At 34.5% G+C, this 72,089-nt stretch overlaps 2 protein-coding genes, 3 long non-coding RNA genes and 1 other non-coding gene across 9 annotated transcripts; 4 read left to right on the plus strand and 2 right to left on the minus strand.

Moving 5' to 3' along the window:
- Positions 1 to 1,747: 1,747 nt before the first annotated feature.
- On the plus strand, positions 1,748 to 3,410 carry LOC132599520 (uncharacterized). The gene is made up of 3 exons (XR_009566854.1): positions 1,748 to 2,065; positions 2,587 to 2,637; positions 3,276 to 3,410. It is a non-coding gene; the product is annotated as an uncharacterized LOC132599520 (long non-coding RNA).
- Positions 3,411 to 20,894: 17,484 nt separating this feature from the next.
- On the plus strand, positions 20,895 to 35,871 carry LOC132600682 (serine/threonine-protein kinase TOUSLED). Of its 2 annotated transcripts, XM_060314004.1 has the most exons (16): positions 20,895 to 21,986; positions 26,218 to 26,307; positions 26,509 to 26,706; positions 27,378 to 27,434; positions 27,612 to 27,719; positions 29,046 to 29,090; positions 29,920 to 30,032; positions 31,748 to 31,814; positions 32,408 to 32,474; positions 33,031 to 33,128; positions 33,243 to 33,422; positions 33,505 to 33,715; positions 33,832 to 34,096; positions 34,235 to 34,289; positions 34,565 to 34,726; positions 35,326 to 35,871. In XM_060314004.1, exons 1-16 carry the CDS (start codon positions 21,774 to 21,776, stop codon positions 35,419 to 35,421), a joined length of 2,025 nt encoding a protein of 674 aa, XP_060169987.1. In that variant the 5' UTR covers positions 20,895 to 21,773; the 3' UTR covers positions 35,422 to 35,871. The 2 variants fall into 2 exon arrangements, with proteins under 2 accessions (XP_060169987.1, XP_060169989.1); XM_060314006.1 differs by lacking the exon at positions 27,378 to 27,434.
- A 1,816-nt stretch (positions 35,872 to 37,687) lies between these two features.
- Positions 37,688 to 42,425, minus strand: LOC132600683 (putative pentatricopeptide repeat-containing protein At1g02420). Of its 3 annotated transcripts, none has more exons than XR_009567282.1 (2): positions 42,106 to 42,246; positions 37,688 to 38,163 (listed from the first exon to the last, which is right to left on the minus strand). XR_009567282.1 is itself a non-coding variant. In XM_060314008.1 (2 exons), exon 1 carries the CDS (start codon positions 42,328 to 42,330, stop codon positions 40,819 to 40,821), a length of 1,512 nt encoding a protein of 503 aa, XP_060169991.1. In that variant the 5' UTR covers positions 42,331 to 42,425; the 3' UTR covers positions 37,688 to 38,163; positions 40,718 to 40,818. The 3 variants fall into 3 exon arrangements, 2 of the variants coding, with proteins under 2 accessions (XP_060169991.1, XP_060169990.1); XM_060314008.1 differs by having other exon boundaries at positions 40,718 to 42,425; XM_060314007.1 differs by having other exon boundaries at positions 40,686 to 42,423.
- Positions 42,426 to 43,154: 729 nt separating this feature from the next.
- Positions 43,155 to 46,809, minus strand: LOC132599521 (uncharacterized). The gene is made up of 3 exons (XR_009566855.1): positions 46,052 to 46,809; positions 45,081 to 45,131; positions 43,155 to 43,607 (listed from the first exon to the last, which is right to left on the minus strand). It is a non-coding gene; the product is annotated as an uncharacterized LOC132599521 (long non-coding RNA).
- A 5,566-nt stretch (positions 46,810 to 52,375) lies between these two features.
- On the plus strand, positions 52,376 to 52,447 carry TRNAK-UUU (transfer RNA lysine (anticodon UUU)). Its single transcript has one exon. It is a non-coding gene; the product is annotated as a tRNA-Lys (tRNA).
- Positions 52,448 to 54,828: 2,381 nt separating this feature from the next.
- LOC132599522 (uncharacterized) lies at positions 54,829 to 57,135 on the plus strand. The gene is made up of 3 exons (XR_009566856.1): positions 54,829 to 55,156; positions 55,988 to 56,062; positions 56,878 to 57,135. It is a non-coding gene; the product is annotated as an uncharacterized LOC132599522 (long non-coding RNA).
- Positions 57,136 to 72,089: the final 14,954 nt, after the last annotated feature.

The raw sequence follows: 72,089 nt of genomic DNA on the forward strand, positions 1-72,089 counted from the left end.
CCACAAATGCTAAATTTTAAATAATAATCTATACAATTTACACATAAGTGTTCTTTGTTTATTTAATATATTAGTATCTATTTAATTCTTCTTCTCTACCTTTCAAGAGCTACATTTTAGTGCTTCATTTTTTTTTCCTTCAAAATTCTTGGAAAAAACATCAACAACAACATCTAATACATAAATAATAATGAAAGGGGTAAAACACACAAATGAAATCTCTTTGGTTAACTTTTTCTTTAATGTTTTCAGTTTTTCTCTTCTTCTTTTCTTGCTTCCTTGTTCATTCATTCTAAAAAAGAATATCTACCTTTTCTTCTCTCTCACTCGAACATTACATTTTTTATAGTGGTCACTTCATTCTAAGGCTACTATTTTTCCGGTCTAAAAATTATTGAAGCTATATTGAAAATTCATAAAATCTAACCTGAATTTTCAAGCTTTATTACATTGACAATCCTTCTTTGGACAATTGGAAAATTTATCATTTACTAATTCATTTTTAACGGAAATATGTAAAATTACTTGGTTAAACTTATTCTAAAATAATATCTTCACTTATAATTGTTGATATATTTTCAAACCTTAGCATGTATCGACTAAGCAACAAAAACATGGTTATACTATCTATAGAAATACAGGATAGAGGAATAAGAAAGAAGATAAATCATTTAAAAAAGAAATAGAAAACATATGACACCAAAAAAAACTCTAGGACCTAGAAAAAACTGCTTTCGATTCATGAAAGTTCATACACGTGAGAGATCAAAATTGGAAGAAGAATAAAGTAACATAAATAGAAAATCCTATTAATCCCAAAATAATATATCAACAACTTACTAAACAAAATAGAGTAAAATTACATCCATATATAACCTCATTGGTCACCTATTTTTAATTTGCAAAAAAACACAAACATTTAGCAAAAGTAACCATATAATATTATATAAATATTTCAAGAATTCAAATGAACAGATAAACAAAGAATTCAAATGAACTAATCACCTTGCATCAGAAGAATGACAAACACGGTTGATCTGGAAGTAGGATTAATATGTTACTTATCACATGGTGGATGAGAAAAAATTTGAAGAGAAATTGGGTCTATATATATTTGCCATAAGTACGTAATTATATTGATAATTGATAATGGAGGTCTTGAAAGTAGGTAATAATTATAGGTAACCAAAAGGTTAAAAAAAAACTGAAATTTTAAAGTACCCCATTTATGGGTGAGTTAAGGGCAGTTAAGTATTAATCTGTATGGGATTGATGGATCGTGGAGATCAAATTTTCAAAAGTTCAACTCTTTAAATTTTCAGGGGAAAAAATCAACTTTGTAAATTTGAATCTTTACAAGCTTTTTGGGGGAAACCACAAAGAAAATTATTCATTTCCATTTACAACGTGGGCAACAGAATTCAATGCCGCTATTGCACAGTGCCTTTCTAGTTGGTTAGGGACTTTTAAGTTTTTCACCATAATTAAGAGAGGTACAGAGATGAGCTTTAATATTGCATGTTTAATATAACTAAGAGAGTTAAAAGAGTAATTTTTGAGCTTTTTTAACATAGCACATAAATGAGAGAAAATAGAAAAAATCTCAAAAAAAAGGAGAAAAAAGATAAATGTTAATGGAGGCCATAGAGAGGTGCCACATAGGATTGTCTATGCCTAGCTTTATATTATATATAGATTAATGAATGAGTCATAAGCATTTTAATTGGCATAGTGACACATGGAAAGAGGCTATCACGGTAATAGAGGTCTTTAGTGTTATATCGTTGCAAAATTACTTTGGGAACGAATCCAAAACTATTGCACAGATCAGAAACGTTAACAAGGTTTTATATATGTACAACAATCAGTTTTTACCATGAGAATTATTAGCAAGAGGCAGCAACATGGTGTTATATCTTAAACAGGAAACGTAAAATTCTTCTCAAGAATAATATTTGGGTTTTGTCCACCGCTTCGATCTTGTTGTTCCGTTTTATCGTGTTGTTGAATCCGGGCTTTCTTGAAAGTGAAGTAAGGTGGAAGAAGAGTACTTCTTTGCATATAAGTTAAGAAATCCTCTCTCCTAGATGTATTTGATTTATCCAAGTCGTATCTACATTGCTAGATGAAAGAAATACGAAAATTATGTCGGAAATCAGATAAATTGGTGTTGCAGTTCAGTGGACTGTTTTGGGAGGTTGTGCTTATGAAATTATATGACTGGAAATTAATTGAATAACCTGGAGGTGTTGTTGTTATTGATAATATTGTTGAGAAATTTTGGAATGAAGATGGGGTTTAAAACTATTGTTTAATTGACAAGCCGAGCTTATCGCTCGTCGCATTATTGTTTGAATTATTGACACTATTTTATATTGTTGAGGGGCTGGATCGATGGGATTAATTGTTGATGTTGTTAATATGGTTGTTAGTATTGTTGTTGATGATTTGGCCGAGTTGAATTCTCGGGGTTTGTTGAATTTATAAAGGAAATGATGTCCGAATTTTTATAAATGACTTGCTAGCTTAGGGTTGGATTCCTAAGTACCTATAGCTAATGTTTGGTATCTACTGATGTTGTTGTAGATCTTGGGAAGCTTGAGACTTAAGTTTGGATTAGCTTAAGAAGCGGACAAGGTATGTTAAGGCTATTCCCTTTTCTTCTTTTGGCATGGTCTATATGAAACAAACGGACGACGAACGTATAAACTCCAAAGAAGCTCCTATTCTTAGAAATACTAGAATGGCTAATGTTCTTGATTTCCAAAAGCTATTCCATTATGTCCTGATACGTGTCTTGATTCCTGAAGTCCTATTTTGTTATAATCCATAGTGACATTCGAGGGTGCTTCCAGGTTATTCAAAGAGTTTCAGAAATAATCTTATGAGTCTCACTTGCATTCATTTGCTTCTATATATATGTATACACTATTTTATTTCACCGAGTCTCTTACTAAAGTAAAGGGCCGGGTAGGGTATATATTTACATTTCACCGAGTCCCTTACTAAAGGGCCGGGTAGGGTATATATTTACATTTCACCGAGTGCCTTACTAAAGGGCCCGGTACGATATATATGTACATTACTAGTCTTTGCCTTCGGGGCTAATTACATTATTGTTCTCTGCCTTCAGGGCTATTAACCGTACAGGTTGTTTCTCATACTTTCATTATGATTTATGATTCATTCCTTATGATTACTGCTGCCTTACATACTCGGTACATTATTCGTACTGACGTCCCTTTGCCTGGGGGCGTTGTGTTCATGCCACGCAGCCCCAGATTATTTTGCAGGAAAGATTATACAGGAGACTGACTGTAGGGTATTCTCAGGCTATCAAACTCCATTTCATTCGGAGTATGGCCGAGTCAGAGTATTTCTTTATGATTTGAGTTAGATGCATTATGGGTATGTTGATTATATTTTGATATCATGTTCTACATTAGAGACTTTTGCAGACAGATTCGTGTATACAGTATGTCAGTCTTGTAAGCGGCTATGTAAGTCGACATATCATTATGCATTACTTTACGGATTCATATTATTACAGCTTTTACTTGATTTAAGAAATACGAAAAGAATGTTTTGAAAAACTTTCATTATGCATATCATTTCATGACTAAGAGTCCAGTAAGATTATGAGTATAATGAGAACCAGCGGGTTCGCTTGGCTCTAAGTAAGGGTCGAGTGTCCATCATGCCCTATCAGAATTGGGGTGTGACATAGATCCTCCAAAAATATTCTCAAAAATATATACCCCCTCTGTTTCAATTTATATGAACCTATTTTCTTTTTAGTCCGTGCCAAAATGAATGACCTCTTTCTTAATTTGGAAACAAATCCACTTTATGGAATGATTTACAGCCACACAAATATTTAAGATTTATTTTGAACCACAAGTTTCAAAAGTCTTCACTCTTTTTTAAATATCGTGCCCAGTCAAATGGGTTCATATAAATTGAAACGGAGGGAGTATTAAAGAGAAGCTCGGTTCACAAATCATCCCGCGTTAATTGGGTTCGGGGAGGTGTGATGTAAACAGCCTATCCTAATACAAGCATTAGTGACTGCTTATATCTAGAAAATATTTCTTATCTTTCTCTTGAGCCTATAGTTCTAAAAGACACTGACATCCATAAAAATGTATGTGTTAAATTTTTTATACATCTCGATCCTCAAAGGGCGGAGGTAAAATATTACTCACGGATTCAGACAGGCCCATTAGTGTTTTCTTAGATCTTGTATTTATGTTAGAAACTAGTCAACTAATCCGCGCGATTAGAAATTGAAAAATTCACGAAATAATTTCTTTTAAATTTAATGAGTAATAAAAGATAAAAAATTTATGTTGTCAATCCCGAATATATATATAAAATAAAAAACTCCACAAGTAAATATGTAGAAAAAATACACATAAAAAATAACACAGTGTTATAAAATGAAGCTAAAAGAGTCACAATATTAAAGGATGAAAACCATAGAAATAGAATGACAAAAGAGGAGAGATTTTTACTATTCTTCCAAAATGTGTTACAAGTGTATTTCATATGAAAACTTATGCCTCTATTTATAGTGCTACATATGCATTCAATATATGAGAAAATGGAGGAACCATTAAGATGGTGGAGGAATCATTAAGATGGTGGAGGAAAATGGAGGAACCATTAAGATGGTGGAGGAGAAGCATTATATTTGTGTATTGGACATCCATAATATATTTCATAACACTCCCCCTTGGATGTCCATAGATGATGTGCATCGTTAAAAACCTTATTGGGAAAAACCCTGTGGGAAAAAGCCTCAATGAAGGAAAAAGAGTACACATGTCTAGTAATACGCTTTGAGAGTTGCCTCATTAAAAACCTTACCAAGAAAACCCAATGGGACAAAACTTGGTTAAGGAAAAACGAGTACAACGCGTATTTCACTCCCCCTGACGAAGACCAATATTCAGATGTCGGAGTCTTCACATTCCAATCTTGAATATCATCTTCTCAAGAGTTGAAGTTGGCAAAGATTTGGTGAACAAATCTGCAGGATTGTCACTTGAACGAATTTGTTGCACATCAATATCACCTTTCTTCTGGAGATCATGTGTGAAAAATAACTTTGGTGAAATGTGCTTCGTTCTATCTCCTTTTATAAATCCTCCTTTTAATTGAGCTATGCATGCAGCATTATCTTCATATAATACTGTGCGTAATTTTGTATCACATTTCAAGTCACATCTTTCTCTGATGAAATGTATCACTGATCTCAACCACACACATTCTCTACTTGCTTCATGAATAGCTATTATCTCAGCATGATTCGAAGAAGTAGCAACAATGGACTGCTTTGTGGATCGCCATGATATAGCAGTACCTCCGCATGTAAACAGATAGCCTTTGTTAGTATAAAACAGACCCATATCGCTAGTTCCCTTCAGATATCGCAATATATGCCTAACTCCGTTCCAATGTCTTCGTGTAGGAGAAGAGCTATATCTTGCTAGTAAATTAACAGAGAACGCTATGTCAGGTCTTATAGCATATCTTGCTAGTAAATTAACAGAGAACGCTATGTCAGGTCTTGTAGCATTAGCAAGATACATGAGTGCACCAATTGCACTAAGATATGGTACTTCAGGACCAAGAAGCTCTTCATTTTCTTCTTGAGGTCGGAACGGATCTTTACTCACTTCAAGTGAGCGAACAACCATTGGAGTACTTAAAGGATGCGCATTGTCCATGTAAAATCGTTTTAAAACTTTCTCAGTATAGGCAGATTGATAGATAAAGATCCCTTTTGCGAAATGTTCAATTTTCAGACCAAGACAGAGTTTAGTCTTTCCGAGATCTTTCATCTCAAATTCTTCCTTCAAATATTCAATCACCTCTTGGAGCTCTTCTGGAGTTCCAATGAGATTTATGTCATCAACATAAACAGCAAGTATAATGAATCCTGATTTTGTTTTCTTAATAAACACACATGGACAAATGGCATCATTTATATATCCTTCATTTATCAAGTACTCACTTAGGCGATTATACCACATGCGCCCTGATTGTTTTAAACCATATAATGATCTTTGTAATCTGATTGAATACATTTTCCGAGACTTTAAACCAAATGCTTCAGGCATTTTATATCCTTCAGGAATTTTCATATAAATTTCATCAAGTAAACCACATAGGTTGTGACAATATCCATCAGTATAAATAATGTGACATTTTCTGATGTTTGGACTGCTAGTCCAATAAACATTACGTTTACCAAGATGCATCATTTTACTTGGTAATTATTTCTACATCAACATGCTTTAAGAGACGTAGTACTCAGATCCTCACAATCTTATACAATATTGCGCGCCATATTGTATCAAAGATATCGTCGACAAGATATCATTTTGTATCGGTTCGCAATTCGACATAACTTACTGAGATCTCATCACTTCATCATTTTCAGGTACCTGAACCTCGCATAAGGTTTCATGAAGTGTTATGTCGTCGGCTCTTCAAGAGCATTTTGCCTCCTTATTATGATCATTTGCTCCTCCCTTTTTCAAGGATTATTATATTTAGAACCGATTGGTCTACCATGCTCCATGCATGTTGTAGACTCTGTCCTTCAGGGACATTAGGAGCATTTTGCAGATGAAATATGAAATAGTTGGGTCAGCAAATGCTTCCAGCATTTGACTTGAATTATCTCAGGATCATATTGATGATAATTCACAACATATTTCTTAGCTGCTTATTCTCTCCCCCTTATTTTAGGGACATATGTCCCCATTTTCTTTGGAAAAATCCATCTGTGTGCATAATGGTATATCCATTAATCATGTACCGCACATCAAATGCTAAAAGATGAAAATATCTAGTTCCTGAACCTGAACCAAATATGAGGGGAGAATTTATCAAAATTTATTGATCTGAAGCATACAAATGCTGTTGTATGCAATATATCATATCTCGGACCAACATCTGAAACTCTGTTCTCATAAGCAATGGTTTAACTGTATTATGGAAGCATCTAATGCCAAACCAACTTAGATATAAACCAGCATTATCAAGATGATTGTCTTGATTACGTATTCTGAAAATTGTGCTTCCAACTCAATCATTTTGTGCAAGCAACTTCGTAAATGTCAAACTGCCAGTTGACAATAAACATACATGTGACCGTCTCATAGATGCATCTATTTAAGACATCACATTGCAGGTGAAGGGGCCCACATTCACCTTTTATATTTTTCAGAATTTTGGGGATTCAGTCCCAACATTAGCTGGTGTAATCAACTTATCATGAGAACAAGCAACACAAACAAATTTTTGAAGAATCTTCTAGTTCTTCAATATGTTTTTAATACTCAATTTGCACATCAGATTTAAATCAGACAACCAAAATGGTATTTCCAACTAATAAAATTATCTATATCCGTAAAACTTAAGTTTACCATGACGAGTGCTATTTATTTTAGTAAACTTCTGGTTTAATATTGAATGAGATTTTATGTCATAAACTTCTGGTTTATTGTGACATGTGATCCATCATACTCGGGTAACGTTTCATATACATATTTCTTACCCGTAGTAACTTAAAAATATTCAATTTTCCAATCATTTGTAGTCCCAATGTGATAACCAATTTTATTGCTAGTAAACTTCAGGTTTACTACAATTTATAACAATTACGATCTGGGATAAATGGTGCAATCATGTATAACCTCTTCAAGAGACTTTAATTTATTTTTCATAATCAGATATTATTTGAACATTGTTGGTGTCATGATACTCGTAAACAAACAATTATCTCTTCTGGAGTCCTTGATTTTTGTATCACCGAATATTGCGTAGATACTGCTAGTATCATGGGAAAAAATCGGTTAGACACTACTGGTGTCATGAAAGAAACAGTAATTAAATGGACATTATAAATTGTAAATTACGAAAAGTAAACATTAAGTTCTAACTTCAGTATTTCAAATATCTCCTTCAAGGAGACTAGCCATTAACATCTGAATATTTTGTATCAAAGCAGCAACCACATAGTAATCACACCCTTCAGGAAAGGGATACACCAATGTTTATTTCCTTCAAGGAAATCAATAACAACTAACCATAATTTATCAATGTGGTTATAGTAGAAAGCACTTTACTCTGCTTCCTTTTTCTTTAAAATGATACTTTAATAAAATTATTCAAGATGTTTCTATATACGACAGGTACGTGTTGCAATGCCTTAATTTCATACCACACAAATAAAATGTATATTCCTTGTATTTTATCTCTCTAAGAGATAGGTTGTGGTATTTCTTCATTCACTTCGGGAAATGAATCCTGATTATTCAAATGTGCTTGCTATACGACATTTATCAATAACTCGTTATTTTCCTCAAGCACAAGAAGATATTGCTTCAGAATATTTCTCAAATATTTTACCGATTCTTTCTGCTTCATGAGTAAAGTTTAAAGTTTTACCACTTCGGGAGTAAAGTTTAAATGTTTACTACTTCGAGAGTAAATTTTAATGTCTTACTACTTCAGGAGTAGATCTCGGAGTTATTTACTACTTCAAGAGTAAATTTCAGAATTCTACTACTTGGGGAGTAGAGCTCGGAGGTTACAACATTCGGAGTAGAGTTCAAAGTTTTGCTACTTCGGGAGCAGATTTATGAGTTTACTACTTCGGGAGTAAAACATAGAATATTCGAAATATTTCTTCTCAATTATTCTACCTCTTCTGGAGTTGAGTCGTGATTTTTTCACAACCAAGAGCACGTCTGTATTGATAAGCTTTACTAAATATTATCACATTCACTTCAGGGAATAGATCTATATTTTTAGCTTTTATCAAAAGTTCTCATTCTTCAGGAATAGAACACAATCATTTGAACGTGTCTTAAGTATATCAAACCGTAATAGGTTAGAGCTTCTTTCAAAATATTGCTACTTCAGGAGTAAATCGAGGCATATATATGATGTAGAAACTTTTCTCTAACACATCTTCAACTGTAGCCATAGTAATGCATAGAAAATATTGTCCCTTCTGGTGATCATAAACTTAACAAGGTAATACTAAATGGATAACAAAAATTACCTTTGAAAGTGACGAATTCTGCTGATACTCGAAGGCAACCAAAGAACCATAAAATTAATGTCCAACAACTATGGAGATTATGGCAACAAAATTTTCAATGAACATCAAACGAGGAGTAATATCCAAGAATTCTATGTCTGTAGCTTATTAATATTTCCAAGGTATCAATACCTTTTCTTTCAATACCACTGAGATCTACTTATTGTTAACACCACTAGAATCAACAAAATAAGTAACACAGAGATTATCACCATCAACTAATGGGTGATGATATATATCCCACCTGTTTTGATATATCATTCATCATTCAGCTTAAAGACACGGATTCAAATTCGACCATAAGTACTTACCTGGAAATTGGTTTGAGAATGGTACTCTCACCGCTCTACGAATCTTTAAACCAATGCGCTTTGATCGTTTCAAAATATTTGCTCAAGGTAGAGTCTTGTGCTGATAACGTGTTATAAAATGAAGCAAAAAGAGTCACAATATTAAAGGATGAAAACCATAGAAATAGAATGACAAAAGAGGAGAGATTTTTACTATTCTTCCAAAATGTGTTACAAGTGTATTTCATATGCAAACTTATGCCTCTATTTATAGTGCTACATATGATTCAATATATGAGAAAATGGAGGAACCATTAAGATGGTGGAGGAACCATTAAGATGGTGGAGGAGAAACATTATATTTGTGTATTGGACATTCATAATATATTTCATAACACACAGAAAAATATATCAAAATAAAGCGTCACACTTTTGGTAGTTTAAGTGGGCGTTTGGCCATAAGAATTATTCACTTTATTCCGGAATTGTTTTTCACTTTTTTCACTTTTCAGCGTTTGGCCATAAGAATTTCAAATACAACTTGAAGTTGTATTCCGGAATTCCAAAAACAAAAAAAAAAAACTTGTTTTTCAAAAAAATTCACTTTTTTATTACAACTACATTGCAAGAAAAACTACAATTTCAAAAACTATGGTCAAACACAACTTCAACTCCGAAATTCCAAAAAAAAATTTTTTTTTTTTTTTTTGGTATCTATGGACAAACAAGCCCTTAATTTTATTATTTCATCAATTTGTTTAGCTTATATTATAAATTTCAATAGTCTTTAGATACACCGTCACTAATAACATTATTTACTGAAAGTAATATTATTTTGCACTACCTTATTTTTAATAGCCCGGAGTCACTGAATATATCTTGTTAACTTTTCCTCTTCCACCGTAATAGTTTTTCTAAATACACCTACTTAACTTTTCCTCAACTGAAGTAATTATTTATCATATAGGAGTTTTATTTATCATTTAAAATTATAGATATCATTTACTATAATTATATACGGTAAAAACCAGGTATATATTAAACCGGTGAGACCAAAGGCCGAGGGAAGAAAGGGACAAGAACGTGCATGAAGGCTCCCGTTCTGAACCGGGGGAACGCTTGGACCGAAGCAAAGGAAGGGCATCATTTGGCCCGGTTCTTTCATGACCGGGTTGTTCAAGGCCGTACGTCCGTTTGATCGTGGCCGGTGGTCCGGGAGATCCGTTGCGCGGTTGCCACGCGTCGATGACGTCCTGCTATGTTCAACTGTCAATCGTACGGGTGTCAGGCCGTACGGTCTACCTAATCCAACCTAACCCAACTCAGAGGTTTTTCAATATTATTTTATTATTCATGTTGTGTGAAGCCCAGGGGGCACTACTATAAATAAGAGGCATTGTCCTCCTCTTAAGGGGTTGGCTCCTTGATATAAAGAATCCTTGTAATAGCAAAATATATACAAAATCTCTCTCCTACATCAGATTCGTTCCATATTTGTTGTGCTTGTTGCTTACGTTACTTAAATCAAATACGCTTATATATTAGTAGATACACGAGTCTACAACAAACTTTCGATCATCAGTTGCCCCTTTATAGCATGTCCATATATCTCTTTTCTCCATCAAACAAGTTCAAGATATAACCGCATATCCTATACCTCACCTACAATTTTAATTGATTATCCAAATTCGGGGTAAACAATAATGAATACTCCTCCTATGTATGAACATATTTTCTGTATTTACCTTATTTTAAAAAATAAAATCGAAAGTCTATAAAATATAACTATTCAGTTTTTCCTCTTCCGCTATATTTTTTATTTATTAGATACTAAAATCTTGATCTTTTATGGCATCAAAGTTTTTGTTATTCTCCTATAATTGCTTAATAACTACTACGTATTTTTTTTCTAAGTGCAATATATATAACAAAAATGTTATGTTACTTCTTCGCGACAAAGGAGAACAACAACCCTGTTTCAGAAAAAAAAAAAAATATAAAAGTAATGAAACAACTTATGCCTTAATATTCAACTGGGATCAACTTTTTAAGTTTTAATCTATATATATATATATGAGTGTCATTTCGCCCGTGCTAAGTCCGGGCCCAAAACTAAGAGTAAACTTAAATATAATTACATTTTTTCCCACTCGTGTGACATTAACTTATTGAAAAGTTAGTTCGGCCTTCTGCAAATTCCTAAAAACTATAGGCTCTCCGAAAAATTAAGTTGCACAAAAATATTTAAAAATTGAACAAAGATTTTTTTTATCTGTACTTTAGACTTACTTTTTACCTTCAAGCAAATACATGACATACAGTCTCTTATTTTATTTTTTATTTTTTATTTATCGGATTTATTTAGATTTAGACTTTGATAATTCTTGAACTCAAACTTAGTTGTAACATAAGTGTGACATCAATTATATATGCTACATTTATTCTTTTGCTAAAATGTTAGTAAATGTTACTTTCATTTTTAAATTATAAATACATTGAAATACAACAGCAACAACACATACCCAATGAAATTTCACAAATTAAGGTCTGGGCAGGGTAGAGTGTACGCAGATCTTACCCCTACCTTGGAGGTAGAGAGGTTGTTTCTGGTAGACGCTTAGCACAAGGACAATGACTTTTCTTAATATAATTAAGGGAAAAGGGTTCAAAACACACTCAAACTATGACCAAAGTTTCCATAACACACCTGAACTTTGCGGGGATCATATGACCCCCCTGTCCTTATTTTTTGTGTATTTTGTACGCTTTTATATGGTGACCTGTACAAGCGATTGTATCTACTCTCTTTGAGCGCGTAAGATTCCATATAAAAGTGTAAATAATACATAAAAAATAAGTCTAGGGGGATCATAGGACCCCCGCAAAGTTCAGGTGTGTTATGGCAACTTTGGCAAAATCTGGGTAGCAAATTACTGTTCATCTTCTTCATAGAGAACTGTACTGAAATTTGATCCTAATGCACTTCAAATCTCAACCAAACATCACCAAATTTCATATTTGAATTCCTCTCGACGGTCCGGTTCTTTTGATATATCACCCACTCGAAATGGAGCTCATTTGCGGCAACCCAAAAATTTGAGTTCGAAGCTTCAAGCTTTGTTCATGGCAGTCATGGAGTCGTTCAGTTCTTCTTCACGTTCCAGACGTCTTCTAAGCTCGAGTTCAGCTTCAAACAATCAGCAACCAAGAATTTTATTCATCAAATCTGGAATTTGAAGACCCAGATCTGAAAGCTTCAAGTCGAAACTCGACGTCCCTAATGGGTACTTGAGAATACACACAAAAAGTATTCTTAAAATTTAAACTGAAAATGTCTAAAGGAAAAATTTATCATGTGTTTAAGTACTTAATTGGAACAAATCATAATTCATATGTCTAAGTAGGCGTTTGGCCATTGATTCTAAATATTTTTCTTGGCCATTGATTCTAAATATTTTTCACTTTATTTGGAATTTATAGAGTTGGAGTTGGAGTTGTGTTTGATTATACTTTTTGCAAAGAATATTTGTAACAATGTTCATGATTGAATGTACTTAAATATAACTTCAAAAGTGAAAAGTGAGTTGGAAAAAAAATGAAAAGAGGTTATAAGTTATTTTCTAAATTTTGAAATACAACTTCAAATTGAATTTGGAATTTTCTTGATCAATACTATTTTTCAAATAAAGTGGGAAAAAATTGGATTTTTTTTTTTATGACCAAACGGGTGTTTTAAAAAATATCGATGTATTGAGCAATAAAACAATATACAGTAGGACTGTAGGATGAAAATGAGTGAGACATATGAAAGTTGTAGTACATTTGATGTCACCTGTTAAAAAAGTACATTTATTGTCACCTGCAAAAGTTAGCTTAAGGGGCATATATTACTAAAAGAGGCTTGAAAGTGCCTGGATTTTTGCAAAACACCTTTTGGTAAATGATGCAATAAATGACTACGGGTGAATTTGGAAGAGGAAGCCTATTAGTTGGTAGGCATTAGTTGCAATCTAACTGGGGATGACAAAATCGTCCCATTCTCCCTAGTACATATACTAGTTATGTGAGACCTGTGCTAAGCCCGGGCCCAAATTTAAGATATAAAAGTAGATATTTTAATTAAAGAAATATAATTTGTATTAGTACAAGTGTACAACAACAACAACAACCATATACCCATTGTAGTCCCACAAGTGGGTAATTACGTTAATAATAATTAAATTTTATATAAGTATATTTTCAATATATGAAAGCAAAACTTTCATTCCACTCCTTTAATATCTTAACTTTATTTACTTCAAATCAAATGCGGAGCCAGAATTTGACATTTATAAGTTATGTATCCTAATTTTCTGAAGTTACTTAGTTCTAAATAAATAATCTATACATAGTTAATGAACTTTTAAGACAAATACATAATTTAACTTGTGCAGCGGATGGAGCTGCTCCTCCCTTAATTAGGGATTAGGGGTTCGAACATGGATATGGAAAAAATCTTTGGAGGGAGCGCTTCCCCCGAATGGGCGCGATGCAGTGCGAATTATCTGGATTAATTGGGCTCAAATGCGGATATCGAGCACCAAACAGAAAACCAAAGAACATAAAAAATGAGGTAGGAGGTTCGATAGCTTTTGAAAAGTAGACCTTAAAAATAAAAATAAAAATTTGACTTAAATAAATAAGATTAGGACCTAAAAGTAATTAATTAAAAAGTTTTAAAAAAATTGAAAATTCTTGTGAGGACTACAAAAGTCCTAAGTTTGCCCTTATATATAGTAGTAAAGTAATATAATATATAATATATAATATATAATATATATAAATAAAATATAACTTATCTTCATGATGAGTTTTCAAAAGATGTTTTAGCTTTGACTACTTCAAATTTGATTATTTATCATTTTGTCTGATTTTTGATTAACTAAACTAATTCTTGTTGTTTGACTAAATGATTAGAACATGATTGACTAATGAATTAATAATTTTAATTAACTAACAAATTATAAGTTCTAGGAACTCGATAGCTTTTGAAAAGTAGACCTTAAAAATAAAAATAAAAATTTGACTTAAATAAATAAGATTAGGACCTAAAAGTAATTAATTAAAAAGTTTAAAAAAAATTTGGAAATTCTTGTGAGGACTACAAAAGTCCCTAAGTTTGCCCTTATATATAGTAGTAAAGTAATATAATATATAATATATATAAATAAATATAACTTATCTTCATGATGAGTTTTCAAAAGATGTTTTAGCTTTGACTACTTCAAATTTGATTATTTATCATTTTGTCTGATTTTTGATTAACTAAACTAATTCTTGTTGTTTGACTAAATGATTAGAACATGATTGACTAATGAATTAATAATTTTAATTAACTAACAAATTATAAGTTCTTGGAATCATTTTTGGTCATTAGTTCACAAAAGTATCTTTCTTTCAAATATTACCAGAAACTAATTCTTAATGATGAAATTTGTTTATAAACAATAAAAAAATATTCCGTTTTGGCATCAAGTGCTTCAAACTACTGGAAGTCGTAATTTAAGCTCTATTCATGCTAGTTACAATTTTGTTCGATGTGTATCTAACTATTTAGAGCCTGTTTGGATGGGCTTAAAAAAAGCAGCTTATAAACTGAAAACAGCTTATAAGTCAAAAAAAAAAAAATTGGGGTAGGCCAACTTATATTTTTTAGCTTATAAGCTGTTTTCAGCTTATAAGCTACTTTAGATAAGCTAAGCCAAACTGACCCAATTATTTTTTTGGGCTTATTTTAAGCACAAAATGACTTTAAGCTGGCCAGCCAAACACTCAAAAAAGCTGAAAACAACTTATAAGCTGTTTTCAGCAACTTATAAGCCAATCCAAACGGGCTCTTATACTATAGAATCTCCATAGTTTTCGATTTTTAAGAAACTAAATAGGTGCATGAATGAGAAACTTGTGTCTTCAAGTCGAACCATCTTCACTTAAGCGAGTTAACTAAAGTTTAAACATTTTCAACAGCCTTTTATCTTTCATCAAATGTGGTTCTGCAATATCTACCTCACACTTTTTCACAGTATAACTTGAAATCACAAAAAAAAGGAAAAAAAGAGTAAATTAAATTAGTTACCTCGCACAAGATTTAAGATTTGTCAAACCGAAGTTCATGAAAGAAAGGTGTCTTACTCAAGAATAAATGATTTGCAGACACTCAAATTAAGACATTTTGCAAGGATGAATTTTTCTATCAAAATCAACAACCCACCACTACGAGTCCCAATTCATATGAACTCATATTAGCATATTATATATACATGAAGGAGCCATAAAGTATCATAAATTTATACATTAATTTTTTTGAAGGTTATGGACATGAAAGGATTTAGGAGTTATGAATATCATTAAGAATAAAATTATGGAGCGGACAAATAAATGCCATGATAAGGAATTTCCGTTTACAAACTAATGTAACCATTCATTTCCTTTACAATTTGTATCCTTGCCTTTCTTTAATACAACAATAAATCAAAGAATGAATAAAAAAAGCAAAATAAATAAATAAATATGTTTTTTGGCCATAAAGAGGTGTCACATCACCTCGTCTATGCCTAGCTTTATATTATATACGGAAAAGGCTCAAATATGTCATTGAACTATAGGAAATGGCTCATTGATATCATTCATCAATAGTTGGGCTCATTTATGCCATCGAACTATAAAAAATGGTTCATTTATGCCACTCATCACTAGTTTGACTCATTTATGCCATCACCCGTTACCAAAATGACTCATCCATGCCATTTTTCATTAACACCAATTTTATAATACCATGTATGACACGTGACCTCCAATTAGAGGTCTACGTCGTTTAATTAAACCAACCCAATTTTAAAATTGCCAATTAATAAAAAATCCGACCCATACACCCTACCCACCCACAACCATAATCTAGTTGCAAGCCACATGTCATTATGGTATTGTAAAACCGACATAAATGAAAAATGACATGGATGAGTTATTTTGGTAACAGGCGATGACATAAATGAGTCAAACTATTGATGAGTGGCATATATGAGTTATTTACAATAGTTAATGGCATAAATGAGCCAAACTATTGATGAGTGACATAAATAGGCCATTTCCGGTAGTTCGATTGCATAATTGAGCCTTTTCCGTATTATATATAGAGTTACTCATCAATATGTATAAACACTTATATGCAAACACATTAACAAAGTTATGGATTTGATGACTAGTTTTGAACCCATAAACTTTACATTTTGGATCCGCCCCTGCGATCCTCAATTCTCATTCAGCATTATTTTAATTCATTAAATTTTCAATTCTCTAAAATAAAACTAAAACTAAAGGAAACAAAAAAATTAATTAAAGTTTCTAATAATTGCATTTTTCTTTTCCTTTTCCCCCCTCTTTATTTCCTCCCCTTATTTAATTCAGATATAATTGGACTACTTATACTTTGTAACTATAAATAGGGAGATTACATATTACTTTAGGATAAGTCCGAAGTTAGTAAAAAATACAACAAAAAGAGAGATTAATATCGACTACGTAGCTTTTTAGCAATGCAAAGTTGATAAATCTAAGTTCTTCCTCAAGATCAATCCGAAGTGCCGAAGTATTGTTTGACTTTCTTGAAATCAATATACCACAAGTAGATTCACGTCTTGAGCAATACACTACTCTAGCTTGTGAATCATGGAGAAAGATTCGTAGAGAAGGGAGAATGCATAAGAGAGTGGGGACAATGTTTGTTACTTTTCGAAAGTGAAAAAGGGAGGCCAGGCCTTTGAATTTATAGCCAACAATTGGAGAGCTAACAGGGAGTTCGGAACCAAAATGACCCAAAAAAAGATCAACTGAACCAAAATACCCAACAAAAAAAAGTTACTAAAGTATCCTTAGCGCAGTAATTTACTGCGTTATTGGATTTAACTGTAACGGCTCAGTTAAGTCCAATAATGCAGTAATTTACTGCGTTAAAGACGTCATTTTAAAAAATTAAAAAAAAATTGTTTGAATAACGCACTAAATTAATGCGTTGTGCAAGTCCCATAAATTTTTTATCCAGTAGACTCCAAGTAATTATGATCTTTTAGACTCCAAGTCATTACGAATGAATGACCTTTGCTAAATTTAACTACAATCTAATTTAAACTTCTTATGTTATTATATATAAAATATAGGGATAATAATTTCAGAGACCTCCTTCGAGGGTTAGCTTTAGAATACTGACCTCCCTCGTGGTTTACGATATTACGCTAACCTCCCTTATTATAATTTTTTTGTAATAATTCTTTTAACCTATTTTTCATTAATATAAATGAATTGTAAGTTGACTAATTTAGCCTTATTAATATCCTCCTTTTCAATTAGATTTATAAACATCTTTCTGAAAAAATCTTTAAAATAAAAGACCTAAATCTATTTGCTCGAGAATAATTGTAAACAACATAACAATGCTAGGATATCTTCACTTCTTTAACACTGTCACACTTGGCATGTTTCAATTTTGTTTCCTCAAATCTAAAGTGAAAATATTTAATTGCAGTCTTTTTCTTTTTCTTGTTTTTGGGTTTTCGAAAACTGCAAATTTCATATTTTGTTGTTTAAACTTTGCCTCTTTAGAGTCTTAGGGCTTTACGTTCTTAATGATTTATAATTTCAGTGTAATTCTTAGGTTGGTTTTCAAGAATTATCACTTGTTGCTGACATTGGTCAGTGCAGTTGCAAGTTTTAATGCACCAGAAATAAGGAAAGAGGTTTTATAAATCTATCCTCTCAATATTATGTAATTTTCATTATTTTCGAGCAAACAAAAGTTAGTCTTTTATTTCAAAAGAATTCTTTAAAAAAGATGTTCATAAATCTAATTAGACAAAAGAGTAATTGATAAGGGCAAAATAGTCAAATATAATTTTTTTTACATTAATGCAAAATAAGTTAAAAGAAATCAAAATAAGGGAGATTAGCGTAATATCATAAACCGCGAGGGAGGCCAGTGTTATTAAGCCAAACCTGAAAGATGTCTCTGAAATTATCCCTAAAGTATAATTTATGTACTTATTATTAATGAAAGATTTTCAATTTTTAATATCTTCTTTTTTAATTTGATTGAGTTGTATGAGTGAATAAATAATGACAAGTTTTCTCCCATTAGATTACATAATAGATAACAGTCCTCATTTTTGCACTTCCTCCATAGGTACATACTTTTCATAATTGAGTTGGGGTCTACTGGATAAAAAATTGTATGGGACTTGCGCCATAACACATTAATTTAGTGCGTTATTCAATTTTGTTTTTTTAAATGACGTTATTTACTACGTTATTGGACCTAACTGAGCTGTTACAGTTAAATTCAATAACGCAGTAAATTACTGCGTTAAGGGTACTTTGATATCACTTTTTTTTTCTTGGGGTATTTGGTTCACTTGCAATGTACGTGTTCATTAAGAAGGTGTTTGTTTGACAGAAATTGTTTGGTCGCAAATTCCAATTTGAAAAAGACCGTTGGGAAAATACCACAAATTTTAAATTAAAATTTCATGCGAAAAGTATTAGAAAAAGGGAAAAATAACGGAAAAGAAAAATAAATTTGGTCAAATAGGTCAATCAATCAGTTTTGAAGCCGAAGCCGAGCTAGAGATGAAAATAGTGCAGGCTTTCTTTCTGCTCAACTCTTTAAGAGCTAGAAGAAGTGCTTCTATATATAACGCAACAATCTTCCTCTTCCTATCCAATAAGGGAAATATTTCAAATAGTATTTCATTTATCTCCATGTTTTTTCCCTCTATTTCTCATTCACACCTCAACTAAAAATCCAACAATAATATGTGTATTTCGAAGTTGGAACTTGGGCCCTGCACCTCATAACCTGCTCGAGTTATTTGTATTGCAAGGAGGAGTTAATGGCAAATGCCCTTTTGCAGGAATTCGTGAAAGTAATATTTTGCGAGCATTTGATTGAAAAGTAATCGTTGACATGTGTTTTTTTAAATGAAACATTCCCCATGAGGAACCATCGATGCACATCGAATCAACTTTTCTAGTTTCATGCTATGCATATAGTTTAACAACTTAGAAAGTTTCTTAAGCTTATTCGACCCAGCATTTTGATGACTTCATTCTTGACTGGATCTATACGAAACACCAAGATACTCGTGGCAGCTAAGCTAAAAACAAATTATGCAATACGTGTGCATGCGGTGGCAATATTGTTGGTATTGGTGGCGGTGGTTGGAGTGAAAAACACTTGTTTCCGAAACTATAAGGATATCTTTAAGATTAATTGAAACAAAGTGATAACTCAATGACCAAACTAGCGCCCCAAAAGGGAAAATAAACAAGACTATGGAGGTACAATTAGGAAACCGAGTAGCTTTAGAGTGGAGATTCGTCGATTTTATTGTTCTTCTATATTCTTCATTTTCTTGAGAAAATGATCTGTTGAATGTTGAGATTGAAAAACGAACCTCACACTTATATTAATGTGTTTTTTTCTAAAGTTATACTAAGAGACATAGAATCCCTCCTCAACATACTCATATATGTTAATCTTTAACGATATCCCTTGGGTTGGAACTAAAATTGTATTAATTCTTGGACTAAAAGTGTGCACGGTTTAGAAACATATCGAACTATTTATGCTCAAGATTAAAGAATACGAACTATTGTGAGTTATGGCCAAACTTTATACTCATTTATGTAAATAATAAATAATTAACATCCTTTGAGTTTGGACTAAAACTATACTACTTTTTGGACTAAAAGTGTACACATTTTAGTAACATAGTGGATTATTTATGCTCGCGGTTAAAGAATAAGAACGATTTTGAGTTATCACAAAACTTTAGGGACTATTTTGATCTTTTTCTCTACATTATGGAAAGAAAGAAACAATCTTTCCTCCACTTTCTTACCTCATTTCTTTTCCTCTCCCTTCCCTTCTCCTCTTTCCAAACAAGTGTTAAAAAAATATCGCTTGTAACACTTTGGCTTCCCCTAAAGTCCTCCCCATAAGCGCCAATTTCTATTTTTAACGATATCCCCTGGGTTTGGACTAATATACAACTTTTTGGACTAAAAGTGTACACGTTTTAGAAACGTAGCGGACTATTTATGCTCGAGGTTAAAGAATTCGAACTATTTTGAGTTATGGCCAACCTTTATACTCATTTATGTCATTCTTTGATAATATCATCTGGGGTTAATTTGGACCTACAGAAGGCAGGAGTAAGGTCTGCATACACACCCTTTCCTGATCCTACTTATTGGATTACACTGAGTATGTTGTTGTTGAGTTAATTGAACTAAAAGTGGTCACATTTTAAAAACATAATGGACTATTTATGCTCGCGGTTACAGAATAGGGACGATTTTGAATTATGGCAAAACTTTAGGAACTATTTTAATCTTTTTTCTCTTTCTCATGTAAAGCAAACATCTTTGTACACCCTCTATTCATTTGTTTTCCTTTCTTTTCCTCTTCCTTCCCCTTCTCTTTCCAAAAAAACAAGAGTTAAAAAAAATGTCACTTGTAACACCTTGGCTTCGTCTAAAATCTACTCCCTTAAGCCCCAATTCTTGTTTTTTAAAGATATAACCAAATCTAACATCACAAAGGAAAAATAAATTGCTCTTCCCAAAAAGACCCACACTTGAGATTTCAAAAATCTACACACTCAACACCTCATTTACTACTTCCCTCCCTTTAATTCTTCCCATTTTCCTCAAAGGGAAAAATAAATTTAACCCTAAATCTCTACTGTTCCCATTTCCTTCCTAGAAGTTGTCAAAAGGGTTGAATTCATTTGTTGGATTCTTGATTTTACAACTCTTTTTTAACTAAAAGGGTCTCTCAAAATTGATTTGAATCATCAGAAAAACATCCAAGTTCACATTTTTATGTTATCATTTGTAGGATTCTTGATTTTACAACTCTTTTTTACTTAAAAGGGTGTCTCAAAATAGCTTTGAATCATCAGAAAAACACCCAAGTTCACATTTTTATGTTAGTTTTAGGTTATCACTTGTGGGATTCTTGATTTTACAACTCATTTTAACTCAAAGGGTGTCTAAAAATAGCTTTGAATCATCAGGAAAACACCCAAGTTCACATTTTTATGTTATTTTTAGGTTATCAGTTGTGGGATTCTTGATTTTACAAATCTCTTTAACTTAAAGGGTGTCTAAAAATAGCTTTGAATCATCAGAAAAACACCCAAGTTCACATTTTTAATGTTGTTTTTAGCTTCTTTGTGGTTTGGTTCATTCAGATAGTTTCTTGTCTACTTTTTGGTGACCTGTGAATGATCTGATATCTTGTTCTTTTAAGGTGCATTTGAAAACTAAAGATGTCTGATGATATGGTTATTCATTTTGCATCGAATTCGTCGAACCAATCTGACCAGTCTTTGCCTACGAAGATTGCGAAACTCGAGGCAAGAATGGTGGGCAAAGGCTCATCTGTTACATCTCAGGCGAATTCGTGGTCTTCCCCAGCTATGTTTGGTGCTCCTGAGCATGTTGCTGAGCCTGCTGTTTCTAGTGATTCAGATGATGATGATGTGAGTTTGTGAAATTCAGCTTATTCGTTCGTTTAATTAGCTTAGCTAGGGAGAAATGATGTTTAAGTTTGTGAAATTCAGCTTATTTCTTTCTGTTGATTAGCCTAGTTAGGGAAAAATGCTATTTAAGTTTGTAAAATTCAACTTATTTCTTTCTGTTGATTAGCCTAGCATGGAAAAAAAAAATGCTATTTAAGTTTGTGAATTTCATCTTATTCGTTCGTTTAATTAGCCTAGCTAGGGGAGAAATGCTATTTAAGTTTGTGAAATTCTGCTTATTTCTTTCTGTTGATTAGCCTAGTTAGGGAAAAATGCTATTTAAGTTTGTAAAATTCAGCTTATTTCTTTCTGTTGATTAGCCTAGCTTGGAAAAAAAAAATGCTATTTAAGTTTGTGAATTTCATCTTATTCGTTCATTTAATTAGCCTAGCTAGGGGAGAAATGCTATTTAAGTTTGTGAAATTCAGCTTATTCTTTCTTTTGATATGCCTAGCTAGAGAGAAATGATTTTTAAGTTTGTGAAATTCAGCTAATTTTTTTTTTTTTGGTTAGCCTACCTAGGGAAAATGCTATTTAAGTTTGTGAAATTTCAGCTTGTTCTTTCTTTTGATTAGCCTAGTTAGGGAAAAATGCTACTTAAGTTTGTGAATTTCATCTTATTCTTTCTTTTGATTAGCCTAGCTAGGGAATAATGCTACGTAAGTTTGTGAAATTCAGCTTATGTTTTCTTTTGATTAGCCTCGCTAGGAGAGAAAAATGCTATTGTAATAATTCAGCTTGTTCCTTTCTTTTAATTAGCTTAGCTAGGGAAAAATGCTATTTAAGTTTGTGAAATTCAGCTTGTTCTTTCTTTTGATTAGCCTAGCTAGGGAGAAATGCTATTTAAGTTTGTGAAACTCAGCTTATTTTTCCTTTAATTAGCCTAGCTAGGGAGAAATGTTACTCTTATTGCTGTCTTCTTTCTTTTGAAGTAGTAATTACAAAATGGGATTTGCTAAATGCTGCAAAATCTCATAAATGGTGTCCATTCCTGTAATGCTGGTGCATTTGATCTCGTAATTGGTCTGTTCCGATTCTGATAGGTGGGCTGACATGGCATTTCCACGATTGTTGGAAAAGTTTAGAATTAACTTAATTTGAGCTCTCTGTATATGTGTCTACTTTCTTTACTAGGGGAAAGGCTACTTTTTATGACCCAGAAATCCACGTGGCGCCAACCCCTAGGATGAACTGCATCCTTTGAAACTCGGGGATAATGGGTCGGCCCCTGTATCTTCTCCAATTAATCACCGGGCTTAGTTTGCATGGCACAGTACTGGAACTTGTGCCCCTCAACCTTTGCCACTTGAACTAAGCTCGGGGGGGCAGGGAGGAATGATATTGTATTGTTGTTTTTTTATTTAGAGTAGTAATTAAATGCTGCAAAATCTCATAAATGGCATCCTTCTCTGTGATGCTGGTGCATTGAATTAACTTAATTTTGGTGCTCTATCTATATCTGTCCGATTTAATTACTTTCTCTACTAGGTTTTTGGTCCAGATTCCATGTATAACATCTCGAAAATATTCCGCCATAGTGAGGGCAATCAAACCAACTTTCGTACGAGCTCCCAGCGGTTCATTTGTCTGACCGTTAACTAGGGCGACTTTTGATTCTGCAATATTTTCTTCATTAATCACTCCAGGTTCTTTTATTTCCATGTAAAGATCATTTGGAATAAAACAAAAATACTGGATGCAACGATATTGAAATATTTGGTAAATGAAGCCACGATCTGATAGATATACATCAGAATTTACAATCTACGTAACATAATATAAATATATAATCTAGACAGAAAACAGAGTCTGTCTAAAGAAATGTGTCGAGAAAGGGCAGATGTATAGAACCTTTCAACGAGATAGTGCTTTTTCAACTCTCTCAAAATGGAATCTATTGAGCATGGTTACCTGTGCAGCTCTGAAATAGTAAGAAAATAACTGTAGAGAACTAAAAGTCTATTGGCTTTTGTAGAATGAGCACGAGTGGAAGTAATTGACTTGCCGAACGAGTGCAATAGCGTTGTTGCTTCATATGACTGGTGCATCTTGAACCTTTGAATAGCTTGCTAGTTCATTTATAGCTTGTACATGCTTGTATAATCTGATTGTAGGATGAAAATTTGAATGACTAATTTGAGATGTCAGAATTGACAACTTTTGTGAGCTAGTTGTCAAATTGGAAATGGTGACCTATGTTTCACGGACTCTTCAAAATCCCTGCCGCACCCTTGTCGACACGACATGGGTGAGTGTGGTTATGGGATCCATACTGGATCTGGTCAACTTACCCTGCGTACTTTGCCCACATTCTATGACCTTGAGGCAAGAAGTATAGATTGATTCGGTATTTGGTTTGATGTTTGGGTTTATGTGTGCGTGTGTGTGTGTGTATATATATATATATATACAGTCATATAAAGTATGAGAATGCTTTTCCATTATGCCAGTGAATAAAAAAGCAAAAAACGCTAAGCTCTGTTGGGTCTGTAAGCGCAAATAAAGGGTGGACTTTAATGAAAAATGGCGCAAACGGAGAAAAGATTCAAATATGTATGTTTAGTCCAAGACTAATAATAATAAGCATGAATAACAAATTTATGGATGAAGAATTTGATTTTTTTACGATAAAGTGAAATATCAATTGTTAAGTGTCGCCTCTTTAGGAGACGCTCATTAGCAAGGAAAAGTATGACTTACAGTCTTGATGGCGACACTGAAGCGCACATTAAGCAAGGCGAAGCGCTCAACATGTTTTGGTGTTTATAAAGAATGAAGTTTTAGTTAAATAACTTTAACTAATCGAAATATATATTTTGTATGTTGTAATATAAATTTATTGGCCGTATTTGAGCACTCGTACCTGCACTCGGATCCATACCCCTGAATCCTAAGATTTATGTGATGAAGAATCTGACCTCTAGATCCACACCCATATTGGATTTCCGCACCTGAGTACGAGCAACATAGATGGTGACAACTGATGGATCTGGAACAAATCAGCCACATTGAAATTTTGTATTCATGTTTGAAGAATTCTATTTTTAATGACCGATTAATCCATCTGACACCAACCCGTAAGACCAAGTGCATCATTTGAAACTCGGGTATAATGGGCCTGCCCCTCTACCTTTCCCCACTTAAATACTCTGCTTAATTTGCATGACACAATGCTCGAACTTGTGTCCTCAACCTTTTCCACTTGAACTAAGCCCTAACCTCGTTCTTCACATGGTTCTTTCTATGCATTTGAAAAGTATGGCCGAATACCTAAATTTTTCAATGTATACTAAATACCTTTCTATGTATTTTGTCTATCGGTTACTTATGCACGCCCTATTTGCATCTCGTCTCTTTTTATACAAGCTAAATTTCTACTGGAAAATTCTACAACTCATTCATAGTGAATGTTAATCTTCTTTCATAACTACTTTGCTTTCTTGCACTCGAGCTGAGGGTCTTCTGGAAATTAGCCTCTCTATCTCTATGAGTTAGTAGTAAGGTCTGCGTACACTCTACCCTCCCCAGACCCCACTTGTGGGATTACACTGGGTATTTTGTTTTTGTAATTGCCTGGAATTATTTTTTTTAATGACAAGGGAACCCGCAGCCGCTATCCTTTGGGTGCGCACAGGGTAAGCCTCGCTCCTGTGCAATAGCCCGCAAACCACACAGGAGAGTTAACCCGCACTAGGCAAGCCCCGTGCGATGAGCTTGACTCAGAAGACAAATCCCTTGCTGTCGTATTGCCTGGAATTATCTCCAACAAAATAACTTATCCGATGCCATTAATGGGAAAAAGTCTTCCTTTAAAAGCTTTCGTACCTTGTAGGATTCAAACTTTAGCCAGTCCACATCTAATAAGGTTTCTTCCTTCCAAAATCCGATCTGATAAATCTGAACAGAAAAAATCCTTTTGAGTTGTCAGAACCTATTAGTTTGTGACCTCAGCATTCTAAAACAAACAAACGTCAGATAGATTATGGAAGTGCATTGCATGCGTTTTTTTCCTATACTTAGAAATGGGAAATCTGGATCCGAATTTCTGTCATCTTGGAATGAATCTGAGATTTACTTTAATAAGCCCAATTTTGCTGTGTTATAATAACAAATATTCCTGGATCTCCAGTTTTTACTCTTAAAGCATAACTTTTCTTTCTCGTCACTGACATTTCTCCATTCCCCCTACCAGAGTGGAGTGGAATTTCTCATACAAGCAAACACTCAGAAGCGGCGCAAACTTGAAGAAGAGAACAGCTCAAATTCCTTTGAACATGTGGAGGTATATCTTATATGTGTTTGCTATGTTTTGTAAATAACTTCTTGTTCTTCTTGGTCAGTCCCTTTAGGTGTGAGCCCTTCTAGTTTCTGAGATACTCTCTTTTACAACTATTCATTTTCTAGCAATTTTATCTTAGGGTGTTTTTCGGCTTACCCTTCCGGAAGAATGTATAGGCTAACGCTGAAGGAAATACTTTTGTAGACAGCAGCTGATACAGTGAAAAAGAATGTAGAAAATACAGAAACAAGCAAAGTGGGTTCAGATGTGAATAGACGAAAACAAAGCCGCAGTAGGGGACAAACTAATTCTGGTAGAGGGCGTGGTTCCCGAGGTAGTGATCAGATGAGGTTACAAGCAGTGCCTGTGTCAAACGGTCAGTTCGAGAACTCTTACAAAAAGGTGAGTTTTTTCCTGGCATGATTTAATGTTTGTCCAAAAACGACAAATGGAGAGTTAACAAACAAGACAAAAGAGGCTCCTGCTTTATTGATGTCAATTCTGAAATATTTAAGCTAAATATTACGTAACGCATATTAGAGATAGGGCTGATATTTCTACGGTTCATTTCTTTATTGTACCTTTACAATGGTAAAAATCTGGATTCATGCTGTTAGTTCCACATTCTATATGTTGAAATTAATTTATTTTTCATTGTTGTAACGTGTTTGCTATTTTCTTATGTCTTCCTTTATACCTTAGCTACACTTGTTTCAGCATATTTTTTGCTCTATTTGTACATGGGTGACACTCCCTTGATTACCTTTTAATATAATTTTTCTAAACCTTAACCCCGCCCCCTCCAAAATAAAAGTATGGGCAACTTCCCCACGTTCTATTCTGGTTGTTCTTAGGTTTTTAATCCCTTGTATCTCCAAGGTGTTTTCCAATATATAATGGCAAGTCCCAGGTCTATTCTTGTTTATGGCTTGCAATGCAAACACCTTGGTAACACATTCTTCCACCAAATGTGGACCAAAATTATCCTGAATTTCAGGCAAAGGTTACTCTAGATGATTTAACCCAGTTGTTCGTCAGTGGATTAACACGTTATCATTTTTGCTTTGTTTTAGTTGCAAGATGGTTTGCCTAAAGAGCAAATTGGGCATGATGGACAGGCTGTACTAGAAGTATGACTTTTGTTACAGCTTTCAGAATTCTTCCATTCCTTTTTTACTGTCAAAAGTGCATTCTGAAATTTATGCCATAAAATGTGTCGCAACTCATCAATTTTTATGGAGTCACTGTTTGCTACTATTTTATAACCTCTAATTTATCAAAATGATGTGGAATGTCCTCGACATTAGGAGGAGATCACTTCTTTACGGGCAAAAATTGTGTCTTTGGAGGAAGAGCTTAAGAAATTCCGTCAAGAGGCCTCAGATTATCAACATCAGTGTCAACAGCTGGAAAAGGTACAACTCCTGTTGGTTACCAGCATTAGTGGAAATAATCCCAATACTGATTGATGTATTTACAGTTTGGTGTTTGTCATTATTGTTTCCGTATTGTATTAACAGCATCAGTTATAAAGTAATTCCTGTATTATTTTATACCAAATTCAGTATCTAATCACAATATATGTATTAGTAATACCTGTATAAGGACACAAAAATGCGTAAAATTTGCTATATCTGTTTAGTTAACTATCTTTTGTCATCGCGTGCATGTTTTCAATAATGTTTAATAGTGTTGATTTTAAAGTTTTGCTCATTCATTTATTGCCATTCGATTTCTGCATTTGATTTCTGCTTATAGTTGTTGGGCCTTTGTACTTTGATTATCTTATTTATCTATGGTAGTTAATGCTCCTTTCTACCATGACTTCCTCGCTTTTGTTATTCCTCGTTTTTATATTGTTTTTGATATGCTTGGCCCTATCTGATCTTTTGTCTTGTTTTCCTCTCTTGAGCCGAGGGTCTTTCGGAAACAGCCGCCCTACCTTTCAAGGTGGGGGTTAGGTCTGCGTACACTCTACCCTCCCCAGACCCCACATGGTGGGATTCTACTGGGCTTCTTGTTGTTGTTGTTAGTGTTGATTTTAAAGTTATAACAAGGTCCTTGAAATTAAAAAAAATTATGTTTGATAGAGGAACATGAAATTTATTACTCCCTCCGGTCCACCTTTCTCTCTCCTTAACATTAATTAAGAAGTAATGGAAGACTTTAGAGAAATTTGTTCAGATCATTTATTAGACGAGTAAATTTGAAAAAAAAAAATACCTTGGTTTTTCTGAAAAAATCACTTATTTCGGACCAAATCTGAAAGGCTAGAAAATCACTTATATGTGGACCGGAGAGAGTAGCAATATATCTCATAGTATACCTCATTTTAAACTCTTAAAATTGTTCATTATTTGAGATAGAGAAAAACTTACTAGTATAAATTTTGTTGATTTCTAATCCTATATGCTAATTATAAGTAATCACATATGATTATAAACTGAATATGAAATTGGATAAAGCAATGTAATAGGTGCAGGGTATTATTAGAATCAAATGTTTTTCCAATTTAAAACCAAACAAACGTTCTAGATTATATGTACACACTTTTAAACTACTAAGTTAAACTCTAATAACAAATGCAAGTAATTCAAAAATTATTATTCATTGAACTACAATCCCTAAACTATAATCTGTATATAACTTGTCTGTGAACCAAACAACACATTAGTTGATTTTGGTTTCAATAAAATTTTCCATTACAACTGACTAATCAGCATTGCACACTGATTATACAGGAACTGAAGGATATTAAAGACCACGAGCAGCAGACAAAGCCAAAGGTGTGCTTCATCTGTTGCTTTTACTTCTTTTCATCGGTCAAGTTCTGCTTCTGCCCTAGAAATCATTCGTACTGTTTGTGCAAGAAATTATTTAGTTTGTGAGGTTACCTTTGTGCACCACATGACCACAGAATTTATTGTGGCACTAATTAGCTACATCTGTGTGCTTGTTGCCAAATCAAATTTATGCTGGTTCTAATTTGTACTATATTTGCTTAAGTTATATTTCTTTCAAGTTGTCATCATATGTCCGAATCCGAATATGCTATTGAAGAATGTATCTGTTCATATGATTTACCTGATGGAGGAAACCTACAGAGTTGGTGTATTCAGCTTGACCACTTCAGTGGAACAGAGTAATTTAAACTAAAAACCAGAGTTTTCTACCTTGTGTACAATTATGGAATATCGAATAGCCTGTACTGCCGTAGTTCTTTGCATATATCTGGTATGTATGTCTTGTATGTGTACACATGCTCAATTTGTGCACGCCTCATAACTATTTCGTTTTCCTAGCAAAATATCATTATCCAACTTGGCTTTGTTGAATCTAAAAATGCTTGTTTTTGCTTGTCCATTTGTGGACATATTTACTATCTCATGCAAGTTGTGCAAACATCACTATATAGCTTTCCTATCAATATATTGCTGTCAAATTCTGCTTTGTTAAACCTACAAATCTCCCTCTTAGCTGTGTCCCATTGTGTCTGCAATAATCTCGTGTCAAACAAGCAGTTAAAAATACCCATTTGAAGAAAAATGGTCGACGTATTCCTGTTTATTGGTATTCCCTCATGGAAGTGGTTCATATATATGTTTTTATCCGCAGAGAACGAAAATAATATCCGAATTGTTGATATCTGTTTCAAAAGCTGAGAGACAAGAGGCGCGGATGAAAGTGCGCCAGGAATCTTTGAGACTGGGCAATGTGGGAGTAATCAGGTACATCATTCTTATCAAGGTGTTATTTAGAGCGAGTCCTTTGCTGCTTGGTCTAGTATACAAATTAAGTTCAATGAAAAGGAGCATTACAAGTGTGAGAAGTGAGACAAGGTGCAAGGAGTTCCGATAATTGTGTGCTTACACTGACGATCTCTCTTAAGCCAGTATTTGTTTGACTTAGTTATGGATAAGCTAAATACAGTACAAATAGTCAGCCCCAATTAGCTTGGAACTGAGGCTTTATTGTTTTCCTTGTAACAATAGTATGGTGATGAGTTCCATGGTGCATATTATTTTCATATAGCATTGTGTAGTTGGCGGAACAAGTAAGAGAATGAACTCTAGATAGGTGAGGTTTTAGGATAAGTAGAAGTAAGACAAAATATATGCATTGAGTTTAGCTTTAATAAAGAGAACTAATGGTTTAGTGAAATTTGACGGGATTGTGATGTCTAAATGTAAAAGATCTAGATGCCTAAGCTTAGTCTTGCAGTAGAATGGCATAATGGATGAAAATGTACTAGATAGAAGCAAAAGAGGATGACTACTTATCAAAAGATAAAAAAGGGAATCAAAATAACATGCCTGAAATAGAAATGTGACTACCTGAGGGATATCCAAAAGGGAGTAAATTTGGGCATCTAAGGTCCGTGTAAAAATGTGAATTTTAAATTGGATGTACAGCAGTGTTATCAAAAGCGAAAAGCGCAAAAAAGCTCTAAGGTCAGTTGGGGCTTTAAGCGCAAATAAAGCATGGGCTTTAATGAAAAAAAGCGCAATGGTGCAAAAATACAAATATATATATGTTTAGTCCAAGATTAATAATAATAAGCAACAACAAACAACAACAAGCCCAGTATAATCCCACCATGTGGGGTCTGGGGAGGGTAGAGTGTACGCAGACCTAACCCCCACCTTGAAAGGTAGGGTGGCTGTTTCCGAAAGACCCTCGGCTCAATTAATAATAATAAGCATGAATAACAAATGTATGGACAAAGAAATTGTAAAAATATTACGATAAACTGAAATATTAATCATCTAGTGTCACCTCTCCAAGAGAGGCTCATTGGCAAGGAAAGGTATGTCTTAGAGCCTTGATGATGACACTGAAGCGCGCATAAAGTGAGGCGAAGCGCTCAACATGTTTTGAGCCTCGCTTCAGGGCTTAAGCGCGCTGAAATATAGAATATAATGAAAGCAAAAGATCCATATGGTTAATGACAACTTATTTTGGAGTAAGGTTTAGTTGTTATTGTGCATTTATGCTTACATTAGGTGTGGCGTTTACAAGTAATTTCTGTTTTAGTTAGAGACTTGTAAGTCCGTGTAGGGATAAGTGTGAGAGTCAGAGAACCTGTAGTTTTAGAAAACTCTTGAAATGTCTTAAAGTACAAATTTTCTAGTACTGAGAATGAAATGGATCTGAATAGAGCAAAATGGATACAAAGTTCATATACTCAATATCAACTATTGAGTGTAGTTAATTGATTGATTGTTGTCATTTTTCTGGTGATAACTATGTAATAAGTGTACGGGGACTTCCCATTTGTTAATAAAATACTTACCTCATCAATAATAATAATAATGGAACTCCAGAGTATCAGTAGGCTGTATGCCCATCCTCTATCAATTTATTTTCTGCGTTATCAAATATCATATTTTGAATCTCCATTTTTGTGACTGCTAATTCTTTTCTGTTCTTTGGTTAATTGCAGAGCTGGAACCATTATATCTGAGGCCTGGGAAGATGGGCAAGCATTAAAGGACCTCAATGCTCAACTTGTACGTTCCATATTTTGGTGGTCTGGCAAGAGAGTGCTTGTTTTGCAATTTCATTAGATGGATATATATTAAAATATCTGTACTGATGACTAACATAGTCACTGCCTGTCCGTTTAGCTTATACAGTACAATCGTTCAGCTTATGTCCTGACAACATTTTCCCCCACAAAAGAAGAGATTTTAATTAGGAAAAAATAGTATATTGAGAATCTGAGTGTTGAGTAAAGAATTCAAATAATAGTTTATATATGATGAAGGGCTATAGTTGACAGAAAATTATGCCACTAATAAGTAAGACGAAGTGGTACTAGTTTGTTTTGCTTGGATCCTTGGACACGCAAGAGTTGTTAGTCAAGGAAAGAGGTCATTTTACGGATAAAAAAGGAAAGCAGGCCAAGTAGCTTAGGAGATTTACCAGTCTATAACTTCTGTTAGATTATTTGCCAGCTGAACGCACTGACAAACTCAATATGCTGATCCTATGTACTATTTATTTCTGGTGTCTCATATAAGTTACACTGCTAAATATTGCTTCTCGTATACCTAGATCCAATAGGTGTTACTACTAATGGATTTTTTTTTTTTTTTTCCAGAGGAACTTATTAGAAACAAAAGAAGCTATTGAGCGGCAGCGTAAATTGCTGAAGAAACGACAACCAGGTGAACTTTTCCCTTTAAATCATATGTACTTTCTCATGTTTCCCTCTCTTGGATAGAAATGGTGTTATTTGGTGAAAGAATGGGATTTCGTCCCGAAAATGTCGAGAACCTGTTTGCTTTTTAGTAATGGCACAAGATCTCTAAAACTTCTTTTACTATATTTCTGGAGTCTGGACTTGAAGCTGCTTTGCCTTAAATCGTTGCATGACTTTCCAAAGCTCTAACTCATGTTGGGTGATATTCAAGTTCACCATCGTCTTACCAGCTGGCATTAGAATTAAGCACACCTTATTTAATTTTTTTTCGTCTCTTGCTTGAGTGTGGTTTTAGCAACATTCAGTGGAGGTCCTGTCTTATTATATTTGCCTATGTCTTATCAGCTTGGAAGTAATGTGTGATAAAATGGCTTCCATATTGGGCTTCTTGTTCATGACAGTTTGTCATTATTTCAACAGGAATAGCTGTTCATTTGATTTTTCAATTTCTTTGATTGCCTAAACTATGTTTCTTGAAATATAAAAGGTTACTAGCAATAATATTTACCCAACCATTTCAGATAAAAGTGATGCAGGAGATGCGGAGGGAGGTTTGCAGGAAGAAGACTCTCTCATTCAGGATGAAATCTACAAATCTCGTTTAGCTAGCATCAAACGAGTAATTGTTCTCTTCCTTTCTGAATATTTATCCGCATGCCAACTCTGTTATTTATGGTACTTGTTGCTAAAATATGTTTCATGCTTCACTCCATCACAATTTCTTTTACATTAGGAGGAAGATATGATAATGCGTGAGAGAGACCGGTATGAACTAGAGAAAGGAAGGCTGATTCGTGAAATGAAACGCATTCGTGACGAAGATGGTTCTCGTTTTAACAATTTTCAGATTTTAAACCATCGATATGCCCTCTTAAATCTTCTTGGAAAAGGAGGATTTAGTGAGGTGTATAAGGTAAATATATTTTCATTCACCAAATGGCAATGTGGACCTCTTTTATGTATTAAATATATTGAGACAAGCAAAATTCTGGCAGGCTTTTGACTTGGTAGATCATAGATATGTTGCATGTAAGCTACATGGACTAAATGCTCAGTGGAGCGAAGAGAAGAAGCAAAGTTATATACGACATGCAATCAGGGAGTACAACATCCACAAGACTTTAGTGCACCATCACATTGTGCGGCTTTGGGACATTTTTGAGATAGACCAAAACACATTTTGCACTATCTTGGAGTACTGTAGTGGTGTGTTTACTCCCTTTATTGCATAATCAATATAGTACAATTACTATTATGCTCATTGCAATGGGGTATTTTAGGATTCACTCTCTCATATTGGTCATAAAAAAAAATTCATGTAGGGAAGGACCTTGATGCAGTTCTCAAAGCAACACCCGTGTTGCCAGAAAGAGAGGCAAGAATCATCATTGTGCAGATTTTTCAAGGCCTTGTTTACTTGAATAAAAAGTCACAGAGGATCATCCATTATGATTTGAAGCCAGGGAATGTTTTATTTGATGAGCTTGGTGTTGCTAAGGTCACTGATTTTGGTCTAAGCAAGATAGTGGAGGATGATGTTGGATCCCAAGGCATGGAGCTCACATCCCAGGGAGCTGGAACGTACTGGTGAGTGGTAGATTTATGTCACACTTCACGTTATGTTTTTCCGGAGGTGCATTCTGAACTTACTTTTGCTGTCTTCTCTTGCCTTCATAAACTATTACTGAGGTCCACTATTTCTGGTTGTATGTATTATTTCTTCAGGTATCTACCTCCTGAATGCTTTGAGCTAAACAAGACACCTCTTATATCCTCAAAGGTGAGTGCTCCTGCTTTGCTTTCACTTGTTGATAAAAGTTAAATAAGTACTCTGAAAACCAGGAGTCCCAAGAAGTTCTTTAGTCATTTTTTCTAAAGATCTTGGACTTAATGCAGCGTCTGCATCTTGATTGATGCTTATCTTTTCCTAAAAGTCCATGATGAATGAACAGTTATTTGTTTACTCTCTCTCTTTCCTGCTCCCAAAAAAAAAAAGAATGAATCAACAATTATTTATTTATGAACTAAAATTGTAACTTCTATTTATGTAACTAGGTTGATGTCTGGTCAGCTGGTATTTTGCTATACCAAATGCTGTTTGGTAAGCGGCCTTTTGGGCATGACCAGTCACAAGAGAGAATATTAAGGGAGGACACAATTATTAAAGCAAGAAAGGTTGAATTCCCTACAAGACCAGCTGTATCTAATGAGGCGAAGGTGAGTTTTTCCTATCCATATCTGATTACATTTCTGCTGAATGGTCCCTATTTTACTTTTCTTTTTAAGAGCGTTATCAAGAGAAAACGTTGGCCCTCAATCTCCGAATGTCATCGTTACTAATGTGCAGTAGATATTGTGTACCCAATTTAAGATAAAGGAATCAACGACCAATACTTTGCCTTCTCGTTAGGGTCATCTGATGCCTCAAATATGGTTAATGTTGGGACACAGTTATTTTAATTTTTTACTGATACATAATAATATGGCTTCAGTTCAAGTCGACTACATGGACTGCATGCTTTATCTCAATCCATATCGACTACTATATTGCCAGCATGGCAGTAGTCCAAACATACATATAACAAAAACATCTACAACATATCAAGATTTGGAATCAGGATGATGGAACTTATCTTTGACTACTGAAGGCCACAACACTCCACATACTAGCTGGTTGATGTAATAAAATTCTATTAAGCAATGCAGAAAAAAAGTTACATTCCAACAGAATATTAGGATTGTGTTTTATTTCTTCCTGCCACTTATTCTTAGATCACTTGTTATGTTAATTCTCTCTTTTCTATTGGTTTTGGCAGGAGTTTATTCGTCGTTGTTTAACATATAATCAAGCAGACAGGCCAGATGTTTTAACTATCGCCCAAGACCCTTACTTGACATACACAAAGAAATGATAGGAAGTTGTAATCACCACAACTTGGGCAGTGGGTTGTACCTCTCGTCTATGAAAATGGTTGCTCGCCTAATGTTGGGACAAGAAGTGGTGCTTGTGGAAATTTGTACAGTTGTAAAGCGTGTAATCTTTGTCCCTGTAACTTCATCTTTTCTGCCCCCAATTTTCCATTTTAGCTTGTTCTCTTCCCGGAAACTCTTTTGCGCCATGGTTATTTCATGTTTTTGAAATTCAGTGAGTGTATTGATGAAACTCCATGGCGAATTAGGAAATGGATTGTTCAAATTCTACCTGTATGTTGGTAGAGGTTATATATGTACTTTGCTTGAACAAAAAAGCATGCAAGAGAAGTGGCATGATGAAAAGATTTCATCACCTAATGTTTGTTCTTCAATCTTAACAAGTTTATAACTTCTGTTTACGAAGACAAGCTGTGTATTTGGTTTTTGAACAGCCTTACTGTATTTGTTCATATGCTTTCTCTAATTGTGGAACTATATTGTACTCCCTTCATTTTTACCTGTCACGTTTCTTTTTCCGAGAGTCAAACTATATGGACTTTGACCAACATCTTAAATATATTTTTTCATCTTTATTATAAGAAGAATTGTTGCCTATAGTATTTTTCATATAAATTTTTGAACATCTAAATTTTAACTTTAAAACCTTAAATTAATCTAATTCAATTTCGCTTCGAAAATTAGTCAAATTGACGCTCGAGAAATGAAATGTACAAGTAAAAGTGGACGTAGGGAGTACTTATTGTTCCTAAATTATATAGTGACAAAAGAGTATTCTCTTTAATTTTAGGTTATTGTTTGGAAGTACTAGAGGTATGTGTTTTTGTGAGGAAGGGGTTTGAATTGCCATTTTGTTCGAGTCAAAGTTGTTTCTGGATCTTCTCAAGATTACAATTCTGAAAAACTTTTGTAAGTTGAAAGACCCATCAAACTCTAATGTTTCAAACAAGGTCAAATGATAAACAATGTGAAATGTAAAATATTGAATAGTTATAAGAATGAGAAGCATTAAACCCAAAGAACGCTATAATAATTTTTACTCTTCATTTAAATCCGTGTGTCATATTTCTCTTCTTAGTCAACTCAAAAAGAAATTAGTAACTCCTTAATTCAAACACTGCATGTCATACGTAACACAACAAGATTTAAGGACATTTTGGCACATTACACATTTTTAATTTAGAATGACAAGATTCAAAAGTCATACTAACTTCTTAAAATTTCGTGCCTAATTAAATTAAGACAAAAAATTATAGAGGAGGGAGTATATCCAAATGTTGAGCCTATTTCCGGTTCCCTCGAGTTTCATGAGGTTCTCTTACTCTTTTCCTTTTTATTGTTTAGTTCTAACTTACAAGTAACAAGTAAAAAGTAAATTTTACATGGTTATCTTTTCTTTTTTTTCTTTTTTTTCTGGGTAATTCAAGATATGCATTTCATAAATTAATCCGGTGGTTCTTCCGGGGCATTGCCTCGGTTAACCCTGGTAGTAGCCATTGTAGCATTTACAAAAACTTCCGGACAGAGAGTCCGGACATGTCTGTTAGTAGCAATTACATTTGGAATATCCCTAATACAAAATGATCTAGCATATGTAGTTCCCTCCATGTCAGCCCAGAAGCTAGTTGATGCATACACGGGTGCAACTACCTGTCTTTTTTTCCCCAAAAAACTTTTCCTTTGCTCCTCTCTTGGCTAGTGCATCAGCTAATAACTGATTCGAAATTGTAACAAAACATCACCTATCAGTTCTATACCCGACTCATAAGTATGAAAGTCTCTACACAAAGCCCCTCTTCTTCGCTCAAAGAGGCAATGCACGCTTTATTTGAATGGTACTTAATACATAATGAGTGATTCTTTTGACGTTACACGGATTTTTTTAAAAAGAAATGCCATGTAATCGCTCTGACTTCTTACCGTAAGTCCAATGCACCAACCAACCAATGCGGTGACAAACACAATGTGCTCTAAGCTAAGTTGTTTTGCTTGTATATGGAGGAGATATTATGGTACAAACTTTTCCTTCTTGTTGCCGATATTTGTTGGCGAATTTCCATATTCCTTAATCTGAGGTAGCTTATGTCCCTAGAATTAGTCAATTCACCTCATCATCTGCTACTCTATGCTACCACCTTAAGAGAAAGTATGCAGTCAACAAAAGTTGACAAATAGATGGGAAGTTATACTTGTGTTGATTCATTCAATCACTGGATTTGACATGCAAGACTGAACACTATAAAACACAATTTTTTCTGCCAAAAATTAAATAAAGCGAGTTAATCTGTAATGATACAGTATAGCTATATGAATATACGAACACAATTTGAAAACTTATACATCAAGTTCCAGTCTGACACTGAAACCAAAGGTAATCTTATATATACTAAGAGACTTAGAAATCTTCGTCAAGTTCGCAGCATTCTCTATATAAGCCATACGCCAAACGTCCATGCCATCAGAAGGCTAATTCAAGTGCTGCCAGTAAAAATACTATACATGGAGGTATCGAGTTGTTGATCACCATTTTCCAGGACTATGTTGAAGACCCTGAAATGAGTAGAGGGAGGGGTGCGCCCATCATCCACCAAGTTTTGAACTGTGCACAATTCTCTAGATTTCTCAGTTATCAGGAAAAACTATGGCAGCAGGCTCCAAACTAGTGCATTCCTTCCAAGGATGGTCCTCCGACGCAAAAACAGATAAGGTGCGTCTGGTGTCATCTGAATTGAGAAACAAAAGATGTCAATACAATGGCAACTATTGTGTCATTAAGAGCCCGTTTGGATTGGCTTATAAGTTGCTGAAAACAGCTTAAAACAGCTTTTTTGAGTGTTTGGCTCGCCAGCTTAAAGCCATTTTGTGCTTAAAATAAGCCCAAAAAAATAATTGGGCCAATTTGGCTTAGCTTATCTAAAGCAGCTTATAGCCCAACTTTTTTTTTTTTTTTTTTGGCTTATAAGCTGTTTTCTATAAGCTGCTTTTTTTAAGCCCATCCAAACAGGCTCTAAATGCAGCTAAATGCACCATTTAAGAATTGCACCGTGTTAAAGCAAGTGAATAACTCAACGCCCTGTATAATGAGAATGAGCGCATGGTAATTGGTTCTCCGAAGTTACAGCTCGTTTAATGGGAGAGAAACCTAATTTTAACCAAGATGATAAAACTATGGTAACTTCGGAAGCATAATACAGACTCTGTTCAACTCTTTTGAGTTTCCCGTGAATACTCCTTTTCCACTATGTTCCCCCACTGACCCCAAAATTCACCCCGCCACTTGAAACTTGTTGCAATAACCTATAGCACAGGCCGTTAGATGTAAATATTGACACACAAGTTGATACAAAGGAGTAGGTAGTCTTCAAAAACCAGGAATGTGCTACTCTCGATGTTGGTTTAGTTACCCACTAGGTGGAATCAGACCGTCCGGCATTCAAATGTTGCTTAGCTGCCTATGTCGGATGAGTTAAGCTTTCAGTTTTGCACAAAAAACAGTGCCTTCCCGAGTTAGACTGTCACTTAAAAAAACTCACTTCTTGGGTAAGGCCAACAAGGGATTGCAAGTAGAAGTAAGTTGACAAAGTATAGCAACCATTACCAAATTTATCAATCCATATTTTTTTTTTTGTAATATTTCTTGGAACTCTTGATAAAAAGAAAAGAAGCCCTTCATCCTTTGGGATAAAGGAAAAAATATGGAGGATGGATGCTAGAGCCAAGTCCATACAAGAGAGAGAACTAGCTAGAGAGAAGCTCATGTATTTAATAACCTGTTATGTAATCTATATTCTATAGAGCAGTTTTAGTAACCATCGTAGTCATCTTTTATATCAGCTGAGTAAACATAAGAATAATATAGAAGTACTTTCTTTATACTGCCTCAGTCCCACAAATATTGCCACTTTTGACTCTCTCTCTCTCTATCATTTTTTTTTTTTTTTTTGGGTAAGCACACTTTAAGTGGAAGCAGTTTTGTGCTTATCCCCCGACTGCCGTAACATAACGTGAAAGAGGCTCTAGGCTCTCCAAGAATTTTTTTAAATTCACCTTAATTTAGGAGTAGTTTTGAAATGAAACAAGCTATTCCTAAAGACGTCAAGGAATTTTTGGCACCCAAAAAGATAAGAATGGGAACTTTTAACCAGAGAAAGAATTGGAGCTAAAAGAGAAGTTCAAAGATTTGACCAGAGAGATTCTGTTAATTGTTATAGTTATTATCATCTGCTATCGAGAAAATTTCACTAGTCTCAACAGCCATAAGCAGCCACTATGAAGAAGAAAAGAAAGAAGTTTCACTCTCAAATAAACAAGTCATGGCTGATAGGAGCTATCATCGTGGCAGTAAAACAGACATTAAGAGTTGAGCATGAAAAATATACTTTGCATTGAGTAAACATAGTCTGCACAAGAAAGCTAAGCAAGCTTGCTAAAGGATCATCTAGATAACACTATTAGTACTGATTAGCAGGTCCATGAAAAATTACTTCCTCACCCCTTCCTAGCCAAATTTCTCAGGATATCTCAAACTGGAAGATGAAAAGGCAGATAATATGTCTATTAGCCTATATCAGCCTTCACGGGTAGGAGATTAAAACACCAAAATGGTACTTAGCTCAGAAAGGATAAATATTTTGTTCTTAGCCTAACTAAACCCACAATATGGAATTTAAATATAAACTGAGATTAGGTCATATAAGATTTGTGGGATAGCTTCCCAAAGTCTTGACGAAGAACCTAGGACCCAAAATTGCAAGATGATATCAAGGTTCATAGAATCACTCTCACCAAAGAACATTAGAAAGAGCAGGCAGAATAAAAATTAGAGAGAAAAAGTGCACAAAAAAATGCTCCCTCCGTTTTAGTTTGTTTGTCTTACTTTCCTTTTTAGCCTGTTTCAAAAGAATTTCACTTTTTATATTCAGTAACTCTTTACATCCAACATCCTACATGGCATATTTAATATGACAAGATCCAGAGGGCATGTTGATGCATTACATATATCTTTCGTTTAAGACCATGAGGTTCAGAAGTCATCTTTATTTTTTTAAACTCCGTACCAAGTCAAACTAAGACAACAAATTGAAACAGAGGGAGTAACAAACAAAGAAAATAATGCAATTTTCTTTTTGAGGAACAAAGGATAAAAGGCCGACCAACTTGTTTGGGACTGAGGCGTCGTAGTTGTTGTAAACAAAGAAAATAGTGCAACTGATTTTCTAAATTCCAAATACCTAAATAGACAAACCTCATTTGTCGAGTTCTGAATTAGAGGCCTACAGTGTTGAAGAGTCCACCGCTACATAATGACACCAATGCATTGACTCGAGGACCGAAAAACTCATCGGACCATAGTGAGGTACAGGAATCATAGTCAGCATTCAGCAGGTTGCAAAGTCGGAACTTGATTGTTCATTTTCCGCTTTATCCTCTTGGATCAGTTGTGTGGAAGAACCAAAAGCAGCCATCTTTTCTGACAAAAGCTTAAGAGCTTCCTGTTTATTAGCCAATTCCATAAGAACCTTAATCCTCCTAAATGAAACATTACTTGGTTTTTGCCCTTTATCCACCATTTGCAAGAAACATCTTTCTGCTTCGGTCAACTTTCCCATATCGCAAAGCAAATCAAACAAAATATCTGAGACCAAAATATATGAGCCAAATCCTCTCTCCACCATATCGTCCCACAACTCAAGTGCCATCTCAACCTTATCGTGTCTCTGAATCAACCTGATCAAAAACATACACGACTGTGTACTCGGTAAGCACCCAGTCTCCTTCATCCTCTGGTACAAACTCCACGAACTTCTCAAATCATTTATCCAAAAAAATGACCTCAAGAACACATTATAACTAGTAGCATTCGGGCTCAATCCATTTCTCACCATCTCGTCCATCAAACCGTACGCGTCTCCAATCCTCTTCGCAATGCAGAAGTTCCTAATAGCAGCATTATAAGCAGCCGCATCCGGATAACATCCATACTCCCTCATCTCCTTCAAAACGTGCTTCGCCTTATCGGGTTGTCCAACCAACCCCAACCCTCCAATTAAAGTCGTGTAAGTTATCACATCAGGCGTAATATCCTTCTCTCTCATTTCCTCCACTACCCTAAACGCCTTCTCCATCTCTCTCCCTTTACAATACACATCCACCAAACAATTATACGAAACAACATCCGGTTCAACACGCAAATCCCTCATCTCCTTAAAAAACACCTCCGCATCCTCGGACGACTTCCAACCGGACAAAAGTATATTAAAAGTTTGCAAATTTGGCCTAAACTTATACTTCAAACTATGATACACATTCCTAGCATCACTCATACTCTTCTCTTGACACAAAGCTCTCAACAATGCATTAAAACAATCGACACCAAACGCGTTCGATAGCTTCTTGAAACCCCAAAAAGATTCAACAGTTTGTCTAACAGAACAAACCTTAGCAACTCTACCTAAAACAACTTGAACTGTTCTTGGTGTTATTAAAGATTGATCTTTTCTCTTTATTTCAACTAAAACATCCCACATTTTATCGAATTTACGACTTCTACCAAGTACATACAAAAGGGTATCTAAAGAAAAACTAGTATGATAAAACCCTTTAATCTTAGCTGCAAATTTAAAGAATTCATAAGCTTGTAATGGATTTGAATGAGAAAAACGTACCCTTTTGAGAACTTTGTCAATTAAGTCATTTGATAGTTGTATTTTTGATGATTTTAAAGATTGTTTTAGTCCTTCTGGTGTTTGTGTTACTGTTATGATGTGGTAAATGGTTTCTACTTCTTTGTTTGTGGAATTAAAGGATTGTGAAGAATGAAGAAAATGGGTTGTTAACCTTTTTGTTTGAGGTAAAATAGAGAGATGTTTGTAGGAAAAAATTCGAGCCATTGTTGAGTGTTCAAAGTGTGCTGATTTTTGAGGTAATGGAGTTTGAGAAATTAAGGATGTTTTGTTCTACAACTTATTGCCCTACAAATGGTCCCTTATCTTTGGGTATTGGTTCAAAATAGTCTCTTAATTATCACTTTAGCAGTTTTGGTCTTTTAAGTTCACCAAAAGTGAGCCTTGTTTTGTCCTTTAAGTTTGTCAAAAATGAGCATTTTTTTTGTCGCCCTCCGATATTTACCAAACTTTAATGTTAGATTTAACTAGAGCTGTGATTTATTTTTTTAATCAGAAACACTACAATAGTATATTTATCAAAATCACAAAAATTGCAACATAAATAAATACACCAGACACGAAAAGAATAAATCAAAAACTAACAAAATTTGTACCAGAATCGTAAAATAGACCAAAAAGAACATAACTACAAAAAATGTACTTTCAAATGTAAGTTCCCGTCAATTTCTAGTTTCACAATTCTGGCTAAATTTAACGAAGTTTGGTAAATATTTGATGGAGACCAGACGTGCTCACTTTTGTCAAACTTAAAAGACAGAGACTGCTCAAGTGATACTTAAGGGACTATTTTGAACCCACTATCAAAGATAAGGGATCATTTTTGTCGTTTTCTCAATTTAAAGAACTCTAAAGATTGTAATGGATTCGAGTGAGAAAAACGTATCCTTTTGTGAACTTTATCAATTAAGTTGCTTGATAGGTTGATTCGTGATGAATTAAGTCCTTCTGGTGTTTGTGTTATTGTTATGATGCGGTAAAGAGTTTCTACTTCTTTTTCTATGGGATTAGAGGATTGAGAATGAAGAAAATGGGTTGCTAGTTGCTACCCTTTGTATTTGAGGGGCAACAGAGAGATGTTGCTAGGAAACAATTTGTCACGACCCGACTAGGGGCCGTGACGAGTACCCGATACTTGTACCGAGCACCCCTTATCTATCGTATTACCTGTACCTCTTAGCAAGCCGTGTAAACCGAGCCATTTTTTTTTTCCTTGAACATAAACTAATAAACTCCGTTATTACCTTGTACAACAATATTAACATGCTAAAAACACTATACATATATCTGTACCTGACTGACTGTACGTATCTGTCTATGAGCCTCTAGACATAGTACACTTATACATAGAAAGGGCCGGGTACTGCCGTGCCCGAATATACATACACAAAATAGTACCGCGGAAGTGAGGCTCCGGAACAACTGGAGCACTGTAGAGTACCGCTGGTAGAGCTCCTAAGGATCAAGTCCACCTGTCTGCTGACCTGCGCGGCATGAAACGCAGCGTCCACAAGAAGGGACGTCAGTACGAATAGTGTACCGAGTATGTAAGGCATGGAAGACAATGCAAGAAATAACATAGAGTGCGATTAATAATATCATGGAGTCACAGGACATATAACGAGGCAAGAAAGTAACCTGTACATAGGAAGGCCCCTTTTTGGGCGGCTATCATGCATGGCTTGTCTTTCCCTTTTAAAAATGTTTCCCCTCCATGAACGTAGAAAATAGAACTTATATTATGTCGTATCTTGTCGTATCGTGTCCTATCGTGCCCTATCGTATCCTATCGTGGCATATCAGGTCGTATCCTATCGTGGCATATCAGGTCGTATCCTATCGTGTCTTATCATGGCATATTATATCGTGTAATGTCATGTCTTACTACAGCATGTCGTGTCGTGTTATATCATGTCAATGTCATAGTATAGTGTGTCATAGTGTATCATGCCATAGCGTAACTTGTCATATCATAGCATAGCTTATCATATCATAACATAGCTTGTCGTAGCGTATCATATCATAGCATAGCGTATCATAGCATATCATATCATAGCTTAGCTTTCCGTTGAAAATCTTTTCTTGTTCATATATATATAAAAATAGAACATGTCATATTGCCGAGGCGTCGGCAGCCGATCCATTTAGCCATAAATACACATCCCGCGTCCGGGACGATATCATGTCATGTAATGCCAACTGATCAGGTGGATATGCGTGTATAACGCTCTGCCCTTATTCCCATCTTCCCCGTATACATATGCATACATCATGTACATATATCAGCGTCTATAGCGCTCTGAATCTTTTATCATATACATATACTGGTATCGTGTACGTATATCAGCGACTATAGCGCTCTGGATCTTTTATCATATACATATACGTGTATCATATACATATATCAGCGTCTATAGCGCTCTGGATCTTTCATCGTATACATATACGTATATCATGTACATATTTTATAAACATATATATATCTTATATACATATACATGTCTTATATACTTTTACATATCTTATATACATATACATATTTTATATACATATACATATTTCCATTAGAATGGTACAGTACTTATCGTTTGATAATCGAAACGAGGATCAAAAGTTTCCTTTGGATTCTACTCCCAAAATAAGTCAAACGGAGCAATAGGGAAAATCCGGGAACAATGGGCCCACCTCGGGTCAAATGAGGCGGCGTACCAAATTTACGTACATTATATTTCATGACGTCACTTGTGTGGGTTTTAAGGTAGTCGGTCATATTTATGCCAGTTCCAGATGTTTAGGAAGTTTCTCCAATATTTTACACAATTTCTAATTCAATTCTATTGAATGAAAAAGGGGAAACTTTAAGTGCGGATTCCGGGAAATAGAGTTGTCCCCGAGGCTCGTACCCAACTTATTACGTCTAAGACATGCCATAGAAGGAAGGGTGAAGCCTTACATACCTTTTCCGCTTCATACACGTCTCCAAAATCAAGTTTCAAGTTCGCCAAAATCTACAATTTGGTCACAATTACCAAATGTTAATTGTAAGGCTTTAAGATTTCAATCTTAACCAATACTTGTCTACAAAAATTTGGGCAGCATCTCCCCTATAAATACACCATCCCCAAAATTCAACTTAGCCAATTTTTTTATCAACAACAATCCGGGAATTCAACCCGGCCAAACTATCAACACAATGACAACAACCATGACTACAAAACACAATATAACACAACTAGTCTTCTTTCCAACATAATGCAATAGCTTTCATTCCAACTTCACATTTCCAAACCAATCTCAATGTTTTTACATTCATTACTAATCAAGATCATTACAATATAATTCGGAAGCATTTCATATCGTTTCTACCAAATATTCACAAGATATACAAAATATACAAACTTTCCACCAAAACTATAATCCATCCAAAACTTCTAATCTTCAATCTACATATTCATAACATATTTCCATCTTCCAATTTCATCAACCATAATTATAATTTGCACCTTAACAATTTCATTTCCATAATTACATAAATCTACCATAAAATCACAAAACTTCTCATAACCACTTAACAACCAATCTTTCATGCCAATATGGACTATTATCCTTCCAAATTCACCAACTAACATAATAATTCACATTTAAAACTTCATTAAAATCACATAATTTCCTATAACTATTTCCAATAATTTTCCATGCCAACTTGAACCATTTTCTTCCATTTCCAATATAAATTTCACCATAACCACAACTAGAATACAACATAAAATTCAACTCATACTATTTATACAACAATATACATATATGTCCACTTACATATATGCATACCCACTTTGTAAACTTCCATATTTCCATAAATTCTACTCATTTCTACATACTACAACATAAACCAACCTTCATAACATAATAAAAAGGGATTAATTCTTACCTTTTTCTACAATCTTCTTCACTTGACCAAGTTGTCAACTTGAAGAAACAAGTGTTCTTTCTTCCAAAATAATTACACCAAGTTGTAAAGGACCCTTGAATTAGTAGAAATACCACAAGAAAATAATTTTTGGGATAAAATTTCAAAGGGTCAATTTTTTTCTCCATGGCCGTATGGCCTTTAGTTCTTTTGCTCTTGTTTCTTTTGTTCACTCTTTCTCAATTTGTCTTGAAACTTCTATATGTTTCAAGACAATTAAATGGTCCCTTTTATTTAATTATCACATGGATAATTCACTTGGGCTTGGGTCCTTTTTATGGACCATGGCCGGATGTCCCCTATTGGGCCTGATTTTTCTCTTCATTTTTTTTTGGGCCAACTCGGTTAATCCCGAGTTGGGCCTAGCCCACTGACCTTTCGACCTTAAAACGTCCATATCTCCTTGTACCGATGTCACCTGGGAACCCACGACCTATGGTTGGAAAGCTAATTCAATTATCTACAACTTCTATTTCTTGGTATTTTCCAAATTCCAAACTTATAATACCGTTTTTGCCCCTAGAAGTCAGATCACCCGAAAACGTTTTCTTAAAAATATTCGTTTGGAGGACTTCCACTTTGATTTGGCCCAAGGGTCCTTCTTGAGTTGTGTTTAACTTCACATATGTGATTCATATGACTTTTCAGATGTCCAAAAAAAATCTCGATGTGTGGGCCCCACCTCAGCTTACAAATAATCTGACGAAAAAAAAATACGGGATATAACACAATTCGAGCCATTGTTGAAGGTGTTTTGAGCGTTCAAAGTTTGCTTAATTTTTTGAGCTAAAGGAGTTTGGGAAATTTGGAATGTGTTGTTCTAACTTGTAACGGAGAAATAACAAAATTGGTCTTTATATTTGATGATACGTTCAAAATAGTCCCTTGAGTATGCACAGGAAAGTTCTTGTTTTTAAATTTGTCAAAAGTTAACACTTTTAGTCTTGCTCGAATATTTAACAATTTATGTTCATCAGATTTGACAAAAATAGTGGAACTTTTTTTACCATAAACACAAAGATAGTCTCACTGAACTCTAGAATATGCAACACAAAAAACTGCATTAGACAACAAAAAGATCACATAAATTATATCTCAAAAAGTTCACTGAACTCCAAAAATAAATAAATAGCGGAAACTACAAAATTGTACCTTTCAATGTGAGTTTCCACTAATTACTTTTTTTTACCCCCATAATTCCCGTCAAATCTAACAGATAGAGTTCAGTAAACGGAGGAAGTGTTAACATTTGACAAACATAAAGGACCAAAACTGCTCAATGCATACTTAATAAACTATTTTAAACCTACCCCAAACATAAAGAACCATTTTGTCATTTTCTCAAATTAAGAATGCGTTGGTTCTGCAACTTGCCCTACAAATTAAGAACAAGGGCGATAAGAAAATATTTATAGCCTGTTTGGAAAGCCCTCATGTAATTGAATTTGGGTATAATTGGATGTAATTACACAGTTTTAGTTTGTTTACCTGATCAGCTAATTACTTGGTCAGCATGTAATTGAGTGTAATTGAGGGGGTATAATTACATTCTTCAATTCTTAGGGGAGGTGAGAATTGTTGGTAATTACATGGTGTAATTACAGGGTTACTTTTCTATTTCTTTCCTTTTTGTTTTTTATTTTAATTCCTTTTCTTCTTAATTATTTTTTATTTCTATTATTTAAATTTTCACTTTTTAGATTTGGTTTTATTTTTTAAAAAATATGTTTTTTTTTACATTATTTATCTTTTATTTTTCTCATTTCCTAACCTTTACTTCTTGTGATTCCATATAATATTTTTTAATTTTCTTTATTTAGTGTAACCACGTTATTATTCTAGTTTTTAAACTACACCTTCTAATATTACAAATAACAAGTCATTAACAAACTTGACACATAATGTAAGATATTATTAAAATAGAATCTTGTTGAATGAGATTATATACTTATATTTTTCTTTTGAATTATATTTACTTAACTTATTTTGGAATCTATTTTATGTTATGTTGGAATTTGACATAAGAATATATGTTAATTTTTTTTTAATTTTTTTTTTTTTTGATTTTGAATTTATGTTGTATTTTTGTTTTCGATCTATTTGCTTTAGTAGTATTAACTTGTTATTTCACATTATATATATCGTTCATTTTTCAGTTAGAATTGAAAGATTATTTTTGTCTACTATTTGAATAATGATATAGCATTATATTTATAAATGTTAATCTTTTTGTCAAACATGTAATCCATGATGTTCTTACAAAATGTCTGCTTTTAGTTTTTATAATTAAATAAATTAAAATATTATTAATTTGAACATAGATTAATTATATTTAGAATATTAGTTATAAATATATGATTGTTAAATAATATATTTTCAAGCAACAACATGTATCTTAAATGCCTAATTTAGGGAGTATCATTTATAAAGGAACATATTTTATCAAATATTAACTTTTCTTTTTAAATTTACTTTAACTGTGTAATTACACTTGTGCAATCAAACAGTACGCTTGTAATTATCCTGTAATTACGTTATGACAAATAAACATATCGTTTTAATTACTCTACTGTGTAATTACTAGGCTGTGTAATTACTACCCTAGTAATTACACCAATTCCAATTCCCAGGTGGCTTTCTAAACAGACCCTTATAGTTTTCCACTCAACCTCAATCAAATGCACTCCTTTTTTCCCGTGTTCATTGTATGTTTTAGAGAAAAGACGTAAAATTTCCTTAAAACTTGTCACCAAAACTCACTTTAACAATTTAACTTTACGGTCGTTTTTTTACCTCTCTAATCTCGTTCAAAGTATAATTTGTAACCCCTTAAGAGGTGATTTGGTTTTGAAAGTGCGCGAGATGAAAAAATAACGCTTCAGGTTGATTAACTTGTCCATTTGTCATTTTCTAATTGGTCACTATATTAAATATACTTAATATTGAGCATTTTTTTTTTTTTTTTTAAATAATCTTTTCTCTTCTTCTTCCCTCTTTCTCTTTCATCTTTTCAGTGAATTTACTGTTGATCATAAGCTTTATAAGCATGGTCACTTAAAATACAGACAAAAACATATCTTCAATTTAGCCTTCAAATTCAGATTTCTTTTTACTGTCGTTTTAAGGATATATAGAAAAGGGAGATTAAAAAAAACTAGAAGACTGAGTAGAAAATGCTTCACCATTCTTTCTGGTCACCAACAATAGCAAGAATGTTTTAACTATATATTTTTGGCTATTGATTTTCTTCTGTCTGTGTTGCTAGCGGCTTATGGGTGTATCAATTTGTATGGTATTGGACTGATATTGAGGTGGGACCCGAAAGGGCGAATTTTGCCTTAGCATGTGGGTAAAAGTGGGTGAACCAGCAAAGTTAAATTGCTAAAGTGAGTTTTGGAGACAAGTTAAAGGGGATTTTATGCCTTTTCTCTATGTTTTAAGGCCTAATTAATTTGAGCTTGTGCGGAAAATTTCATTTCAAGTAAAATGCTTCCTAAAAGAAATTTTATTCTCAGTATTCAAGTGCAAAACTTCTAATTACAAATAAACAGATATTTATCGCCACATCACAATCTTTTTGATAATAATCGAAGTGATCAATAAATATGCAAGGATGATAACAAAAGAAAGCTAATTTCTAAAACAATCTTCGCAATAGATTATTTTGCCATTTGAACAAACATGAAGGAAATATTAGAGAGAAAAAAAATGCTAGAAACAAGGGCAAGAACGCAAAGTAACAGTTTTAGTTATTGATTAAAGATGACTGATAGTGCAATTTTTTTATGCTATTGTAACCCCTACCGTATAGCCAGATTAATTATGACGCACCCAATTTTTGTGGGCGATCTATTACCCCCAGTCTTAATTTTTCAGTATTTTAGTACCATTTTCGACTGACGTGGCGAAAAAAAAATTATGACGAGTGAAAGCAGTAAAAATATTTTTTATATTTTAATAAAAATTATTTTTTAAAAATTAATTTATATTTTATCCTCTCACCCACTCTCCCTCTCTTCCACATTTCAATTGTTAAATGCAATTTATTTTTCTCTTTCTTCTTCTTCTTCTTCTTCTTCTTTCTCCTTTTTCTCTTTCTTCTTCTTTCTCCTCAACCACCGCCGCCGCCACACTGCCGCCGCCACCGCCACACCGCAGCAGCAGCAACACGGCAGCAGCAGCAACAACACCGCAGCAGCAGCAGCAACGCAGCAGCAGCAGCAACACGGCAATATGAAAATTGGTCTGACCCATTAAAACATAATGCCATTTCGGTGGAGGAGATATTTTGGTGTTTGATTTGCCTTCAAATGAATGTGTGTGTTAATGGAGGAACAAAATGGGTTGAATGTGTGTGTGTTAATGGAGGAAGAAAATGGGTTGAATGTGTGTGTGTGTTAATGGAGGAAGAAAATGAGTTGATGGATTTCTTGAAATGAAGAAGAAGAGGAAGAAGGGTTTAGTGATGAAGAAGAAGAGTTTAGTGATGAAGAAGACAAAATTAATGGTTTAATGGTTAATTAGTGTAAATATAATTAATAAAAGAAAAATCAAATGAAAAAAAAGAAAAAGTGGCAGTGACGTGGCAGTAGCGTGACACCAATGTGGCGGAGAGTGTGCAACACTCTCCACTGTGCAACTGGGCTTTAATTTTTTTTTGCCACGTCAGTCAAAAAATAGTACAAAAATATAGAAAAATTAAGACTGTGGGGGGGGAGGGGGTAATAGGTCCCCCGCAAAGGTTGGGTGCGTCATAATTAATCTGGCTATACGTTGGGGGGGGGGGGGTTATGTATTTTCCCAATTATAGTAAGTAATTGTAATATTTATCAGGTTTGCTATGAAGAATTACTTGTTGTTAGTGCATAAAACTTATCCTCTTTTAAAATTGGAAGAAATCAAAAAACACTTTCCAAAATTAAGAGTTTACCCAATCAGGTCGCTTTTATATAATTTTATGTTATAATATTGATTGACAAAAATAGTAAATAACCTTTTATAAAATTATTGGGGAAAATACATATTTTCCACTCTCAAATATAACCAAAATGTCGACTTCATACTTAAACTAATCCGGTGACCTATTACCTCCCTACACATTAAAAAAGTAAATTTATTTACCCCTGAGAGTTGATGTGACACAAAATATAAAAATAAATTTTAAAAAAAGAGACTTTTTTTTTTTTAAATTGTAAAATATAAACAAATTTCTTCTTCATCTTCAAACCCAATTTTTGTTCTCCATCTTCAACCATGTCCCCCACCCCCACCCACCCACCCGCTTTCATCATCTTCTTCTTCAATCTCATTTTAACTACACTAGAGTTATTTTTTTTTTAAAAGAGGAGAGCTGCGATTTTGATGGCGACTTTAGTGATGCGTGCAAAATTTATGGTGGTTCTTGCGATTGTGGATGGCGTTAATGGTGGTGATGTGATTCCGATGGTAAATTTAGCTGCAGGTTTGAATTTATTGTTTGCAATTTTTTATGGTGACAGTGGTTATGGTGTGATTCCGATGGTCGATTTGGTTGTGGTGGTGAAATATATAGTCATTTTGGTTACCGGGTGTTGGTCGGAAAGTTTGTTCGTAGGCCACCATTTTTTCCGGCGATGTAGGTTTGATATATATATATATATATATTTTTTTTTTTGTGTGTGGAGAAAATAAGAATGATACTTGGCATCGCGTAGAACGCAACAACGACAAAATCATGAGAATTTAGACTTTCGGAGAATGCTATGATGGATTAGGTAGTGAATCCGGTAGTGGTGGTGGGATGAATTTGGTGGTGGTGTGGGGGCGGGGGGTGATGATATCCATGGTGGTTGCTATGATTTTTTATTTAGTGAAGGAGAAGGATTTAAATGACATGGTTTTTTTTTTCTAAAAAATTTGACAATTTATTGACGTGGCACTGACATATTGATGATGTGGAGGCGAGTGTAAAACACCTCCCATCGTGTGAGTGATTATATATGTCTCGGGGTTGTATAAGTTCTACTTTAAACAAGAATGCAGGATAATAGGTCGACTGATTAGTTGGAGTGTGAATTTGACTTTTTGGGTATAGTTAAGGGTGGAAACTATGTAGCCAAATATTAAATTACATTAATAATATGATAGATAATTATGTATATAGGTATATATAACTCATATCCATAAAAATATTATTCGCATAAAATAGAATAGGGTAATGTATTTTCAAGGAGGAATAAGAACAACCTTATACACTGGAACCTGGTCTAAATAGTATTATATTATCAACTCGCATGACAACAACAAGCCGACTTAGCTCAGTGGTAGAGCGCGTGGCTTTTAACCACGTGGTCGTGGGTTCGATCCCCACAGTCGGCGCTTCTTTTTTCTTTTTATTTATATATATATATATCCACTTTTTGTAAAATGAGTTAAAAAGGTCCTCTACAAACTGAGTAGAGGTCCATGGCCCTCTATTTTCTTTTTGAATTATTTTATTCCTTATTTGCTTAGTTGGCAGAGGGAGTTGCCTTATGAAGGACTAAGCTTCAAATAAAAAAGATATAACACTTAGGCTCGTTTGGTTGGAAACAACTTATCCCAGGATAACTAATTTCGGGATTAGTTATTCCACCCTCAAGGTGGGATAAAATCCCGGGATTAAGTTATCCCGAGTTTTTTTTTTCCAACCAAACATGGGATAAGGCGGTACCAATTTTTATCCCAAGACTATTTTTCTCTATCCATCATAGCAAACGAGTCCTTATAATAATAACCAGGAAATTATAACCTTTTTATTTCACAACAAGAAAGGTCTCGTAAGTGTTTGTTCCGTTATCTCTACCGCGGCAGAAAGAAACGAGAAACTCCTCCCTCCTAACAAACGCTTCAATTGCCGCCTTTGATATTGCATAATTTCTTCTCCTTAAGAGACTTTTCCGGTATGTTCACTTCTATATGCTTCTCTGCGTTCTACTCTTATTGGATACTTTTCTTTGAATTTTCTACTTTCTTGTTTGGAGAAGTACTAGTGAAATTTTGATTTTGATATGCGATGTTCATCCTATCCCGAATTCATTTTTTTGTTAAGTTACTTTACTGCAGTTTTTCTATTGCGACTAGTTGTGTGGTAAATAATACTTTCGGCGATTTAATTTTTTCTTGGTATCGGAAAAATTTCTATTGAAATTTTCTAACAACTTGTTGGATGGTTGTTACCTATTGTATTGTATTGTGTAAGATAATTTAAATATGAAAAAGGGCCTAAAATACCCTCGAACTATTGAAAATGGAGCAAAAATACCCTCCATCCACCTTTCAGCCCCCAAATACCCTTACCATCCACCTATTGAGTCTAAAATACCCCTATTGCTAACAGAATATTCTGGTCAAACACGTGGCATTTTTTTATTGGTTGGCTTATAAAATTAATTAAACTAATTGACCAGATAACCCAAGTGCCCCCCCTACCCCCCCCCCCCAGTGAATTTTTTTTTTTTTTGAAAAAAAAGTTGACATTTTTTTTGCACCCCACCCCGCACCCCTACCCCCCCCCCCCCCCGACGCAAAAAAAATTAATATTTTTGAAAAAAAAAGTTTTGACGTTTTTTTTGGGTTTTTTTAGTTGGGAGGGGAGGGGGGCGTAGGGGGAGGGTGCGGGGTGGAAAAAAAGTCAACTTGTGCCTTTTAGATTTTTGGGGGGTGGGGGGTGCGGGGGAGGTGTAGGGTGCGGGGTGGGGTGCAAAAAAAATATTGTAGTCTACACTTGTGCCTTTTAGATTTTTGGTTGAAAATATAACATGTTTTTTAGGGTGAGGTATTTTTTTTTTTTTTGGTAACTCAATTACATTAGACATTTTAATTTATCAAGACATTTCACAGTACTTGTGCTTTTTACTAGGAAGTTGAGAAGCGTAACAATATTTTTTTTGCACCTCACCCTACACCTCCCCCCCCCCCCCCTCCCAGCTGAAAAAAAAAGTTGACTTTTTTTTCCACCCCGCACCCTCCCCCTCCCCCCAGCCCCTAAACCCCGCACCCTACGTCCCCCTCCCCTCCCAGCTAAAAAAACCCAAAAAAAAACGTCAAAACTTTTTTTTTCAAAAATATTAATTTTTTTTGCGTCGGGGGGAGGGGTAGGGGTGCGGGGGAGGGGTACGGTGCGGGGTGGGGTGCAAAAAAAAATGTCAACTTTTTTTTTTTCAAAAAAAAAAAAAAAATTCACGGGGGGGGGGGGGGGGGTCGGGGGGTGGGGGGCACTATCTGGTCAATATTGCAAAAGTTAATTAGTTTAATTAATTTTATAATCCAACCAATAGAAAAATGACACGTGTTTAATGAAAAAATTCTGTTAGTGATAAGGGTATTTTAGACCCAATAGGTGGTGATAAGGGTATTTTAGACCCAATAGGTGGATGATAAGGGTATTTGGGGGCTGAAAGGTGGATGGAGGGTATTTTTGCTCCATTTTCAATAGTTCGAGGGTATTTTAGGCCCTTTTCCGATTTAAATATAATGGTTGTTTTAATTATTACTTAAAATTTTATTGTATCGTATACTTAAATCCATCGTTATGTAATGATGAAAAATCCCATTTTATGTAACAACTTATTTGGTGAGATCGTTGTAGGTTTATGTAACGACCCATTTGGTCGTTTAGCACTTTTGGTCTCATTTTCGCTAAATTACACTTTCGTATTTTTAAAAGGTATTTTTGACTTGCGGAGTGGGTGGCACGACAATTTAATTGATGGGTAATTCTTGAAATATATTTATTTAATGTGTGTGAATAGCTACTTACAGGAATATGAGTTTCACACTTATAAGGTCTAAGTTGGTAAATAAAGTAATTGACGGAATGAACTTTATACAAATAGTTAAGTGCATTGGTAAATTGTAGAAATTATAGGGATAAGTTATTGGGCTTAGCCCACTTCTCATGACCCATATATCTCAGTGGCATAGGATATCAAATAATTTATTAATTCTGGCATGAAAAAAAAAAGGGAGAGGAACACTTTTGACACAACAAAGTGACGGCAACAAAGGGTCAGTTTCTTCGTGACTAAGACCTTGCGAAAACAATAGGTAATCTCTTTTACATTTGGTCCTTTCACTTAAATAAAGGCTTTAATGATTATTCACAATCGATGAACATGATGAGTACTACTATTTGAGTTGTGAGATAGAGAAATGGCTACAATTGAATTGACTGTACGGGAGTGATTTGGCAAATGAAAGGGGTAATAATGGGGCTATCATTAGGTAATCATTCGAACATTATTAATGTTGTGTGGAAGGGATAGGATTTTAGGGGTAGTTACATGTTTTTTTCCAGTACGTACTTGAATGGGGGAAATTACTTTATTTATGATGATATAATGTTTACAAAATTATGTGTGGGCTAATGATAATCTAATGATGACTATCATTGGGCAATGATGATAAGACTAATGGTTGAATTGTTTCTGCAAATCTGCTACGTAATTGAAGTTACAGTTTTGTAACTTAGGCTACAGTTATTGGAATTTCCTTTCTACGTATTATCATGATTGCACTTCAATTCAAATACATAGGGTGTATATTTTGGTATTGAATTATATGAATACCTTCAGATTTATGGTATTTGAATTGTGGAAAGTTGGATTTTTGTCCGAAGTTAAGATATTAGAGTAACTAAAGGTTTCGAGTCCTAGTCCGAGAATTAACGATTTGAGAGTCCATTTATGGATGAAATTGACCAATTTTAAAAATATATGATCCTTAGATAATGGGTGAAATTATTTTTCAATAAAATTCCAATCTTGTCCTTGTGGGCCCAAGGCCAATTTTTGGGGTGCGTTTTTGGGTTTCGAATATAAATATAGCAATATGGGTGTCCTTAGATTCGTATTCTAACGTAGATTGCATATTTTATAGATTTTGATCGTTCAGAGGCTCTACGCAAAGGGAAGGCATTAGTTTGATTGTTCGTGGCACCCGTTCGACATTGAGGTAGGTTACGGTCTACTTTAGTTAGATTCTGATTAGAGAATCGTATGTAGTTGTAGAAAGTGACAGGGATAGCATGATAGGCCTCTGGGCATGAAGTGGAGGTGAATTCCAATTAGGTGGGTTTTGTCAACTGTTATGTGGGCTTGTCGCCAAATGTGTTATTTCTGTGATTATCACTTGTTTGTATCTCTGTCACATACTAGTTCACTCATCACATGAAAAGGAATGATAATATTGATAATTGAACAGTGGACAGTAATATGACTTGTACTTGTTGATTTATATTGTGATATTGTTGAGACTGATATCATGCATGGCATGCTTTCCATATTATTGTTGTGATGATTGGTGAGGTGAGTGATTGAGAGACTCCGAGGTCTTTGTCGGAGATGGAGAGTGACAGAGAGACTCTGAGGTCCTTGCCGGAGATTGAGAGTGATTAATAGCCTCCGAGGTTTCTGCCGGAGAGCACGAGTGGTACATGGACTTCGCAGGTCCCCCATAGGTCATGGCTTTGAGGCACTGCCCTTAGCATGTGTGTACGAGAGTGGAGTGAGAGAGGTGACTATTGCATTGCATTGCATTCATCCACTCATATATTTGACTGATTATTTGGTGAATTATATCTGTCTTGGTCGATTTCATGATTCCTTTACACTTTACTTGTATATGATACGTGACCATACCTGTTTGCTCTATGTGCTACTTGTTGGTTTCAACTTCTTCATGCATTGTCTAATCATTATCGGCCTATGATGCTTACCGGTACAAGTGTTGTACTAATACTACTCTTGCTGCACTTTTGTTGAGTGCAGAGTACGATCCAGGTTCCAGTTCTACACCCCGTGGCTGATACGCGAGGGTGACATATTTCAGTCATTCAGGGTGAGCTACTTGGTCATCCGTGGCTCCTGAAGGATCTCCTCTATTTATTTCTGTTTTTGTATTCGACAGACAATATGTAGCCTTCGGGTATTTTCAGACTTATATTTCGTACTATGTTAGCGCTCTTGTACCTTTTGACCAGATTTTGGGGTTGTTGTGACATTTCTAGTTATGATAAGTATTTAAGACTTGATAACTTATTCTTATTTAATTTTTCGCTTATTTAACTTGTTATTAGTAGTGTGGTTCGCCTACTCGGAGGGATAGTGTAGGTGCCACCACGACTCGCGAATTGGGTCGTGACAGTTTATTCTTCAAATTGCTTGTGTCCGTCATCATGTAATGATGGAAAACGATACAATCTATTCAAAAGTTATATTCATCAAAACAATACAATACGTTATGTAATACTTGTCATACCCCATTTTAACCGGGTTATATTAGAAGTACGACATATTGGTGATTCCTATTTTTTGTTTATGTTAAGGAGTCGCCACCTAATTATTTATGGTGAATTAGGACACCTAAAGTTTATTAAAGTTATTTTCTAAAGTTAGCTTTGTTTAAGGTCTGCGAAACTTAAGATCCTAGGTAAGGGTTCAATTAGTCTAAAGGGAAGGTATTATGCATCCTTTAAGACCCATTAACAATGGTTAACCGACCGGACTTATGTTAATTAATTAAGGCTAAAAAGGTAGATGTAATCTTTAAAAATTTAAGAAAAATAGCTTATAAATATTGCTAAAGTTTTAAAGGAAAATGTGCTATTTAAAATAATACTTATAAATATTGTTAAGTTGTTAAGACTTTAAATGAAATGTTATTTAAAGAAGACTTATAAACGTGGCTAAAGTTTTAAATAAAATAAGATTTGCGTAAAATGTAATAGTTTGCATATAATGTGATAGCCTTTAGGAAAGGGCTTAGCAAATTTGAATTTTGGATTATGTTATATGAATATGGCAATATAGAGAAATCTAGACTTATTTTTATAAATAGGATGCAAAAGGAAGTGAGTTTTCTTTCTCTTTTATTAACTTTATTTAACTAAATTATGCATAATTCTTGAAAATGTGTTCATAAAATATACTTGAATTTATATTTACATATATCTGAAAATCTATTGCATTACAATGTGAGTTCTAGAAAATTGTTTGTAGCGTGAACTATAGAACAAGAACGGACATAGAATATACATTTTTTTTTATATTATAAAGACATGCCCTTGAAAATCAATAAAAATGAACTTTATGGAATTGATTGGTTTTCCTTAAATTAACTACCCATTATTAAATTAAAACCCACTAATTTGCTAAAGTTCATCTAAATTAACAAACAAAAGTGTTAGTCATACAACACAACTTAAATGCTCAAAAAATAAAATAGAACGGGAAATAAGTTAAATGGGCTCAGCCCATTTTAGGACTGCTGTGACCAGGCTGTTGTTGGGCTTTGGCCCAGTCATTTTTGTGGACTGCTGCGGCTAGAGGCTGAACAAGGGAAGAGTCATGTTGGGCTTTTAGCCCAACGCCAAATGCGGAAGGAGATGACGAGTCGCTTGGACTCGTATACGAGATGTCATGCATAAAATGAAAAGAAAAGGATTAGTACATGATCGACGAATAAAACTAAACATACATAATGTAAACTCAAGAGAAGGACAGATTAATAACTCATATACGTACTATGTATACCTAATATATTTCATTTATACACATTCATATAGAAGCAATCTGAAGAAAAAAAAAACATACTAGAACTGGTATACCTCAGTATACCATGAATATACAAATCTCAGTATACCCGTGGGCATCGAGAGGCTGTATACTTTAGGTATATTTGAGTATATCATCCTATAATTTGATATAGAATACTAAAAACACACAAACGAGCAAACCTCAAATTCGATTATTATACTATACTTTTATCTCTCAAAACGTGCAGGATACATTTCACAAGATAAACAGGATACTCAAGGGAAATACGAGTAAGAAAGGCACTGTGAGACTCAAAGAAACAACATAGAGGCCCGGGAAAGCGTAATGATCACTCGCTGAAAATTTACAGCAGCAAAGTCGATCTAAAAGCAGTATTTTCGACCTCGAAATGCAATGACAATTCAGCTCAGAATGAAGCAGAAATTTAACTCAAAGTGTAGCAGAAATTCAACTAAAAAATGCAGTGGTTCATGGCCCGAAAGTAAAACAACAAAAGTGGCTACACTGCAGCAGTTCAGGGGCAGAAAACAGTGATTCAGTGCTCCAAAAAATATTCCTTAAGTATGGCAATCCTTTAACAACTTAATGATTTTAATTTAAAACAGGGGACTGCTCACAGTTAGGGTATTAACAGCCCCAAACAAACAGCAGAAAGATTTCAACGAGGGCAGCAGTCTTTGATTCATGTTAAAGTCAAGAACAGTTGTCAAATAATAAACTTCACGCGTGGGACAAGACTAAAATGAAGAAAAATGATTGTTCCTTCCATTTTCAAGGAAAACAGATATTCAACCCAGTGATACCAATTCTAATCCCAATTAGCATGATGCATCATTTCGAATACAGTATCTAATATACCATGAAATATTTCGACCGAAGCATAAACTATGCAAGATATACACAGGTCACGATCCTTTCAACTAGTACTAGCATGACTTCATTTTTTATTAACTTCAAAAATAGATAGGGTATAATAGTAAAACATGAACAGGAAAAGATATTGAATAGAACAGGGACTGAACTGATTTTGATCAAACGCATACTAGAAAAAAAAATATTCAGGGTTAACAACATCTAACCGAACATGCCGTATTATATATAGCACAAACAGCTTCAATTAAACAGGTATAGCAGAGTTATTTAAGAAAATTAAATCTTTGCAAACACGGTATGTAGGCAGATTTTACTAATATACTCATTGAGCAGAATTTGAATTCACCAACTACAAGCAAACGATTAACATAGAATTTTCTGTGTCTATGAACCAAAAGAGTAGCCCATACAAATGCTAACTCCTACTAACAGAATGGATAAGTCTTGATTTTTGTTTTTACTGCAAACAACCTTAAGCTTATCTGATCATTTGAATCAACGAAAGGTTTCACTTCAAGTCATGAGAATTAGAGTGTGATATCCAGAAACAGCATAGACATGATTTATTTCATAAATTTTCATAAGCGAAACACTCGTACATTACTGATATCAGGGTCTAAGACATATTTAATTTCATATAAAACATACTAATCAGAAAAACAATAGAACTAGGCCTAATACCTAGTTATTAATGGAATTGAGCATAGAACGTAAACTAGAGGCCAAATCGAAACAGCAAACAACACCGACATATCATATAATCATTTCATCGTGTCTAACCCAAACAGGTTACACTCATGACAGAGTATATTGCTTGAATAAATAGAGTGAGAGAGAGATGGTGCCGACCTGTTTTGGATACAGTGAAATGGGGTCGTCGAGGCCTCGAATCTACTCTCGATTTTAAAGTAGCAGTCGAATTGAAAGAGTAAACCACTTAATATATTAGATGTGTATTCCCAAATACAGTAATTGAGAATAGATTTTCCAAGAGGGGTTAAGGTTCTCGAAGGAACTGAAATTTCGTATTCTTTTTTGATAAGTCAAGTGACAACTAAGAATGGAGACCCAGCTTCCTGTCTCTCTCCCAGTTCGGATTATTTATAGGGTTTTAAGAGAAAGGAAAGAGGAGCGGGGTGGTGGTGATGATGAAAAGAGAAAAGAAAGAGAGGTAGGGTAGAGGAGGAGCGGGAGTGGGGTGCAGCGGTGAGTGGGTGCGGCGGTGAGTGGAGAGTGGGGTAGCGGGGTGCGGCGATGATGATGATGATGAAAGGAGAAAAAAAAAGAAAGGGAAGTAGGGTAGAGAAGGAAAGAAGAGCGGAAGAGAGAGAGAGAGAGTGAGGGGTGAACGACGGTGAAGAGATGAAGAAGAGAAAGAGATTAGGTTTTGTTTTTTTAGGGATAAAGATTAGGCCGTGTCGGGTGAAATAGTGGGCTGGATTGGGTGAAATGTTTGGGCCAGACGGGTGAGTATGGGTAATGGGCTGCTGAGCTTTAAAATAATGTGAATTGGTTGAAATTGTGATCATTCCTCCTTCATTTTAATTATTCTTGGGCTTTTAACTTAACAACCAGTACAACATATATTATGTGAAGCCAAATAGTAAGTAGTATGTGTAAAGTAAAATTAATTTAACGAGTACGAATCCTAAAATGAAATGATGACGAACCATTTAAAATTTGTGATAAAGTAATGCTAGTAATGTCGATAGTAAAGTAGTGAAGTAATGATATTAACAGTAGTAGCAGTAAAATAATAGTGAAAAATAAAGTACTTAGCTCGTCAGTAAATTTAGAAGCCTGAGTAAATAAAATTAAATAAAGGAGGGACAAAATTGGGTGTCAACAATACTATACATTATGAAACAATATGTAACAACTATCCAAACAAGGTGTAAATTTGGCATAAAATTGCTGTTCTTTTTCATAAACTCAAGGCTTTTTATTATTTTTTCATACAATAGAGAAAAATCGTGAGTATCTTATAAAAACTCCAATTAGAATCAATAGACTCAGGGTATGTCAGCATGCCCCGTACTCACTGCAAGAGAACTCGCTCTTTAACACATATATTAGATTGTATACGTTCTAATCTTGTAACCAAGCGAAGTGGGGAGCTTGGCCATCTCAAAGAATAAGCCTTGTAACCAAGCGAAGTGGGGAGCTTGGCCATCTCAAAGAATAAGCTGATCTTTCCTTGTATGCAAATTTTAAAGTCATGGATCTCCTGCTACCTCTTTCTGGTCTCCTTATTATTGGTAACTCTGCTAGGTATGGGTAGCGAGTCTTCTAAAAGTCGCATTAGGTGTTGATGTCTATCTCTTTCAGAAGAGCCTATTTTTGACCATGGTTCGCGTCGCTATTGTGCTTGGTCTGTTCATTACTCTCTTTTCAGCCATTATTGTATGCGTGTAACGTCCTAAATCTACCTTTCAATTGGACTTTATCCAGAACCTTTTTTTTGGTTTCCCACCCAGTGTCCGGTACCCGCATTGGAGTTCGACTATATCTGGATTCGAGCCGCGTAGGGCCCCATTTGGGGGGAAGCGCTCCCTACCAAGGATTTTTTCATACCCAAGACTCGAACCCGAGACCTTGGCTAAGGGAGGAGGAGCCCCATCTGCTCCACCACATCCTTTGGTGGTTTTATCCAGAATCTTTGACATCCACTCATCTTATTTCCCACCAACAATACCTAAATAAAGAACATGTAAAAAAAAGATGACTTATCTTAATGATCTTATTATTCTCTTTTAAAATTAGTAAAAAAATTAAAAGTTAGATTCAATTCTTTCCTCGATTTCTTTCAATCAAGATCTATTAATTTAATTCATGAATTTAGTTAACATAAGGCTCTTTCATCATATCGAAGAAAAACATAAAGGAAAATTAAAGACAAACGTTTTGGTATCTGGATTTTGGAGCACTTCTTCTCAAATTTGACTTCCTATAAGTAACTTTCATTTTTTTTTTTTATCCTAATCTATATCACACTTTTTTTAGATAAAATATTTTGTGTCATTATACCAATTTTGTTATTTTAAAAAAATTCACAAGTTTCGAAAACTTCAAATTAATTTAACCAATCAAACTGAAAAGAGAAAGCTCAGTCAATAAGAGCCCATTTGGAATTTTATATTATTCGTCTACACAAACAATTATTTGGTTAACATTGAATTGAATGTAATTGAAGGGTAGCAATTATACTTTTTAATTTTCGAGAGTAAGGTGAGAATTGCTAGCAATTATACTCTCCAATCCTCTGATGCTAGCAATTATACTCTCCAATCCTTTGATTCTTTGCTCTCTAGCTCCTATAATACCATGTCCAAACGACTTTCTTACTTACAATCACTGAAGACAACTATTTATTTGCAGCTCAACTTGCAAGAGTGAGCTCATACACTCATGTCAGTGTGCATTAATAAGATCGATGAAATAATAAATAGTGGTTGTTTTCCGAAACGGTATACACTGACTCGCATTAAGTGGTTAACATTGAACCAAACAATTTAACATTAGCTTTTTGATAGAACCTAAGGGTTCACACTTTAATAGTTCATAATCTAAGAATTTACTGGAACAGTCTAAGGGATCTGGTCCCTAACCTGTTTTCACTGATAGTTGCAAGAAGTAAATGAGGCAAGATATTTACGTGGAAAACTCCTTGCTCAAGGGATTAAAAACCACGACCTACTCTAGTAGGATTTCCAACTTCACTAACTGAGCAACTTTAGATTAAAACCTATTGCAACATAGGAATTAAACTCTTAATCCCTAACCCTTACAATACACCTATTGTAAGCACGTTTACAATAACTATTGCAAAGCTCCAATTCTTGACTACCTCTAGCCAACGAACCAACTGATACTTAGCTGACTCTAGCCAAGAGAACAAAGTTACAAAGATTGAAATCTGTCCTACTGTGATGCTTCTTGACAAGCAGTGTAGGAATACAAATTTAGAGCATGAAACAAGACTCAGCTATCCTACGACTTTAGATGTCTTCAGTGGCAGGAACTGGTCCTTTGGATTGTTGAGATCTTGTTCGTGTGGGCACCTTGTGGAAGCTAGCCGCCACACTTGAGGGAAATATGTCTTTTTAGATTTGTAGTGTTAGGTCAAAAGATGCCCGATATGTTGTATAAATATGAGACCTGTTGACACCCAATTTTGTCCCGCCTCTCCTCCGAAATACCTTTTTACGCTTCTATATTTTGGCAATTTAAAAAATGATATTTTTACTATAATTATTAGTTTTTATTAGTACCGGCATTGCATTATCCTGTCATTATATTTTAATACCGTTTTTGCTACCATTATTATTATTATTATTATTATTATTATTATTATTATTATTATTATTATTATTATTATTCACAATTTTTTATCATTTCGGCATTTTACCAACTTATGCACACGCATCGCATTTATCTTCGCGTAATTTAATAATAGCATTTACTTACTGTGGAATTTCAAATATATTATCGCACGGCTATTACGACGTCATTTTATTTTCATCTAAATACTAATAAATACATACTTTATATTAGGGGATATTTTAGCACACTCAGTATATGATTACTTTAAAATGAGTCTCTTATGTGAATTTAGAAGCCAAACTATTTCTTCCATCCAGCCCAATATTTTAAAACAACCAGCCCAAATCAGTTAACCCATTATTTTCATCTGCTCAGCCCACATTTTCAGCCAATTCAGCCCAAAAAAAATTGACCCAGTCCATTAACCCACAACCCGGCCCAATTCTCATTTAACAAAGGAAACCCTAAAAGGGTTTCCCTCATTTTTCTTTCAGCCGCCACCCCCATCGCCTCTCTCTCTCTCTCTCCTCTCTCACGCTCCTTCCTCTCTCTTCCTTCATCTGCATCCCCACCACGCTCTTCTTTCCCCCCACTTTCGTTTGTCCCCCCACGCTTCTGCCGCCTCCACTCCTCTTTGTCCCCCGCTCCTCTCTTTCTCTTTCTTCAACACAAAAACTAAAAAAACCTATAAATAGTTGTTTAGTTGAATCGAAAGGGGGACCTGGAACCAGACTTATTTGTTTTCGATTCATGAAATTCCCCAACAACAGGTTCTAGAATCGCAAGAAATCCTTTAGGAAAACAGGTTTGAGAACCCCAAAAAAATTGCCTCGCAAAAAGGGAGATCTTGAACCCGAAATCCCTAAAAATAAAGAGGTTTTCCGGTGGTCAAAATCCCCTAAAAAATTAAGGCTCTGGGAACCGATCTCGGGGTCACCTAAAGTTTTCCAAAATGTCAAATTTGCAACTCGTTGTGATAGTTCAAAATACCGAATCAAAAAATACTCAAACGATTTTTTTGTCTGTTCTGTTGTTGCTGTGAATTCGAGCTTCGCAAGCTCGGATTTGGTAGTTTCGAGGGTAGATCTGAAGCCCCGCACTCCACTTCGCTGCACCCGAAGAAGGTCCGTAATTACTCCTTCTCTATTTCTAGCATTTTTCTGGTCCTGTATAATTGATTATATGATAGTTTAGTGCAGTTTATTAGCATTTTTTTTGTTAGTTATGTGCTTATTTTAGTCATTTGTTGATTATATGTTAGTTTTAGTTGGCTATGCTTATCCGTGGATCATTGCCCAGCTGTAGTTTGACAAGTAGTCATTAAGTATAATGTTGTTAATTAATTTCTTTGTTTAGTTTAATTAAGCAGGATGTTAATGCAGCCATAGTGTTGATAGTAGATGCATGATGAATTATTAGTACGGTTAAATCATGTCTCTTTACTTGTCTGTAAATCATGTTGGAAGAGTGTTAAATCCCATCATATATCGTGTGCTAGTTTAAGTATACTCTTAATTAAGGTCTAAAATGCCCAGAGGTTAGTTAACACAGACATTGTCTACTGCTATGAGATTAGTCATGTGTTTGGTATAGATTGAAAGCTTTCTAATCATGTCTGTATGCCTAACTTCCTTATGATTTGCCTGCTGGAGTTTAAATCACTTAAATCCTGTTAGCAATATGTAACATGAAGTCTAAAGAGGGTCAAATGTGCTGTCAAGATCCATCTTGCTTTAAGATAACCCATTGATAATTTACTTAGGTCTTCATATGCCAGCTCTCTGTGAGTTGAGAATCTAAATCCACGCTATTACTTTGTATGCTTAAGTCCTGGTTATAGTCAGTGAATTCATGGTCTTTTGTCCAAATGATATGATTTAAGTTCTCAAGTCGCTATCTAGTTGCTGCAGTCAAATATTGCCTAACAAGTTGTTTCTAAGTCCAAGTCAGGTATGGTTGAAGTTCTCTATGTTTGAACTAAACCTGTTTAAACCTTTGAATGCCTTTTAAACCTTAAGTGTAGTACTGTTTTATGGCTAGAGTTCACTGATCTAAAATTTTTAAATGTAATATTGAGGTTCAGAGATTTGTGTATAAATGATGTGTTCTCAAGCATTTATTCTTGCCATTGCATGATCGTAAATATGAGTGGTTTTGCTTTAAAACGATGTCGAACTTATTTGAATCTTCCTACCTAATAAATTATCCACTTAGAAAATGATGACCAGTCTATAATGCTCCAACTACGGCTCAAAATCTTTAAATGTGCCTGCTTGCATTGCCTACTTATACTATTATCAGAATCTGAACCCATTTTTGCATGATCATCTGCCTTACTTAACGTATTTAAACTTATGACCTTGGCTGGCCATCACACTTTGATTATCTACTGTTTGCTATCCTGCTGTATCTGGTTAATATGTTAGAAGGAGAATGCTAAGTATGCATGATTTAATGCCATGTCTGATGTCTGCTTGTTATCCTCTGCTGTGTCTATTAGTTATGACACTACCTGCTACTGCCCTCTTTACGTGTCTGTTAAGTTGAGATTGGGAACATTATATTTAATTGTGATAGTAGCCTCTTTACTCTGTGTATAAGTCTTATACAATCCCTCTCCAATTGTCATTGTATGAGCCATCCTATATCATCTTTCTATGCCGAGACCTGCAATTCATTTTGTTTAAGTCATATATATGTGCCTGAGCTGCAACTGCTTTCTCCATAAATTATTGTCTTGCCAATGAATCTGCTGGTTCACTGCTGGTGCAGTTGAAACTGTTGCTGATGCCTCTGAATTGTATAAAATAGTAAATAATGGGTTCGGGCCTTTATGAATGCTGCAGTGATGTATTTTTAACAAGCCATATTTCATGTCTATTTTATCCTTTACCTCATTTTGTGTTGTCTGTTTTGATAGTACACGTGCAATATACAGGGTATATACAGCTTATATACACCTTGGCGTATATAAGAAAGTATATTTTGTATATCGTTAAGTTGAACTTATGCCTGTTTTTTTTAATCTGCATACTTTATGGTGGGGGCTTTGGGTTTACTTTTTTTATTGGGTTTGTTATCTTTATCTGATCCTGGATTTGGGCCTGTTCTTCTTCCTTTGTTCCCTAATGTCCAGTAATTCTCCCTTCCCTTTTTATCTTTGTTTTATTTATGTTTTCGTAATCGATGTGTAGGCTTTGAAACATGTTGATTAGTTCAAGTAGTTTAGTTTAATGGACAAGTTGTTGGCATGTCGATATTAATCCGGGCTTAATCAGTCCTGCATGATGATCTAGTTGTTAAGTTAGTTCTGTTTACGCAACATGTTAGGTATGGTAGTTTAGTCCCAACTGGTTCAAATGTTGAGTTTGTGCTCTTCCTATTTAGCTCAAGTTGTTGTAATCAAATGGTCTTGCATATGATGGCCTACTGTGTGAGCCTGTTCATGTGTCAGCTGCTGATTGGATGAACAATTTCTCTTCTTCTATAACTTGATTTTAGTTTGTTATACTGAAATTTGAATTGGTTGATTAATTCCGCATGTCAGCTCAACTGTCTTAAGGTATCATTTAGGTCAATGAACTTATTTCCTTTGTTTTATTTTTGGCAGTTCTTTCTTCATTGTTCAGTATTGTATGTGTGTTCATGCTTATGTATCTGGTGTCTTGTATAGTTAAGTCTTCTATTTATTCAGTTGTGGTTAGTCCTTAATTGGTTAGATGTGCCTACTTAATCTCGCTGAGTATGTACCTTAGGCAGTCCATAAGCTCATATTGAGGTATTATGATTCGAGTGTTGACATTGTTTAGTTTTTGTCTATTTGGAGTCAATATGAACTTAGATTAGATTTATTTTAACCTTCAGAAGCATGATGATACTTGTTAGCTATGACTTAGATCAGTGATAAGTAGATAATACGACCAGTTAGTCAATCCCAGTGATTTCTTAAGCATGATAAGTAACTCAACATTGTTCAGTTTAATTTTAAGGAAATCTTAGTCTGATTGTAAGCCTAGGTTCGGTTTTGATGTTTCTCCTTCTGATAGCACCTTTTATTGTGACAATTCAATGTGTTGAGAAACTCGAACATGATCCAGTTTAACTAACTTCTTCTCTTCTAAACTCCCCGTACTAACTCTGCTGCTACTGTTTGCATATGGGTGTAATTAGAAAATGATGTTTGCCCATTATTTAGATGTATCTCATTTGTGAATTTAACTCAACATAAACCTGGACAATAAGGATCACTGTCAAAACAACATGTGAACTTTTTTTTTTATGCAACTTGATTTGGGTTTCGCTGCCCTCTATGACCAGACCTTAATGTAGTAAAACTATATACAATAAGTTGTTGCTTCAAGAGTCTTACTTACGATACGTCTTCTACATGCTCTACTATATATTTTAATCCCAAGTTAACTGCAATCTCTTGCTAGTTTAATCTATACATAAGGTGCACAAATATATGCAAATGTTTATCTATTCCAGTGTATACCGCCCTGTATATCGAATATTGTTTTCTTGTATATCTTCACTTTACTAATCTTTTTCTTTTGTTTTATGCATGACCATTGCATACGAGTCCGAGGGACTCGTCATCCTCCGCATTCGATGTGGGGCTAAAAGCCCAACAAAATCCTCCTCTCGAGTCAGCCCACCCGCAGCAAAAAATTAAAAAGGGAATTCTGGGCCGAGGCCCATAACAGTGGCAGCCCAAAATGGGCTAGGCCCATCTCATTACATTTTTTCTACACCTCTATCTTATGTTGTTGCATTTAACTTGTATTATGTGATTACCTTTTTATTTTGTTTTTATTTTCTTAATTTAGGTGAACCTTAGCGAATTTAGTGGGTTAACTTTAGTATAATGGGTAGGAAATTTAAGAGAGAAACTCAATTAATACCATAGGTTTCATTTTCTTCTTTTTACATTAAAGTTATTTATAGTATCTTAATATTTACTTTCAGAACAATTGATTTTTAAAATAGTATATTGTGAATCAAAGGAATTGTGTTTTATTTATTACTATCTTAGAAAATTAAAACGTCACTAACATACAAATATTAATCTAAGTATATTTTATAAACATTTTAGATTAATTCGATTATACATATTTTGAGCTGAATATAGTTAAATAAAGTTAAAGAAAGAGATAAAGAAATTTCATGCCATTTCCACCACATTTTAAAGAAAATAAGCCCAGGCATTTCTACATCACCCCATTGATATGATGTAAATCCTATCTAAAGTTCACACTTGCTAGAAAGCTATTATTATAGGCAAGTTATTATATATTTTTTCAAATCCTATTTCGGATAGCATTATTATATTTTCGTTTAAAGCTTCGGCAACATTTATAAATCTTATTTTAAATAGTATTTAAAATTTTCTTTTATATAAATTATTATATTTTTCTATAAGTTTTATTAGCATTTTTTATTTAAAGCCTTAGCAATATTCATAAGCTTTGTTTCAAATAGCATTTTAAAATCTCCTTTTATGCGAATTATTAGTCTCATTTTAGATAGCATTATTATTTGAAGTTTTTTATAAGTCTTATTATAAATAGTATTTAAAATCTCGTTTTACACAGATTATTATATTTTTTACAAGTCTTATTTTTAAATAGCATTACTCTTCTCATTCAAAGTTTTAACAGCATTCATAAATCTCAGCGTTTCCTTTATGAAATTACTATATTTTTTCTACAAGTTAATTCAAACCACATTATTATATTTTCCTTTGAAACCTTAGTAATATGTACACGCTATTTTCTTAAAATTTAAACATTATATTTAACATAAATTAATTAACTTAAGTTTGGTCGGATAACCGTAATTAGCGGATTCTAAAGGATGCCTAACCCCTTCCCTTTAGGATAATATAGAGCCCTTACCTAGAATCACATTGGTTAAGCAGACTATTAATTGAGGTTTAGTTTTAACTTTACCTTAGTTAACATCGAGGTGTCCTAATTCACCATTAAATTAATTAGGTGGCGACTCCTTAAAATAAAACAAAATAAGAATCACCAAAATGTTGTACTCCTAATTATAACCCGGTTAAAATGGGGGTACGACAAGACCAAATAGAGAGCGTGTGACCATGAGCGGTGACTTTTCAAGGGCTTTTAGTTTCTATCATACATACAGCTGTGTTGCTGCAGATTTGCCTGAACAATGCAGCAACTTTACAGCTTTTAAGTACCGCGCAGTACTCTCATGGGACCTGATGAAGGACCTGGTCCTGGATCGTTTGTCAATCATCAAAACTTATGAAATGCTATAACTCATCAATTTCCCCCTTTTTGATGATGACAAACTTATGCAAGACATTCCCCCTGAGGACCAGGTTGCTCCTTACTTCTTTTAGCATCATGCCTTTGATGGAGTTTGGAAAGACCGACCTCTTTGTCAATTTTCATATTATCTTCTATTCATCATTTAGAACTTCCCCCCTGAGTTCGTGATCCTATATCAACAAGCACAATTTATATTCATCATTTAGAACTTCCCCCTGAGTTCGTGATCCCATATCAACAAGCACAATCAACACATACCTTTCCCCCTTTTGGCATCATTGAAAAGGACAACAGGCTTAAAGAAGTTCAGTGACAACTGCTCATGGCCACTCTGCGACACAACAGTAGCACAAGCAGAAAAAAAATAGCGTAAATAGAGTAAGCATTGCACAATCAAAGTAATTGCCCATAAAACAAGGGCAGTATCATAAAAAAAACAGTTAGCAGTCAATACAGCCTAAATTATGGTAATTAAAACAATAAAAGATCCAATGTCATTTAATTAAAATGGGGTAGATGGAACTTGAAAAGGAGGTAGTTTGAAAGCACAAAAAGATTTAGCGAGAGAATGCCCTGATAGCTGCTCTCTGATCTTGGATCATCTGGTCACGCAGCTTATCGAGCTTAATTCTTAGTTCCTTATTCTCCGCTCTCAATTTTGCATTAGCAGTTGTCAGTTTAGCACTGGGACCTGGTACTTGAGCCTTTTCCGCCAATTGAGTTTTCAGAACCACGATCTCAGCTTGGAGTTTTTCAATTTCTGTAAGTGCACTCTCCTGTGCCTCAATCAAGCTGGAAATGGTTGAGTTGCTGCCAACACCTCTTTATTTTTGACACACTCACACTCTTCCAAGGTTTCCAAGGTGACAATATGTTTTCTTGAACCTATATAAGCTTTTCCAGTTTTGATGTTGAGGAATTCAAAGATTTTTGTCAAAAGAAATCCATATGGAAGTCTATGCTTGCCTTCTTTCGCGTTCACCACTTTGACCATGTGTTCAATCATCATAGCAGGTAGACTGATGTCTTGAAAACTTGCTAGAGCTTTTAGAAGGACCAGGTCTGCAATAGAGGCCATGTATCTTTGTTCTGCCCTAGGAAGTAATGATTTGTTGACAATCTCAAACAGAAGCTGATACTCATGATTCATATGTTTCTTAAAAAACCTTTTTCTAGTCATAGATACCCCCTTTTTGACAATCAACTCTATGAAGGTTTGAGAGGCCTCACCTTCCACTGATTTCAGCCCATCAGTTGGGACATCAAGGATCTCTCCCAGCTTGGCTTCATCTATTTCAAAATCAATTCCATTCACAATCCTAACTAACATATAGCCGTCGGTATACACTAGAGAAGCATAAAACTCTCTTACTTCATCCTCGAACATGCCTGGAGCAGGATAAGCAAACAAGTGCTCCCACTTTTGAAATTCAATCATCTCCATCACATTTTGCATTCCATTGTTTTTAGAAATGTCAGGGTCAAAGACTCTACCAAACAACACTTTTTGCTTCCTCAAGTTTTCCTGCCTTTGAAAGTTTAACTTTTTGATTCTTTGTCTTTTCTTGGTGGGACCAGGTTCCTCTTCTGAAACACTTTTCTTTTTCTTATCAAGACCAGATGCATTTTTCTCCAGATTTCCATCCTCATGAGTGTCTCCCACAATCTCATCTTCCTTAGGCTTCTTTCCTTTGTTTATTGGGTGTTTCTTGGAATAATTCTTTAGTGATTGAGGCGATTTTTCTTCATATTCATTCTCAGAGACTACAACCACGATTTCCTTATCTCTTAAGCAGTGGCGGAGCCACGATTTTCATCCAGGGGGTTCAAAAATTCTAAAAGGTAAATACACGAAGAAGTCAGGGGGTTCAACATCTACTATATATACATAATAAAATAGTTTTAACTTTGAAAATACAAAGTAAT

This window comes from Lycium barbarum, chromosome 6, assembly GCF_019175385.1.
Source record: "Lycium barbarum isolate Lr01 chromosome 6, ASM1917538v2, whole genome shotgun sequence".
NCBI lineage: Eukaryota > Viridiplantae > Streptophyta > Magnoliopsida > Solanales > Solanaceae > Lycium > Lycium barbarum.

Bases quoted from the DNA above. Each gene is read 5' to 3' on its own strand.
- LOC132600683 (XM_060314008.1), bottom strand. From the start codon at position 42,330: ATGGCTCGAATTTTTTCCTACAAACATCTCTCTATTTTACCTCAAACA.
- LOC132600682 (XM_060314004.1), top strand. From the start codon at position 21,774: ATGTCTGATGATATGGTTATTCATTTTGCATCGAATTCGTCGAACCAA. The intron at 26,308-26,508 runs GTATATCTTATA...ATACTTTTGTAG, and splicing joins ATTCCTTTGAACATGTGGAG to ACAGCAGCTGATACAGTGAA. The intron at 34,097-34,234 runs GTGAGTGGTAGA...TTATTTCTTCAG, and splicing joins CAGGGAGCTGGAACGTACTG to GTATCTACCTCCTGAATGCT.